Source organism: Nicotiana tabacum, chromosome 8, assembly GCF_000715075.1.
Source record: "Nicotiana tabacum cultivar K326 chromosome 8, ASM71507v2, whole genome shotgun sequence".
NCBI classification, from domain to species: Eukaryota; Viridiplantae; Streptophyta; class Magnoliopsida; order Solanales; family Solanaceae; genus Nicotiana; species Nicotiana tabacum.
The window spans coordinates 206,570,839-206,642,927 of record NC_134087.1 but is presented as its reverse complement, the minus strand read 5'-3'; the positions used below and the strand labels follow the sequence as shown (position 1 = coordinate 206,642,927).

The following is a 72,089-nucleotide window of genomic DNA, read 5'->3' as shown; positions in this document are numbered from 1 at the left end:
TCACTGCTCACTGAATACGCACTAGATCTGCCTCCTGTTAGAATCATAGAAGCTAGCTCAAAAAAAATGAGGAAAAAGTATTATGGTCAAATATGGTTTGATTAGATAGTAGGTAAAGGGTTAATCAAAAGTAGCAAACCATGTGTTATTGCCTATAATTGTGGATAATAAAATGGTGGGATTGTTTAAACAAGACTTGATATATTTTTGACACTATTATCATTTGTCTTTGGGGGGCATATTTGTTTCTTTCCCCTTACCTTCCCACCGCCACTCTTAATTACAGAATACTCCCATGGACCCCACTTTCATTTTATTTTCTCTATTTTATTTGTAAATTGATTGAATGGAAAATTGAATCTATTTTTTTTTCTCAATATAACAGATAGGTATATTGCTCTAAATATAGTTAATAGTAAAAAAATAGAGAGGACAGAAAGTCTATGGCAGGAATGGCAGCAATAGATGAAAAAATTTAAGCTCCACGCTGAGTTATTAGCAAACAAAGAGGAAAACTATAAATAGAACATGTGATGTTTTCCATTTTTTTTTTTTATTTTTTTTTTCCTTCTAGGAAATAAAACTTGAATTCTTCGTTAGAGCCGACAATATATTATTGTTTACACAATCATGTTATTTAATAGATAATTATAAGTAAGAATCCACAAAATTAAGACTAATAACCTAAAAATAAGGCCAGTTACTTGCTATAACGTTAAAATAGATGTAAAAATTCTATATAGGCAGTGTATATAAGTTAAGTTCTTTTGGTTTATGTTTAACTTCTTTACAACAATAATATAAAAAATACGGAGTATTACATTATCAGATCACTTAAAAGCTCTTTGTGAGTATACATCATATGATAAAAGAGATTGATTGTAACAACCATCAGATTAGTGGCGGTTAAAATCGAAACGAGGTTCGTTGTAAAGTCTGCATAAGGTAAATCTCGCATCGGAATGAGAGAAGAAATTTAACAGTCATATAAGCACGAGTTCAGGATTCAACTATCGATGCGCCTCTTAGGTTATTGTGAAGCTTTGAGTAAACCTCATGTCAGAATGGAAGAGAAAAAATTGAGGACCATATAAGGGAAAGTTCAGAATTCAACTGTTAAGATACCCTTTTGAATAAAGATTAAGGGAAAAAAAATTGGGAGACCAAAAAGTCTTAAGTAGCGTTACAGGATTGAGTCAAAACGGACAATACCTTAGCATCAACACCCTTTTGAATAAAGTCAAGATAAATAGACCGTGAGGCCGAAAAGTCCTAAGGTGCTCTTAAAGAATCGAGCCAAAACGGACAATACCTTAGCAGCATGGTCGGGGCCGTGACATTTAATTAGTGGATAAAATTAAGGTCTTTGTCTATATAAAAATCATTAATATCAAACTATTTATTCCCCCTATTTCTCAAGCTTTCAAGTAAATAGAGAAAAACAAAAGCAATAAATAGTCATCAAGGTGTAGAACTAACTTTATACCCTCCATTTGTCATCTTTATTTTCTATCCTTTTCAAGAATATTTATTGAGAATGGAAAGTGAGGTTCTTAAAAGTTTGAGAAGACAAGAAAATTTATTAGAAATGGTTGTTCACCTGAATTATACCCTCATAGATGTTAACTCTTTTGAGAAAGACAATCTTGCTAGGTCTCACATGCTTAGGTTAGACAAAACTTCCACTGTTCATTTATTTTTTTCAAAAAATAACTAAATAATTATAATAATAATAATAATAATAATAATAATAATAATAATAATAATTTAATTAAGTGAAGGACCACTTTTAAAGTAAATCCTCAACATGTTACTTCTAGTTTATCGTTTTTTCCTCACAAATACTTGTTTAAAAGGTAAGTTCTCTTATAAATGCTAAGTAGCTAGGAAAAGAAAAAAAAAAGGGTTAACGACATACTTTAAACAATGTCAAATCTTCTTTTTTTTAAATATCAAATCAGAAGATTAATTAACATATTATCATAAGTTACACTAAATAAATTAATATTGTGAAACATATCGTTTGTGTATATACCTTCCAATTTTATCGGATGTACTTATGTATTAATTACGGGTTTACGTGAACTAATAGTGCCTAGATGTTGTATTTATTACGAAATTACTAAATGTATATTATATACGTGAAGCCCATTTTGTTTTTCGATTAATATTATATATTAACTTGAGATTGTTATAAGAATTCATAAACTTTAAATCCCGATTCGCTTCTTATATATACCTCCCTCTATCCCTCTTTCTTCATTTAGACTTTGGTTGCAGTTATAATTATCTCTTCTATGCAGAACCCTACGAACTACATTGTAGTTGTTTTTAAAAGGACGTGTCGTGGCTGAAGAATTCACATTTCTGTTAAACAATTCAGTTTTATATTATCAGACCGACCAAATCAAAAAAGATTTTTGGTTATACTATCAATTTCCCAATGGCAATATTCTTTCACGAAATAATTAAACAACCACACAAAGTGAGACGACAGTGTGTGAAGATTTGCAAATCTTGTGCCATTTTTGGGATGAATTTACCTTATTCATCAATAAATAATTTTTACATTATTAATATAAAGGTAATTTTAAGTAAACCTTTATGATATGCATTAATGGATAACTTGATAAAAATAGTAAAAACCTGCTCTTTTTTAGTTTAACCATAAGGTATTCAATACTCATTGACACAGACTTGATCCGGACCAGAAGTGGACCCAGGAATTTATCGTGATGGGTGCACAATATTTTATTCAATCAGTGTCCCTTAAAGACTTTTAGCATTAAGGGTGTCAAATGATTTAAACTAACCATTTTTACTCTATAAACATATACATATACAAGATTTATGTTGAACTTTACGGGGTCCGGTGACCCCTCAACATAACACATAGGTCCGCTTTTGATCCGGACTATGTCGCATAGGGCCCACTAAAGGGAATGTGCTCCATACGAAGATTTTCTCCATTCCAAGTGTTTATTTGAGACATTTGATTAAGATAAAGAGGTCTCATCAATCTCACCAGTAGATAATGGTAATAAATATATTATACTATCACACATTAAACTATATTTATTATGAGTAGGAGAGATGAAGATGTTGAGATGGATGTGTGGGTGTACCAGGAGGGATAGAATTAAGAATGAAGCTATTCGGGATAGAGTGGGAGTAGCCTCTGTGGAGGACAAGATGCGGGAGTTGCGGCTGAGATGGTTCGGACATGTTAAGAGAAGAAGCATCGATGCTCCTGTTAGGATGTGTGAGAGGTTGGCCATGGAGAGTTTGAGAAGAGGTCGAGGTAGGCCTAAGAAGTATTGGGGAGAGGTGATTAGGCAGGACATGGCGCTACTTCAGCTCACTGAGGACATGACCTTTGATAGGAGGGTGTGGAGGTCGAGGATTAAAGTAGAAGGTTAGTATGTAGCTTATAGTTGTTCACCCATAGTCTTAGTAGCATGCATGTCCCTTCGTATTCTTAGATTTTTATTACGTTATGTGGTTTTGTCGCCTCAGGTATTGTAATCCCCGTTGCTATTATTTGGTATCACTTATCCTTTATCTCTCCCTTTTTCTTTTATCTTCCATCTTTCTTCCTTCCTTGCTTTCCTCTTCTTCTTCTTGCCCTTCCTGAGCCGAGGGTCTATTGGAAATAGTTTTTCTACTTATATTAGGTAGGGGTAAGATCTGCATAGAGACTATCCTCCCCAGACCCCACCTGCTGGGATCAAACTGGATTTGTTATTGTTATTGTTGTAAAGTATTGGTAAAAGGGAAAAAAACTATTTCGAAAGTAATAGGAAAAAGAAAATAAGGGTAAGGAGTATACGTTTTGGACCATATATAATTTGAGAAGATGAGGGAAAGATTTTACATTGGCACATATAACAGAGGGCCCTTCACCCTTTGAACCAAGCATATTGGCCTGTTATTACAATAGCAATTGTGCAATCCACAGACCAAAGGGGCTTCATGTTTGGCAAATTCTTTCAGAATTAATGAGGGTTGAAAGAGTAGGGACGTGTGTATTTGGTATGAAAATGATTGTCGGAATTGTATCTTATGTCTTCTTTTCCTTGATAGTATTAGCCTATTAGGTCAGTTTGCACGGATCTCAATTATTTTATGTCACCGAGCATTTGCTATCTCCAAGTAACATAAGTATAAGGTAATTAACTCTATTACCGAGGCTTAAGCAAATAAAAAAATATATTTTTTTTCTCTGATAAGATCTGACCATTAATTTCTCATAATTTTCATACACTTCTATCCTTAGACAGCCGAACTCATCAAGATGTGGGCATTGCTAAATGCTCCGCCATGAATCAAGCTTTTCCTTCTTTGGGATTGAGTCGTGATAGTAACCGTGGTAGTAATGCTCCAGCCACAGGGGCGTACGCTGGAATTTTTGTAAGTGCTATCGAATTTTATAGAAGTACGAGAATAGTAACTTCAATTATCATAATTCTAGATAAAAAAAATATTCTTAGTCTATTAATTTTGTTGAGTTTCAAGTTAGAAAAGGTCTTGTGTTCAATTCTACTTCATCATAGTGTTTAACCATATATGCTCTCTCAAATATTTGCAAAAAAAAATGTGCTAGATGAGGTTCGCACCCCTGATCTTTTAGAGCAAAATCAAGCACATAACCAATGGCAACGCACAAAAACATAATTTATGTTAAATTGTCATTTTTTTTCTATTTATCTGTTTCCTCACATTATTAATACATACATTTAGTAAAAAAAATCGACGAAGCAGTATCGCATGATACTGGTTCATTTAAGGTGCATCCGCCCTAGCCCCAGAGCTCAGCTACCGACCCGAGGCACCGATCGGGACATTGATCGTTATACCACACCTTTCTATCTTCTTTTGTATAACTTTTAATCCAATTTATTGCTTGTTTCTAGTGTCAAATGCATAATACACAAGGATAGAGACATGAGGTAGAGACCAAGGGTTGGAAACTTTGAAAGTAGATTAGGACCACTTGTTACTAACTAAAAGATAATATTACACGAAAATATAAGATTTTTATTTTTCACAATGCATAATGCTGAGGACCCTTACCTCTATTTTTGCTCCCATTTCCAAGCCGATGGATGTGATGTGAAATAATGCGATGTGATGTGAAATGCATTATTACAAATGTTTCTTCAATTATATTTTGACGAGTAGTATGTGGACATTTACTTATTGTCTATGCCCGAGGTAAGATTATCGATATCTGTATTGGGGGTAACAAGAGGATGTATTGACTAATAATATATCCATCGCCCTTCCTAAGTCCATCCCCATAGCACGTTTATTATCATGGCTTTTCATCGCGGACCGACTCAAGTTTGTCATTTGAAGAAATCACTTAATGGTTGGGTTAGGCCGATTTTATGCTGGTCAAAATGGGTTGAGTCAATAATTGAGCGGGTTAATAACCCGCCCAAAAATTTCTTGGGTCAAGATAGGCTAAAATTTGGGTTATAGCCCAACCTATCAAACTTTACTTAATATGTGTTCTTTTCTTCTAAATTGTATAATTAATAAATAAAATCTTTTTTTCTTTTGTTATGATCATATATAACATATCAAAAAAAAAAATATTTCTAAAATATTTGGATAAAGTTACTCATGGATCAATTTAGGCTAAAATCGGTCAAACTTTAAATGGGTTGAGATGGGTTGGACCAAGATGAATTGAGTTCAATAAATAGGCAGGTCAATAACTAGCCCAACCTTGGACGGAGTGGATGGATTATTTGGGCTTGGACCAAATTTGACAGCCCCACTGCTGATAAATGTTTAAAATGTAGAGCTGAAATAGAGTGTTTTCTCTCTTTCAAAATTTCAGCATACTGTTGTTTATTATTATTATTATTATTATTATTATTATTATTATTATTATTACTACTACTTGTGTTCATGAGCACCATTTGTTTTTTCTTATTTCCACTTCTTTTCTTGGATATTATTTGGACAAAAGAAACTTAAAGACAGAGAATATGAGACAAAAATGCTACTGCATATGGTACTGAAGTCAGACCCAAAGCCCCCCCCCCCCCCCCGTTTTCTAGGAGTATTTCCTTTAAATTTTAACTCATGTATAATAGTTAGTTCTAATTTTGGTGATATATAATTAAGTATATTTAACCTTTAATTAATTAAACTTGTGTTTTGGTCCTTTTATTTTTGCTAAAAAATCAGGGATCGTTCCTGGGGCTTCGAACACCAGTATTGATAGCTGGAGTTGTGTTCCGTATTTTAGCTGGGAGCAAAAATATCAATGTAATCGAATAATTAATTACTTTGCCAATGCATTTGAAAAGGCAACTACGCTCTAACAGTAGTGCTAAAAAGTGGCTACGCCAACCAATTTTTACGCTTTTTGCTAAACAATCAGCCCATTAAATTAGTATGTTCAATAGGGTCAGCACCTGCGCCCCATCTATACTATATTAAACGCACGAATGCCCTTAACGAAATGTCGTTCGCTTTTTTTACCCTTTAAAAATAAATTTCACATTCGACGAAAGTGTAATTTAAGTTTTTCCCAAATTATTAGAAATTTAAATTAACTAAAATGTTAGTACATATTAAATCCTTCCCTGTTTTGAACTCCTATGCAATTAGTCCTATATGAAGAATAGAAACAAAATATTTTTGTGACGAAAAGAAAAATTAGGAATCATCGTTGTGTGCAAAGCCTAATGGAAAACGTGCTGAACTTGTAGACGAATTCTATTCTAAACGAATTGTCATCATTTCTTTTTTTTATTATTTCAAAAAATGATAATTTTCTATAGCAAAAATTTTCTTAGCGAAATATTATTTTTATTCACCCTTTAAAAATAGCATCCACATTAGAAAAAAATAGTTATTAAATTATTTCTCTAAAATTTAAAAATTTAAAATCAACTAAAATTTTGCATATTAAATCCATTTATATTTGAACTTCTATGCAATAGTCATAATATATTCTTAACGAATCGTCATCATTTTTTAAATTATTTCAACAAATAATAATTCTGATATTTCTATATATTAGTTTATTTGTTATAAAATATTAAGCCAACATTAGTAATTTTTCGACGTTATCACTTATCAAATTTTCTTATGAGCTATAAGCCAATATCTTTACTCCCAAAAGACCAAAAAATTTAATCTTTAAATTTATTTTATTTAAGAAATCTTATTATTTGTTTGTTTAGGTCATAAATATATCAATATTTTCATAAAATATTCTCCCAGAAGTCCTCATAATCACACTTATGTATCTGAGGACTTCTATGGCCAAGATTTCTCCGTTAAATGGTATCAACATTCGTCTTTATAGTGGCTTATACTTTTTAATTTTTTTTTATTAATCAATCATATTATTTAATAATATTTTATATATTTTAAAATAGTATATTCATTGGTATTGGTTACACGCGCAAAGCGCGTACCTAAAAACTAGTTAGAGAATGAAATGTACTCTCTCTCTCTGTTAAGATCTTTTTCATATGAAACTATTTAATTTTTATTTTATTTCTAGTGAGACTAATATAACATGACTGTCATGTCCAAGATCATGATTTTTTGGACATTTCTTTTAAGTACAAAGGTCAAGAGTCTTTCTTTTAAAGTCGAGTTCGGAAAAAAATCGCATCTTAAGAGATGTCATGTAGGTATGGTTGTCCAACGGGACGCGTCAGCCCGGCCCATCCCGGATCCCGGACCGTCAAATGTTAAACGGGACTGAGCCTATATTAAATGGGACATGGAATGGGAGGGGCTGCCCATTTTGTCCCGGTGGGCCGGCCCGTTAAGGTCATGTCCCGTCTCACCAGCCCACGTGATTTATATTTTCTTCCAAAAAAGAGCCTTTGTAATTAGCTACTAAGAGGCCTAGTTCAAACAGAACCTTTCCTAGAAGGTGACTGAGTATATTATGTGCTCTTTAAAATACTTGTATTCGTATGTAAAATTTGAAACTTCTATTGATAAATAAAAAGCTTTAGCCCTGAATTTTTTTTATGAATTGTCTTATTTAGTTACTTTATAGCTTGAGATTATATTAAATAAATTACAAGTCTATTATAATTACTAAAATATTTCGTTACAAGTCTTTTGTTTTAATATTTTATAATGCTTTACTTAGTTCTTTATAGTTTATTAAGTTTTAAGTTTATTAAAAAGGTCAAAATACTAGCCATTGCAAATTTTTAAAATATAGTAATTGTCAACTTTAAAAAAAATAACCGTTGCTATCTATAAAAAAAATAGCCGTTGCTAAATTTAATGCTTAAATACCTATTTAAAATGAACTTTTTTAAAAAGGCACACTTAGGGCCCACGTCCCGTCCTATCCCGTCACGTCTCATCTCATCCCGTCCCATCCTGTTTGTTAGAGGGATGGGATGGGCCTACCGAATTGTTCCGTTAATTCCATTGTGATGACCCAAAAGGTCATCACTTATTTTAGAAACAAATTTTATGTTTCGAGGCCTTAAAAACCTCTTTCGGCATCACCTCGATTTGCGTGCACAGTCCAAGCGCGTAGCCGAAAAGCCATTATGTGAAAATCTATGAAAAATAATGAATTTTGATTTTAAAATGGATTTAAGTTGACTTCGGTCAATATTTTGGGTAAACGGACCCAGACCTGTGATTTGACGGTCCTGGAGGGTCCGTAGGAAAATATGGGATTTGGGCATATGCCCGGAATCAAATTCCGATGTCCCAAGCTTGAGAAATGAATTTTTAAAGAAAATTATTTTCTAGAATTATTTATGAGTTTTGGAAATGAAATGTGTTTAAAACTTGATGGTATTAGGCCCGTATTTTGGTTCCGGTGCCCGGTACAGGTCGTATATGTGATTTAACACAAGTCTATGAAATTTGGTAAGAAACAGATTTGAAATGACGTAAATCGGATCGGATTTGAGAAAATTTGGAAAATTTGAAGTTTTTAAGAAATTTCATGATTTTGATGCTAAATTCATAGTTGTTGATGATATTTTGGTGATTTTAATGCACGAGCGAGTTCGTATGATGCTTTTAGGTTTGTGTGCATGCTTGGTTTGGAGCCTCGAGGGCTCGGGTGAGTTTTGGATAAGCCACAGAGTGAAAATTTCACTTAGGAATTTGCTGGTATGTTGCAGGCCTGCAAGCTTTGCATTTGCAAAGCCTGGCTCGCAAATGCGTGCATTGTATCGCAAATGCGAGAAGTGGCCTGGGCTGCCTTATTCGCAAATGCGAAGAAATGGTCGCAATTGCGACATCGCAAATGCGAAGAAATGGTCGCAATTGCGACATCGCAAATGCGAAGGCACAGTTGCAAATGTGAAGAGGCCTAGTTTTCCTCGGGGTTCGTAAATGCGAACCCATGTTTGCAAATGTGAAGGTAGCAGAAGTCTGGGTTCACAATTGCGAACCCTGGTCGCAATTGCGACATCTGCAACCTGCAATTTTATAACTTAGCCGAAAATCTTTCATTTTTCACACTCTCTCAAAACCAAAACACTCTTGGGCGATTTTTCAAAGATAACTCTTCTTCCAAATCGGTTGTAACTTGTTTTCTTCAATCATTAACATTTTTACATGATTTCAACTCAAAATCATTGATTTTCATGGGAAAAATTGGATGTTTTGGATAGAACCTAGGTTTTACAAAAATTGGGGATTTGGACCTCGATTTGAAGTCCGATTTCAAAACAAATTACATATTTGAATTCATGGGGAATGGGTAATCGGGTTTTGGTTCGAACCTCGGGTTTTAACCATGTGGGCCCGGGGGCGATTTTTTACTTTTTGGGTAAAACTTTAGAAAACTTATTTTCATGCATTAGAATTGATTCATTTAGCGTTTATTGATGTAATTAAGTAACTTGTGGCTAGATACGAGCGAATTGGTGGTGGAATCAAGAGGTAAAGCGATAGTAGAGACTTGAATTGTGTTCGTGGCATCGAGGTAAGTGTTTGGTCTAACCTTAGCTTGAGGGATTAAGAGTCGAGTCCTATTTTCTATGTGGTATTTGTCGAGTACGACGTATACGTATGGTGACGAGTATTTATACGTTGGTGTCAAGCATGCCCGTGAGTCTTATATTGTGATTATTATGGCTTCGTTGTATTATTCATGCTTTGATGATGATTTCTATTGTTGGGCAAATTTTATGGAAGTAATTGTGACATTTGATCATTGAGGAGCGTTGGCTCAAGTTGTACAACGAAATGTGAAAGTATAAGTGGTAATTGGACCTTTTAGAGCATTGACTCAAGTTGTGAAGTGAGTTGAGAAGTAAAAGTGAAAAAGAGAATAGAATCATTATATTATCTCCCTTGCCGGGAATTTGTTGCTTTTAATATTATCTCCCTAGCCGGGATGTTGATGCTTCTTATGATGTTGTTCCCTTGTCAGGACTTGATTGTTGAACTATTGTTCCTTTGCCGGGATTCTTATTGTAATTTCATTTATTCCCTTGCCCTATTATTTGTGATTTTTGTTTGGGTGAGAAAGAGTGTTAAAGCACGAAGGGTGATGCCGTGTATTATTTTGCTGAGAGAGTGTTAAAGCACGAAGGGTGATGCCGTGTATGATTTGTGAGGAAAGAGTGTAAAGCACGAAGGGTGATGCCATGTCGCACGATGTACCATTCCGTGCCGATTATATTGATTATATGGTGAGGACGAGAGTAAAAGCACGAAGGATGATGTCGTGCACATTTCCATTATTTGAATGCTTTGGTAAGGACGAGAGTAAAAGTACGAAGGGTGATGTCGTGCACTTATTGATTCCTGATTCTTTGTTGATATTTGAGATATGTTGTTTCTTTTAATTATCTGTTGTCTTTCAATTCCAAATTGATGGTTCCCCGTGTCACACCTCCTTTTTCCGTGCCTGAGGGGCGCGAGGGGAGTTTTTTTCCAATTAAAGGACAATCGAAACGGGATTGGTTTAATTATTTCAGAGTCGCCACTTGGGGAGATTTAGGGTGTCCCAAGTCACCAATTTTAATCCCGAATCGAGGAAAATAATGACTCTATATTATAGTCTGCGTACCAGAAATCCGGATAAGGAATTCTGTTAACCCGGGAGAAGGTGTTAGGCATTCCCGAGTTCCGTGGTTCTAGCACGGTCGCTCAATTGTTATATTCGGCTTGATTATCTGATTTTATACAAGTATGAACCTATGTGCAAAATTTAACTTTTAACCGCTTTTATCATTTACCGTTATTTTTATCAAGAATTGCAACGTTATAAAATGTATCTCGAACCGCGTTACAATCAATGTACCCGTGGTCATCGACACACTTTGACTCCGTTGAGATTTGGATTTGGGTCACATCAATGTGCACCCGAGTCTAAGGAAATTAAATTATCAAAGGCGCGCCTAAAGCGACTAGCGTATTTATTTTGGGTAGGACCGTGGAATTTTACTAAACGGTCCATCCCGAAGTCTAAACGAAATTTTTAAAGCAAATATTTACTGAGGGCCCCGCAAATTGTATTTTTATTTTGGCGAGGCTCATCTCATTCTTATTTTTTAAAAATGAATTGGCAACGTCATGGACACGCATCTCGAACCACGTCACAATCAATGTACCCGTGATTAGAAACACATTTCGACTCCGTTGAGAATTGGATTTGGGTCACGTAAATGTGCACCCAAGTTTAAGAAGGTAAGATTTATTAAGGCGCGTCCTAAAGAGTCTAACGTATTGTTATTTTAGGAGGGTTGTGAGATTTGCTAAACAACCCGTCCTGGAAACTAAATGCTTCAATAATATACATTTAACAAGGGCCCCGCATCTGCGCGTTTTGTTTATTTTCATCGAGGCTCATCTCGTTCTTATTTTAAAAGGATATCCTATAGCAACTACGTTTCTTGTCGTGTTTGTCTCTATCAATTGAAAACAGTAGATAGTCCTAATTAATTACATGCTTGCAAGTTGTTTGTAACAACATTCAGAAAAGCTTGAAAATCAGAAATGAGGCTGCATGTACAGTCAGCCGAACAAATAATCCCGGGCCCAAATCCAGCCCATGCGTAATAGGCCAGACCCGGGCCACTGCTCGTTCGATGCGGGCCCGCCTGGTCTGTTTTGACCTGGGCTCGACCTTTATGAGGTTGAGGCCCTGAATTTATGTTTTTTTTGTTTTAAAGGTGTGACTTATCAATTATAATGAGGCAGTTTATCAAAAGAAATGAACTTAGCTAACAATGGATGGCTTCATGCTTAGCATGTATTAAAGAATATGCTACACGATTATACTAAGTCTAAGATACAATCCAACACATTGAGAATACTTTTAACTAGCAGCATACGTATACAAATTGATATTCAATTACCATGCATTGATATCTACTAGGCGTGCAATCTACTTCCAGCATCCAAACAAGAATAAAATTATTCTACATTACATGATATTTAATGCAACAATCTATGTATAAAAGACATTCTTCAGGTTTTCTCATTTGTATTCATCCTCAATTTTCCAATTACATCTGACAGTGTATTAGGTGTGTACCTGGTATAGAGAACAAAAGAAGAAAGGAATGGTCAGTCGGGCAGTATGCCACAAACACAGCAGCAGCAGATGCACAGCAACAGCACAGCAACAAACCAACAACCAAAATTGTTTTCCACAGTCCACAAACAACCAACAATAATTCCCAGAACAAAATAAACCAGCAGATAGTCGAGCACCAAACAAACAATCCCAGGAAAGAGTAAGGAAACAACAGGAGGGACAAAGTGTTCAATGCAGCAGACCAACAGTTTGACAATCGCAAGCAGCTCAGTCAGTGCCAAAGAAACAGAACTGGCCAAGACAGCTTGACCAATATGAACTCTTATATAGCTCTCAGACAGTGTTTGGTTACAATGTTTTTTGAAACTCTCTTATGTTTTCAGTCTTTTTCTTTAACTCACAAAACCTTTCTCAAGACTAAGAATTCCAGCCTCAAGACTCAAAATTCTCCCCCTCCCTTATGTTCTGAAACAGCTTCTTTATAGGCTAATCGACCTAGTGCAGCTAAGCTGCCTGCCCTGCCAATTGGCAGACTGCCCATACCCTTTAAGCCCATGCCTAAACATCTTTTGGTGCCAGCCATTTGCTCCCCACGCCTGGTTTATTCTTTAATCCAGGATTATGGGCTTATTTTAGTATTCCTTTTAAACCCATGCCCTCATGTTTTGTTCCCCATTGTCACTAGGTTAATCATATTTTAATTACCACTTGACATATTCTGAAATTATCCCCTAATCAGACCCTGTCTTATGCCAAGATTACCCTTATACCTTGCATATTACTGTATTACCCTAACTCTTAATAGTTAGTATATAAACCTTTCTGATTTCAGCCAATACCTGAATACTAGCTAATTAAACTCAAACTGCTTTCAGGCTGATTTGTTAGATCCCTAAAGCTAATTGCCAATTCTCTGCCTGAGTTCAGGCAATGATTCAAACTTTAAGCAAACAGGGGTGCCAATCAAATGGTATGAGTTGGCCACATTGGGAGCCAAGCCTGACCAACTCACAACCAATTGATCCAATATGCAGTCAAGGGTGTAAACTATAATCGACGTGCTACTATATCAGGCTTACAAACAACATCATAAAATAAAAGAAACAGGCACAGTAATCGTACTGAAATGTAGACTCCTGATTTTTCAATCTTTCAAGTGAATTCAGTTGACGACACTTATTTAGATGACTACACAAACTATAATATACAGCAAACAACCAATAAAACCAACAAACAAACTCATCATTAACTTAAAACGGACACAAACATGGACAGATAAGTCACAAAACAAAACAAACCAGAACATGAATGACAGATAGATTTTAGGAGGACAAAAGAAAAAGGAAAAATACCTCAGGGGAATGAAACTAAGATCGACACAAGCTCGAACTTGGACCAGGTTATTTGGGGTCTAATGGAATTTAACCGAAGTGTTCTCAACTGAGAACACTTTGGTAAAAGTCTGCTAGACCCTGATCCTGCCACTGATTCGAACAAAACCCATAGATCTGAATCCTAAGGCTCTTGAGGTTCGATTTGGGAACCGTTCAATTCCAGTCAGATTCGAACGGAACCAAAGCCACTCAGAGGGTGAGGGAGGTCAGGAGGGGCTATGGTGTGAGTTTGGGGTCAATCGGTGTAGATCTAGTTTTTGCTCGAATCTTCGTTTGAAGATTCGAGAAGCTACGGGTTGATTCGAGGTGAGCGGTTAACGGATTTGTGTTCAGGGTGGCTGGGTGCATCGGGGATGTTATTTTGGTGGTCATCAGAACTATAGTTACCGGGCTCATGGGGGAAAAACCTAGGCTGCTAGGGGTTTGAGAGGAAAGGGGTCCTGGGGAAGATGGTGAACAGTGGCTGAAGGGGGGTGTGGCTTGGGGCGTGGGGTAAGGGGTCAGGTTTATATACGGGGAGGGTGACTCAATCCTGGCCGTTCGATTGATCACAATTGATGGTCAGGATTGGGGAGGCTTATCAATACGGTGCCGTTTTGGTTAAGTAGGGGGTCGGTTAAAATAGGAGTGGGTCGGGTCATGAGGGCTAATAAGGGCCATTGGATCACTGGAAATGAACGGCTCAGATTAATCATCCCTGAAACGACGTAGTTTTGGTGTTGAACTACGTCGTTTTGATGGCCTGGGGAATGGGTCGCTTGGGCTGCTGATTTGGGCTGCTTTTGGGCTTAGAATATTTAAAACAAATAGGCCCAAGTCCGGTTAATCTTGCACTCTTTTCTTTTTGTTCCTTTTCCTAATTTTAAAATTAAATAAATAGAAATAATAAAAAATGACATTAAAACAATCATTAATTTAAACCTCTGACACAGTTATCACTCACATATTGAAATATTCAAGTAGGTTTAAATCACCACCTAGATGCATTTCATATTTTTGTGGATTTTCTTTTAACGACCGAATTATGATTTTAATTACCCTGACATACATGCTTTGTATTTTGATCGGTAAGATTAGATGCAAAATGGACAGACCCGCAAATGATTAACAACACATGTCACGGAAAACTCGAAACATTGTATAGCGCAGTCATTTGTCACTATTTTTATTTTCTTTTGGAGCGATTGCTGGTAAAGCAAAAATCACATGCTTACAGCTGCCCCTCTTTGCACGAGGACACGAAGGGTTTTCGCGCAAAGATAAAGCGGGCAATTTTTGCTCGTCCGAGTACTCCGTGTGAAGCGTTTTTGAAAAAGATTTGACCGAACCTTTGCTTCAGAGGTTTCCTACATATCCTGGGCTGAACAGGAATCAGGTCAATATAGTTCGGGAAATTTGGTAGCTGGGACTACTGTGTGACTGTAGTGCTTGCTGCTGTTGTGCGGTGTTACATGCTGCTGTAGGATGCTACTGCTCGCTGATCTCCTTGTTACATTATTCTTGAAAGGAAAAACAAGAAGCTAAGCTAGAGTGTGAGATCTCATCCATCTTCAACTTGTTCTTGTTGCCTTGCTTTCTTGTCGGCTAACGCTTTCCTCTGATGCCCTTATTTTGTGAACTTTGGAGATGATGCCGGTCCTTCACCTTTTCTGAATGTCAGTTCTCATCACTTTGCTTGGTTTGCTGGGAACATGGCTTTCTTCTTTAAATCTTTCAATGGTTTCTTCAGTGGTATGGCTTTTCATCAGAATTGTTATGTTGGGCATGCCATAACGTTCTCAAACTGCTTCTTTTGAGACGCGTTCTTTCTTCCTTTTGAATCGCGCGCTTGCCTTTGCAGCCTTCTGCTTCTTGGTGCTGGGGATTTTATTGTTTCCTGCTTGAGGATCTCTGTTGTAACCTTCCGTCTTCAGGTGGGGGGCTACTGATTCCAAAATCTAGAGCCTAAAAGTATTCCCGCATTTTACTGGTGGGCGACCTAGAACTTAAATGTATTCCCGCATTATACTGGTGGGCGACCTAGAACTTAAATGTATTCCCGCATTATACTGGTGGGCGACCTAGAACTTAAATGTATTCCCGCATTATACTGGTGGGCGACCTAGAACTTAAATGTATTCCCGTATTATACTGGTGGGCGACCTAGAACTTAAATGTATTCCCGCATTATACTGGTGGGCGACCTAGAACTTAAATGTATTCCCGCATTATACTGGTGGGCGACCTAGAACTTAAATGTATTCCCGCATTATACTGTTGGGCGACCTAGAACTTAAATGTATTCCCGCATTATACTGGTGGGCGACCTAGAACTTAAATGTATTCCCGCATTATACTGGTGGGCGACCTAGAACTTAAATGTATTCCCGCATTATACTGGTGGGCGACCTAGAACTTAAATGTATTCCCGCATTATACTGGTGGGCGACCTAGAACTCAAATGTATTCCCGCATTATACTGGTGGGCGACCTAGAACTCAAATGTATTCCCGCATTATACTGGTGGGCGACCTAGAACTTAAATGTATTCCCGCATTATACTGGTGGGCGACCTAGAACTTAAATGTATTCCCGCATTATACTGGTGGGCGACCTAGAACTTAAATGTATTCCCGCATTATACTGGTGGGCGACCTAGAACTTAAATGTATTCCCGTATTATACTGGTGGGCGACCTAGAACTTAAATGTATTCCCGCATTATACTGGTGGGCGACCTAGAACTTAAATGTATTCCCGCATTATACTGGTGGGCGACCTAGAACTTAAATGTATTCCCGCATTATACTGGTGGGCGACCTAGAACTTAAATGTATTCCCGCATTATACTGGTGGGCGACCTAGAACTTAAATGTATTCCCGCATTATACTGGTGGGCGACCTAGAACTTAAATGTATTCCCGCATTATACTGGTGGGCGACCTAGAACTTAAATGTATTCCCGCATTATACTGGTGGGCGACCTAGAACTTAAATGTATTCCCGCATTATACTGGTGGGCGACCTAGAACTTAAATGTATTCCCGCATTATACTGGTGGGCGACCTAGAACTTAAATGTATTTGAAATTATTCCCTCGTTCTTCCGAGAAAATTTTCGACAATTGGCAGAAAATTTTCTGCCCCGGTTTTTGGTGACTTCCCTGGCGTTGCATCTTGCTGCCATCATTAATCCTTTGTTTTCCTGCAGCAGACAAAGGGGTTTAATTAGTTTTTATCGTGGTGGTAGAGGGTACCTTTCTGGCGGATGATTTTTCCTTTCTTCTCTTTTCTTGCTCTATGTCCCATAATTGATTAGTGGGCAAAGTTGCCTGTTGGGGGCCTCTAGCCTGCTGGGGATTGGCTTTCAATTAATCCCCTTTTCCGCTTTCTCTTCAAGCATATTCTGCGGGAGTTTGCTTTTAACTCCCGAAACCACTCCCTTTAGGAGCTTACTTCCTCCAAAATTGTCGGGCACGATCACTGCATTGCCTGAGGTCGGCTTTTAAGACTGTTTGTATTATCCTGCACTGGATGAATTCCCCTTCGGTTTCTGGTAGTAAGCTTTGAAAGATCCTTTTCAAGACAAGTTTTAGGAAGAGAAATAAAAGCTAGAAGGAGAAAATCTTTCTGAACCCATATTTGGTGGGGGAGAAGAAACTCAGAAGAACTTATCTGGAGGACATGACTGGTCCCCGTGATCATGACGTGCACCATAGATTCCCGACCTAGTCTATTTGTATCAATCGATTTGCCCGATGGTCTGACTTGCTGGGGATGATAAATGACTGTCCATTTTGTTGCAAATGTGGTCGCTTTTTGTTGATCTGTCTTGTCGCCTCATAGTGCCCTTCGAGGGGTTTTCACTAGTGAGACTCTCTCTTTTCTCTCATCTCCCGGCGCCTTATGGTGCCTGTGAAGGTTTTCGCCAATAAGACTCTCTCATTTCACATCCCTCATCTTACATCGCCTCTCGGTGCCTGTAAATGTTTTCACCGATAAGACTCTCTCATTTTATTTCTTTCGAGGAATCGGGGCGTTGTAGATACGACCCTCTCTTCTGGAGATTCCTTTGACCATCAATTCATTCCCAGTCTTACGATCCTCTTCTTTGCTGGGGATCGGTGTATTATTCTCGGCCTCATTTGCCTGACTCGACATTTCTTGAACATTGATCGGGAGGTCTTTTGGACGTTGATGTTGGTTTTGGTGTGGAGTTAAAGAAAGGCTATGAAATTGAAAATAATTTGATGGGTGGTGTGCTACAACTTTTGGAATCAAATCTTTGTTGGAACTTAAAACATAACCTCTGCCCCAGTTTTCTTGCTTGGGGAATTTATTTTTTTACACTTATGTTGCGCTATGTGCGTTACGCACACTGTGCCTATTATGCACACTATGTACCTTATGCATCCTATATTCACTATGATGCATACTATGACCGAGCCGTGAGGCGCCTACGTATCCTCTTTGAGGAATCAGGTCAAATGTAGTTCCCACGGTTTTGTATTTCTTATGATTTTATCTTCTTCTTTTTCTTTTTCCTTCTTTTCATTTTCTTTTTCTTTTCCTTTTTTTTCATGCTCTTTTCTTTTCTTTTTCTCTCTTTTTTTTCATGTCTTTTCCATTAGTGATTCCAAAAGAGGGGTATGAAAGAATAACTTTAAGCTCAAAGGGGGAAACAAGGGTTAAAAAGTGTTTGGATAGAAGAAAGAATTGCCTCCGTCATCTCATTATCCAATAAATGCCAAATACAAACAAGTAAACCAAAAATTGCCATAATTAAATAAATTACGCATAATATCTCTTGACCGCATCTGAATTGATAGCCATGTCGACACATCTACCTTCGACATCTGTCAAACACAAAGCACCGTTGGACAATACTCTGGTCACGATATAAGGCCCTTGCCAATTTGGGGCGAATTTGCCTTTTGCCTCGACCTGATGTGGGAGGATCTTCTTCAATACCAGCTGCCCTACTTCAAACTTCCTGGGGCGCACCTTCTTATTATACGCTCTTGCCATTCTCTTCTGGTACAGCTGACCATGGCACACTGCTGCCAATCTTTTCTCATCTATCAGGCTCAACTGTTCCAATCGAGCTTGGACCCATTCATCATCATCAATCCCGGCTTCAGCGACAATTCCACCATTTTTCGCAGTATCTTCTTGATATTCTTATTGGCTGCTTCGACTGCTCCATTCGCTTTGGGACGATATGGGGTGGAATTGCGGTGTGTAATCTTGAATTGTTGGCATACCTCTTTCATCAAGCTGCTATTAAGATTCGCACCGTTATCCGTGATGATCACTTTTGGGATCCCAAATCTGCAGATGATATGGGAGTGAACAAAGTCCACCACTGCCTTCTTGGTTACTGATTTGAAGGTTTTAGCCTCAACCCATTTGGTGAAGTAATCAATGGTCACGAGAATGAACCTATGACCGTTGGATGCTGCCGGCTCTATGGGCCCAATGACATCCATGCCCCATGCCACAAACGGCCAGGGTGCTGACATCGTATGTAACTCTGTTGGCGGAGAATGAATCAAATCTCCATGTATCTGGCACTGATGGCATTTCCTCACAAAAGTGATACAGTCGTGTTCCATGGTGAGCCAATAACACCCTGTTCGAAGGATCTTTCTTGCCAATACATATCCGCTCATGTGTGGCCCACAAACTCCAGCATGTACCTCTGCCATAACCGTCGTTGCTTGACTGGCATCTATGCATCTCAACAATCCCAAATCTGGGGTTCTTTTGTACAATACTCCTCCACTGAGGAAGAAACCGTTCGACAAACGCCGAAGGGCTCTTTTTTAGTCTCTAGAGGCATGTTCTGGATATATCCCCATTCTGAGGTACTACTTGATATCATGAAACCAGGGTTCACCATCTGCTTCTTCTTCTATGGCATTGCAGTAGGCGTGCTGATCACGGACCTGGATGTGTAGAGGATCAACATACATTTTGTCAGGGTGGTGCAGCATTGATGCTAAGGTGGCCAAGGCATCCGCAACCTCATTGTGAACTCTCGGGATGTGTTTGAACTTCACCGATCGAAATTGCTTGCTCAGATCATGCAAGCATTGTCGGTATGGTATGAGCTTTAGATCTCGTGTTTCCCATTCACCCTGAATTTGATGTACCAAGAGGTCCGAGTCTCCCAAGACCAAGACGTCTTGGACATCCATGTCAGCTGCCAAGCGCAGACCCAGAATGCAAGCCTCATACTCAGCCATATTGTTGGTGCAATAGAAGCGTAGTTGAGCTGTAACAGGATAATGCCGTCCTGTTTCAGAAATGAGTACCGCTCCTATTCCCACCCCTTTCGCGTTTGCAGCTCCATCGAAGAAAAGCTTCCAACCTGGTTCCTCAGGTAATTCCAACTCATTTGTATGCATCACCTCTTCGTCAGGAAAATACGTTCTTAACGACTCGTATTTTTCATCAACGGGATTCTCTGCCAAATGGTCCGCCAGCGCCTAGGCTTTCATGGCCGTCCTCGTCACATAGATGATATCAAACTCTGTGAGCAGGATTTGCCATTTTGCCAACCTTCCCGTGGGCATAGGTTTCTGAAAGATATACTTCAATGGGTCCAAACGGGATATGAGATAAGTAGTATACGAAGACAGGTAGTGCTTCAACTTCTGAGCTACCCAAGTTAAGGCACAACATGTTTTCTCGAGTTGAGTGTACTTGACCTCATGTACTGTGAATTTCTTGCTAAGATAGTAGATGGCCTGCTCCTTCCTTCCTGTGTCATCGTGTTGCCCCAATACACAACCAAATGAATTTTCCAAGACCGTCAGGTAAAGAATTAGGGGCTTCCCGGGCTTAGGCGGGACCAATATGGGTGGATTAGACAAATACCATTTGATTTGGTCGAAAGCCTCCTGACACTCCGCCGTCCAACCTACTGCAGCATCCTTTCTCAGCAGCCGAAATATGGGCTCACAAGTTGCTGTGAGTTGAGCGATGAACCTGCTGATGTAATTGAGTCTACCCAGCAAACTCATTACCTCTGTTTTGTTCCTTGGCGGTGGCAAATCTCGGATGGATTCAATTTTGGATGGGTCTAACTCAATCCCCTGTCGACTGACGATGAATCCTAGCAACTTTCCTGATGGAACCCCGAATGCGCATTTGGCCGGGTTAAGCTTGATGTCATACCTTCGGATTCTTTAGAAAAATCTCCTTAGGTCTGCCACATGGTCCTCCTGACGCCAAGATTTGATGATCACATCATTGACGTATACCTCGATTTCCTTGTGTATCATGTCATGAAACACAACAGTCATTGCTCGCATGTACGTTGCCCCGGCGTTCTTTAACCCAAACGGCATTACCCGATAGCAGTAGGTTCCCCATGGCATAATAAACGCTATCTTCTCAGCATCCTCTTCGTCCATTAGGATCTGATGATAACCCGCATAGCAATCCACAAAGGATCCGATCTCGCGCCCAGCGCAATTATCGATCAGGATATGAATGTTGGGTAACGGAAAATTGTCCTTGGGACTTGCTTTGTTGAGGTTGCGGTAGTCGACGCACACCCTGATTTTTCCATCCTTCTTTGGGACTGGTACCACATTGGCCAACCACTCGGGATATCGAGTGACCCGAATGACCTTTGCCTGCAACTTCTTAATCACCTCTTCTTTGATTTTTACACTCATTTCTGTTTTAAATTTCCTTAGTTTTTGCTTGACCGGAGGGTATGCCGGGTCAGTGGGCAATTTGTGAACCACTAAATTGGTGCTTAATCCAGGCATATCGTCATATGACCATGCAAAAACATCTTTGAATTCCATGAGGGTTTTGATCAATTCTTCTCTGACATTCGGCTCAATGTGGATACTAATTTTGGTCTCTTGGACGTTATCAGCATCTCCTAAACTCACAGCCTCGGTGTCATTTAGGTTAGGCTTGGGTTTCTCTTCAAATTGGCACAGTTCTCGGTTTATCTCTTCGAAGGCTTCCCCTTCGTCACATTCAGATTCATCGTCACAAACGACCTCTTGCATCATTGAGTCGGTTTCAGATTGATTTATTAGACTAGGTCGATGATCCGCTGTGCATGCCATGTCATTAGAACCAGTAAAAAGAGAACTGTTTAGAAAGAAAAAGAACAAAACAAAATTAAAATGGGACAAAAGAAAAGAACTTCATTAAACTTGCGGGATAAAAGGGTTCACACTTTTACAAAAACGAAAGTAAAATTTGGATTACACCCTTGAATAATCCGAACAAAACAAAACACACAAAACATAAATCAAAGCCTACTACCAAGACTCCCCTCGGACAGGAAGAGGAGTAACCGTCCAATTGTTGGTCTTGGCCTCAGGCCCCACAAACTGTATCTCTGCTCTGCTAGAACTTTCTCCAGCTTCCATCATACTGACATCCGCGAATATCCTCTCAAAACTCTGATTCAGGTCTTCATTTATACCGATCAAAGGTCCTAGAATCTTTGGGACTGGTGACCCCTTGGCACTTGTTTTGACAAAAGACCTCGAGAGGCGTGGCACTGGTTTAGGCAGAAACCAGACCCTCTTCTTCATTTTTCGCGCTTGCTTCCTATCTGCTGCGGTTGGTTTGAACCCCAATCCGAAAGTTTCCAGATTTTTAGGAAGGGATTCAGGTTGGACAATCCCTTGAAGCTCGACTCCCAGGCCTTTTCCTGGCACAAATCCATTACCCAGCATTTCCGAGACCATCATGGCTGTCGCGGCAGCTATCCTAGGGTGCGGGATGATTTCTCCTTCAGAAATTTTGTTGGCCGACCCTGTATCGAAAATCTGGTAGACCCAAGGACCTTTGCCATCAGCGGTCTCTATGAAAGGTACAATGGTTCCGCCCACGGTGCACGTTGTATCCTCGCCGTGTAACACGACCTCTTGTCTTTCCCACTCGAACTTCACCATTTGATGTAGGGTGGAAGGCACCGCTTTGGCTGCATGAATCCATGGTCGACATAACAGCAGGTTGTAAGATACCGTGGCGTCTAATACCTGGAATTCCATGGTAAACAGGACCGGACCAATGGTTAGTTCGAGTACAACATCCCCTACAGTGGCTGTTCCGTTTCCGTCAAACCCTCGGACACAGATGCTATTCTTCTGGATTCTTCCGCGGTCGATCTTTAACTGGTCCAGAGTGGATAATGGACAAATATTGGCGCTTGAGCCGTTATCCATCAATACTCAAGTTACCACCGAGTCTTCACATTTGACAGCTAGGTATAGAGCTTTGTTATGCTCCGTACCTTCCACTGGCAGGTCATCATCTGAGAATGTTACCCTATTCACCTCGAAAATCTTGTTGGCAATGGTTTCCAGGTGGTTTACAGAAATCTCACTGGGTATATGAGCCTCGTTCAGTATCTTCAACAGGGCCCGACGATGTTCCTCAGAATGGAGGAGTAATGACAATAGTGAGATCTAGGCCGGTGTTTTTCTCAGCTGCTCAACCACAGAATAGTCTTGTACTTTCATCTTCCTCAAGAATTCTTCAGCCTCTTCTTCGGACACTGGCTTCTTGGTTGCCACTGGGTTGGTTTTTCTTAGCTCCACCGGAGCAAAACATCGACCTGATTGAGTCAGCCCTTGCGCTTCACAACTGACTTCTTCCACATGTTTTCCTTTGTACATCACCACCGCCTTTTCATATTTCCAAGGCACAGCCCTGCTGTCAATCATCGGCAGCTGGACCACAGGCTTTATGGTCACCCGTTCTCTACATACCCCTTTCAACACGACCGCCAGTGTGGGCGGGATCCCTGGTATTACCAACTTGCTCGGCTCGAGTTTGCTTGTTATGGCGGACGGGCTCTTTCCCAATATCACTATCGGCTTGACGCCTTCTCCCTGCGACTGTACACTCGTTTCTCCACTGGTTGAGACTTCCTTTGGGGCGGCTTGGATCATCATCACTGTTTGTGAAGGTTTTCTCAATTCTCCTCCTTCACACACCAACTCAATCATGTGAGTTTCGTGGTGCACTGGCAGTGGGTTTTGGTTGATGTTAGGAGCTTCTGGTGTCTGGACCTCGATCTTATTTGTGTCAATAAGATCTTGTATGGCATGCCTTAATTTCCAGCACTTCTCGGTATCATGCCCGAGCATCCCTGAACAGTATTCACAACTGATTGATCGATCCAAATTCTGAGGTGGGGGATTTGGTTCTCGAGTCTGGACAGGACTAACCAAACCCAATTGCCGCAGCTTGTGGAACAAAGCGGTGTAGGTTTCTCCCAGCTCCGTGAAGGTTCTCTGCTTCCGCAACCTGTCATTCCTAGCATCTGGATTTCCCCGAAAGCCTATCCCTGAAGGGTTTCTATATGCCCTTGGTGGAGGGTAGGTATTTTGCGGTGGGTAGTTATTATGTGGAGCTGGGTATGTGTTGTAGGGGGCCGGTGCGTGCCATTGTGGGCGAACCGGAGGCTGAGTGTATGCCTGGGCTTGGTGTACGGAACAATGTGGTTCTCGAGGTGGATAGAAATTTTGTGGTGGGCTATATGGGTATTCTGACCTGTGAGGTCTGGGTTGGTTGTAGTGTGGCCTGCCAGCCCTGGACCAACTGCCTGCCTCGATCGTGGCAACCTCTTCTTTCTTTCTTCTCAACGCACCTCCCGTGCCGTTTTGAATGGCCTGGGTTGTGGCCTTGAGTGCCGAATAGTTCAAGATCTTGTCAGACCTCAAACCCTCTTCTATCATGACCCCTATCTTGACCACCTCGTTGAAAGATTTTCCAACCGTTGTCACCAAGTGACCAAAGTAGGTTGGATCCAATGTCTGCAAAAAATAGTCCACCATTTCTCCCTCTCTCATGGGAGGGTCGACTCTAGCTGCTTGTTCTCTCCAGCGGAACCCGAACTCGCGAAAACTTTCCCCGGGTTTCTTCCCAGTTCTCAATAACGTGAGACGGTCAGGGACTATCTCTAGATTGTACTGGAAATGACCTGCAAAAGCCTGCCCAGATCATCCCACGTGTACCACCTGCTGAAATCCTGCCTGGTATACCATTCCAGTGCAGATCCGCTCAGACTTTGGCCGAAATAAGCTATCAACAGCTCATCCTTGCCGCCTGCCCCTCTCATTTTGCTACAGAATCCCCGCAAATGTGCCATGGGATCACCGTGCCCTTCATATAAATCAAACTTAGGCATCTTGAACCCAGCCGGGAGTTGGACGTCTGGGAAAGGGCACAGATCTTTGTATGCCACGCTGACTTGATTGCCCAGCCCGTGCAAGTTCATGAAGGATTGCTCCAGGCTTTTGAACTTTCTCAACACTTCATCCTGTTCAGGGGCCTTAACCGGCTTCTCAACCTCTGCCGGTACTTCCAAATGGGGATTGTAAGCCTGTGGTTCGGGTGCATGGAATGTAGGCTCAGGGGGATAGTATTGGGTATCGTGAGCCTGAAACAATGGCTCACTGGTCGTTCTCTGCAAAGGGGCTGAGGTCGGTCCCACAAAAATGGGAATATTGGGTGTTGGGAGAGGTTGATGGGGTGGTGGAGCTTGGGAATCATGAGGGCTTCTTTCTTGATGATAAAGGGGATTTGGACGGCTTGTGGAAGGGCCAGAGTGGGGGTATTCTGGCATGTGTCCCAGTGTTTCAGGGCTCTTTTGTGTTTTGGCTAGGGCTAGCTGCATTGCATTCATCTCTAGTCTCATCCTTTCAATCTTTTCCATTGCTTCTTTTAGCAACTGGCTCATCGGCCTTTCTTCCTCATTACTATTCTCTGAAGTAGTCATGCTTGTTGCTATCGGTCCTTTGGATCTGGTTTGGTAGGAGTGTGTTGCCAGAGTTCTTTAACGACTAACTTGTCTGAATCAGACAACAACAACCTTTGTTAGCGTTAGATTTTAACAGATTTGATCGCAACACATAGAGGATGCAATGCACCTAGGCAGTTAACCGTTTCTACATGCTTTGCTTCAAACAACATGCGTCATCCCGGTTTGCTCATTCGTCCCTTTAAAGTATTTTGGGAAACCCTGCGTTTTATTTTATTTGTATTTTCTTTTCTTTATTTTATTAAAAGTGGTCGAATCTTATGGGGATTGCCTACGTATCACGTCCCCGCGTGAATCAGACCAGGCGTAGTTCTGCCTCAAAATAAAGACACATAGAAATTCTTCCGGAGTCACTTAATTTATCAAAATTTGCTATTACACATTGCTTCAAACAAAATAGCAACAGTACAGACTCCACGGTTCTTTGACCCTATTTGATTGAAAGAAAAATAGAAAACAACATATGGGAAAGCATCAAAGCTCAACTAAAACAAGACTCGACCAGAGGTTAATTTTCCAACTTAGGGACCCGCGCGGCATCATTCGGCCTTCTCGCGGTTCTAGGTGCGAGATCCCTTTCGAGCTGCTCCAACTCGTGCATGGTCTGTTTGACATAACCCATCACTACTGGGAGAACGGTAACGCAGGTCATATTTTCGCACCGCCGACACCGTCTGATGATGTCATGGGCAATGGCCCTGATCTTATCTCTGGTTTGTTTCTTCTCTATGAGTAGGTGTCTTATCTGATCACTGCACGTCTTGAATACCTGTGAGTCTTGTATATGCTGATTCTTCAGCTGCCGTACTTCTGTGTTCATTTGGGCCAACAGGTCGTAACAATATCTACTCTCCAATTGGAAATACCTGGCCCGCTTAACTGCTTTAAACTTAAGTGTAGCCATCTCTCTCTTTATTTTGGCAACAGTCTTCTCGTGGTCATGTTTCAATTGGTTCAAGCATCGGCGATGCTTATCTACTCGTGTATCCCACTGTGCCCTGAGCTCTGCTATGACGTTTTCGGATTTCTCCAAACCATCTTGCCATTCCCTGATTTCACCTTTTAGCCTTTTTATCAGCTGCTCGTCTGATCGACGCCTTGGCTGTTCATCCGCATTCATCCTTATCTGTTGGATCTGGGATCTGAGCATTTTGTTTTCCTGAATTAACCTGTTCCGCTCTCCCAGATTGGCAGCAGCCTGCACATTGTGCTCATATTTCAAGCTTTCCACTTGTTGTTTCAACCTGCTGATTTCGGCGCAATAGCCTCTTTCTTTTGCTAGCCAATCCCATTGTTTTTGCGATGTTTCAGCGAAATTCAGGATGTGGGGTCTCTTAGCCGGCCTTTTATGCTCAAGTTCCCTTCTATACCACGCGATGTAACCTGGTGTCGTCTCACCTTCGGCTCGATCCCGTACGCAAGTATCTGATTTCAAATATTGACACTCACTCCAGACTTGGCGAATTTTCGCTTCTGGAAACTGTCCGTCAGGACTTATCTCAAGTGCTTGAGTGCTAAGATCTTCCTCATGAGGTACTGTCTGGCATCTTCCAAACTGTCTCAAAACTCGGCAGGGTGCGTAAGGTTGAATGCTCTTAAGCCCCATTAGTAAGAAATGAGTTTTAGCTGCAGACATATACAGGATCTCATCAACAGGCAACCATCCCAACGTCCATTGTATTTGGCTGGCAGTAAGAGCTTGAAAGAACGAGGTCCATGCCAGGACTCCTTTGGGCAAGCTGATCTCTTTGGTTCTCGTGTAAGATTCTTCTATGCAGGTCTTTTCCGGGGAACCATGGCTCAAAATCTCGGAATGATGGCAGAGGTGCTCGGACATCCATATCTGTAGGAGCAAGTTACAACCTTCGAAGAAATCTCCCCCAGCTTTACAAGCTGTAAGAGCTCGAAAGATGTCGGACACCACCATAGGCGCGAGAGTACTGTCACTTTGCATGAGTAAAGTGCTGACGACCCCGGATATCTTCAAATCAATGTTTCCGTCTTTCCTTGGAAATACCAGAAGGCCCAGGAACATCATCATGAACGCTACCCGTCTGTGCTTCTCCCACTTTTGACGAACTCCTTTGCTGCACAGTTTGTTGACTGGATTATTGAATCCCCCCTCGTGACCGTACCTATCATATATGAAGCATGGAGTACAAAATCCGGCTGCCAGATCCGGGTTGTGGACTGTTCTAGGTATTTTCAATGAATCTAGGAACCGATGTACCGTGACGACTCTTGTGGCGACCAAGTATTTTTCCCTCAAGGGAAGTTCAGTATTCCCGATGTATCCGGCCATTTCTTCCAAAGTTGGGGTGAGCTCAAAATCAGAGAAATGGAAAACATTGTGCGCCGGGTCCCAATAGGTAACCAAAGCTCTTATGATATCTCTCCGAGGCTGGATTTCCAACAGACCCACAAGACCTTTCAGATATTTCTTAACCTCATTTTGTCCTTCAACACCTAGATCATTCCACCATAGCCGTAACTTGGCAGGGATTTTGGTCATTATTGAAAAATGTTCATTTTGCATCGTGCTCATCCTGCACATTTATTAAGGTGATTTTAACAAAAATGACTTGACCCAAAATATTTTACAGAAGGGATCAAGTTTTGAACACGACCTTTAAACATTTCGGGGACGAAGATCTTAAGGCTGTGTGGGTCTACTGGACAAGATGCTAAACAAGACCCAAAGGTGGCTATTTATGCAAAGTCAGCCTTCCGGCGTCCCTTTCGGGAACATTCGGCTATTTATGACAAAACAGCGTCACCCCCATTTTTTTTAGGCAATATTTGGATTATTAGTCTGAATTTGTGAAAGAAACAACATTTTTGAATTATGAATTTTCCGTTTTTTTTTTTTTTAGGAACCGGTCAGCATGCGGAACCGAAGCAAATAAATGCGCAAAACAAATGGGATGCAGCAGGGTGGTCTTTTCATTTTAGGCTGCCTGTCCTAGAAGGACCCAACCCCTGTGTTGAGTCCCCTAAGTCAAATGCAACATGATGCAAATAAGCGTTCCTACTAGGGATCCGGCATGAAGTCAAGTTATTCTAGGTTCGTAACCTGGGTATTTGTTCTAGACTGTGTACCCGAGCGGACAACTCGAGTCGAGGAGGGGCTACGTACCGGGGACCCGCGAGATCGTCCGGCTTTGTAACTTGTCCGACCTCTTTCTTATTTTAGGTATTGACACTAACAGAATAGGGAGTCTCGACCAGCGAGCTTCTCCCCGGAGGTAAGAAGAGAAGGGTTTCGGCACAGTTTATATACAGTTCAGATAATATAAAAGCGGTAAAAACAACATTTGGCACATTATGCAAAAACATGTAATAAAGATCAGATAATAAAGCCAAATATAACAATTATTCTAAGCTCGAATTCTTGAACCCTGAACCAGTGGTTCTGGGTAGAGATCCCCAGCAGAGTCGCCAGAGCTGTCACACCTCCTTTTTCCGTGCCTGAGGGGCGCGAGGGGAGTTTTTTTCCAATTAAAGGACAATCGAAACGGGATTGGTTTAATTATTTCAGAGTCTCCACTTGGGGAGATTTAGGGTGTCCCAAGTCACCAATTTTAATCCCGAATCGAGGAAAATAATGACTCTATATTATAGTCTGCGTACCAGAAATCCGGATAAGGAATTCTGTTAACCCGGGAGAAGGTGTTAGGCATTCCCGAGTTCTGTGGTTCTAGCACGGTCTCTCAATTGTTATATTCGGCTTGATTATCTGATTTTATACAAGTATGAACCTATGTGCAAAATTTAACTTTTAACCGCTTTTATCATTTACCGTTATTTTTATCAAGAATTGCAACATTATAAAATGTATCTCGAACCGCGTTACAATCAATGTACCCGTGGTCATCGACACACTTTGACTCCGTTGAGATTTGGATTTGGGTCACATCAATGTGCACCCGAGTCTAAGGAAATTAAATTATCAAAGGCGCGCCTAAAGCGACTAGCGTATTTATTTTGGGTAGGACCGTGGAATTTTACTAAACGGTCCATCCCGAAGTCTAAACGAAATTTTTAAAGCAAATATTTACTGAGGGCCCCGCAAATTGTATTTTTATTTTGGCGAGACTCATCTCATTCTTATTTTTTAAAAATGAATTGGCAACGTCATGGACACGCATCTCGAACCACGTCACAATCAATGTACCCGTGATTAGAAACACATTTCGACTCCGTTGAGAATTGGATTTGGGTCACGTAAATGTGCACCCAAGTTTAAGAAGGTAAGATTTATTAAGGCGCGTCCTAAAGAGTCTAACGTATTGTTATTTTAGGAGGGTTGTGAGATTTGCTAAACAACCCGTCCTGGAAACTAAATGCTTCAATAATATACATTTAACAAGGGCCCCGCATCTGCGCGTTTTGTTTATTTTCATCGAGGCTCATTTCGTTCTTATTTTAAAAGGATATCCTATAGCAACTACGTTTCTTGTCGTGTTTGTCTCTATCAATTGAAAACAGTAGATAGTCCTAATTAATTACATGCTTGCAAGTTGTTTGTAACAACATTCAGAAAAGCTTGAAAATCAGAAATGAGGCTGCATGTACAGTCAGCCGAACAAATAATCCCGGGCCCAAATCCAGCCCATGCGTAATAGGCCAGACCCGGGCCACTGCTCGTTCGATGCGGGCCCGCCTGGTCTGTTTTGACCTAGGCTCGACCTTTATGAGGTTGAGGCCCTGAATTTATGTTTTTTTTGTTTTAAAGGTGTGGCTTATCAATTATAATGAGGCAGTTTATCAAAAGAAATGAACTTAGCTAACAATGGATGGCTTCATGCTTAGCATGTATTAAAGAATATGCTACACGATTATACTAAGTCTAAGATACAATCCAACACATTGAGAATACTTTTAACTAGCAGCATACGTATACAAATTGATATTCAATTACCATGCATTGATATCTACTAGGCGTGCAATCTACTTCCAGCATCCAAACAAGAATAAAATTATTCTACATTACATGATATTTAATGCAACAATCTATGTATAAAAGACATTCTTCAGGTTTTCTCATTTGTATTCATCCTCAATTTTCCAATTACATCTGACAGTGTATTAGGTGTGTACCTGGTATAGAGAACAAAAGAAGAAAGGAATGGTCAGTCGGGCAGTATGCCACAAACACAGCAGCAGCAGATGCACAGCAACAGCACAGCAACAAACCAACAACCAAAATTGTTTTCCACAGTCCACAAACAACCAACAATAATTCCCAGAACAAAATAAACCAGCAGATAGTCGAGCACCAAACAAACAATCCCAGGAAAGAGTAAGGAAACAACAGGAGGGACAAAGTGTTCAATGCAGCAGACCAACAGTTTGACAATCGCAAGCAGCTCAGTCAGTGCCAAAGAAACAGAACTGGCCAAGACAGCTTGACCAATATGAACTCTTATATAGCTCTCAGACAGTGTTTGGTTACAATGTTTTTTGAAACTCTCTTATGTTTTCAGTCTTTTTCTTTAACTCACAAAACCTTTCTCAAGACTAAGAATTCCAGCCTCAAGACTCAAAATTCTCCCCCTCCCTTATGTTCTGAAACAGCTTCTTTATAGGCTAATCGACCTAGTGCAGCTAAGCTGCCTGCCCTGCCAATTGGCAGACTGCCCATACCCTTTAAGCCCATGCCTAAACATCTTTTGGTGCCAGCCATTTGCTCCCCACGCCTGGTTTATTCTTTAATCCAGGATTATGGGCTTATTTTAGTATTCCTTTTAAACCCATGCCCTCATGTTTTGTTCCCCATTGTCACTAGGTTAATCATATTTTAATTACCACTTGACATATTCTGAAATTATCCCCTAATTAGACCCTGTCTTATGCCAAGATTACCCTTATACCTTGCATATTACTGTATTACCCTAACTCTTAATAGTTAGTATATAAACCTTTCTGATTTCAGCCAATACCTGAATACTAGCTAATTAAACTCAAACTGCTTTCAGGCTGATTTGTTAGATCCCTAAAGCTAATTGCCAATTCTCTGCCTGAGTTCAGGCAATGATTCAAACTTTAAGCAAACAGGGGTGCCAATCAAATGGTATGAGTTGGCCACATTGGGAGCCAAGCCTGACCAACTCACAACCAATTGATCCAATATGCAGTCAAGGGTGTAAACTATAATCGACGTGCTACTATATCAGGCTTACAAACAACATCATAAAATAAAAGAAACAGGCACAGTAATCGTACTGAAATGTAGACTCCTGATTTTTCAATCTTTCAAGTGAATTCAGTTGACGACACTTATTTAGATGACTACACAAACTATAATATACAGCAAACAACCAATAAAACCAACAAACAAACTCATCATTAACTTAAAGGACACAAACATGGACAGATGAGTCACAAAACAAAATAAACCAGAACATGAACGACAGATAGATTTTAGGAGGACAAAAGAAAAAGGAAAAATACCTCAGGGGAATGAAACTAAGATCGACACAAGCTCGAACTTGGACCAGGTTATTTGGGGTCTAATGGAATTTAACCGAAGTGTTCTCAACTGAGAACACTTTGGTAAAAGTCTGCTAGACCCTGATCCTGCCACTGATTCGAACAAAACCCATAGATCTGAATCCTAGGGCTCTTGAGGTTCGATTTGGGAACCGTTCAATTCCAGTCAGATTCGAACGGAACCAAAGCCACTCAGAGGGTGAGAGAGGTCAAGAGGGGCTGTGGTGTGAGTTTGGGGTCAATCGGTGTAGATCTAGTTTTTGCTCGAATCTTCGTTTGAAGATTCGAGAAGCTACGGGTTGATTCGAGGTGAGCGGTTAACGGATTTGTGTTCAGGGTGGCTGGGTGCATTAGGGATGTTATTTTGGTGGTCATCGGAACTGTAGTTACCGGGCTCATGGGGGAAAAACCTAGGCTGCTAGGGGTTTGAGAGGAAAGGGGTCCTGGGGAAGATGGTGAACAGTGGCTGAAGGGGGGGTGTGGCTTGGGGCGTGGGGTAAGGGGTCAGGTTTATATACGGGGAGGGTGACTCAATCCTGGCTGTTGGATTGATCACAATTGATGGTCAGGATTGGGGAGGCTTATCAATACGGTGCTGTTTTGGTTAAGTAGGGGGTCGGTTAAAATGGGAGTGGGTCGGGTCATGAGGGCTAATAAGGGCCATCGGATCACTGGAAATGAACGGCTCAGATTAATCATCCCTGAAACGACGTAGTTTTGGTGTTGAACTACGTCGTTTTGATGGCCTGGGGAATGGGTCGCTTGGGTTGCTAATTTGGGCTACTTTTGGGCTTAGAATATTCAAAACAAATAGGCCCAAGTCCGGTTAATCTTGCACTCTTTTCTTTTTGTTCCTTTTCCTAATTTTAAAATTAAATAAATAGAAATAATAAAAAATGACATTAAAACAATCATTAATTTAAACCTCTGACACAGTTATCACTCACATATTGAAATATTCAAGTAGGTTTAAATCACCACCTAGATGCATTTCATATTTTTGTGGATTTTCTTTTAACGACCGAATTATGATTTTAATTACCCTGACATACATGCTTTGTATTTTGATCGGTAAGATTAGATGCAAAATGGACAGACCCGCAAATGATTAACAACACATGTCACGGAAAACTCGAAATATTGTATAGCGCAGTCATTTGTCACTATTTTTATTTTCTTTTGGAGCGATTGCTGGTAAAGCAAAAATCACGTGCTTACACCCCGCATCATGATACCCCTCCCATACTTGACTGTATATTATTGTTCTTCTTTTCTGTTGTATTTAGTTAAATTGCACAGGTTTATTTGGTAGTTTGGTCTTAGCCTCGTCACTACTTCGCCGAGGTTAGGTTAGGCTAGGCACTTACCAGCACATGGGATCGGTTGTGCTGATATTACACACTACACTGTGTGCAGATCCTGGAGCAGCAGCTTTTGGACCGTAGGTTGGGTGGCTGCACGCGGAGATCCAAGGTAGTCCTGCAGGCGTCCGCAAGCCCTAGCGTCTCCCTCTATCCCTTTACTCCTGTTTCATTTACTTAGTTCAGAAATAGTATATCTTTTATCTTTTAGACTTTGTATGTAGTATTTTTAGATCGTCTGTGAAACTGACACCAGTTCTGGGTGGTTGAGGCCCAAACAGTTGTATTAGATACATATTTCAGATAGTTTACTGTATTTCTTCTGCTTATTGTAATTTTCGCTATCTACACGTTATTGCTTTATAATTGTTAAGGAAAATTAAAATTAGTAAAAAGGGTAATGTGTTCAAACAGTCGGCTTGCCTAGCTCACATTAGTAGGCGTCATCATGACTCCTGAGGGTGGAAAATCCGGGTCGTGACAAGTTGGTATCAGAGCTCTAGGTTACATGGGTCTCACAGTTCACAGACAAGCTTAGTAGAGTTTGACGGATCGGTATGGAGACGTTTGTATTTTTCCCCCAGAGGCTACAGAGTTAGGAAAAACTTCACATTTATTCTTTCTTATCATGCGGTTTGATTTTGCAATGCTAATTGGATTTCTACTCTGTTCTTTCGCAGATGCGCGAGAACACGCGCTTTCTCATCCACTGACCCACAGCCCGAGCCCCCAGCAGCAGCTCCCACGAGGGGCAGAGGGCGAGCCCGAGGTAGGGGTAGAGCTCATCCTAGAGCAGCAACACCAGCGGTGGAGCCTCAAGTTGACTTTGATGATGAGGTTCCGGCCCTGGCAGTTCTGGTGGGCCCAGCTCAGGTCCTAGAGGAGTTTATTGCTACCCCAGTACTACAGGATGCTCTGGTCCACCTAGTGGGCCTTATGGAGAGTGTCACCCGGGAAGGCTTGCTTCCTGTAGCACCAGTCGTCTCTCAGGCTGGAGGAGGAGCTCAGACTCCTACTACTCGCACTCCGGAGCAGATGGCTCCCTAGTTCTAGACTCCAGCAGTTCAGCCAGTTGGAGCAGTTCAGCCGGATGTGGTAGCTCAGACCGGTGATGGAGCAGCTATGTCTGTCGATGCTTTGTGGAGGTTGGACAGGTTCATCAAGCTCTTTACTACTACTTTTAGCGGTGCATCTTCTGAGGATCCCCAGGATTATCTAGACTGTTGTTATGAGGTTCTCAGGAGCATGAGGATAGTGGAGACCAATGAGGTCGTTTTTGCTACTTTTCACTTGTCTGGATCCGCCAAGACTTAATGGAGAGATTATTGCTTGGCTAGACCAGCCGGATCACCAGCTTTGACTTGGGAGCAGTTTACTCAGCTATTTCTGGAGAAGTTTCTCCCTATTACTTAGAGAGAGATCTATCGGAGGCAGTTTGAGCATCTCCAGCAGGGTTCTGTGACTGTTACTCGGTATGAGACCAGATTCATCGACTTGGCCCGTCATGCTCTTATCATACTTCCCACCGAGGGAGAGAGGGTGAGGAGGTTCATTGAGAGACTTATTCAGCCGATTCGACTTCATATGGCCAAGGAGACTGGGAGTGAGATTTCTTTCCAGGAGGTGGCCAATGTGGCCAGGAGAGTTGAGATGGCTCTATCGCAGGGAGGTGGTCAGGGGTCTAACAAGAGGCCTCATCGTTCATGCTGATTCAGTGGTACCTCGTCAGGAGGCAGATATTCGTATGGTAGAGGCCATCCTCCTAGGCCTTTTCAGTCAGCGCTTCAGGTTTCTCATGGTGTTTTAGGTGGTCGTGGTTCCCATATGCAGTATTCTGATCAGTAGTCCTACAGTATACCACCGCTTCAGAGTTTTCGGTGTGGTCATTCAGGTCATCAAGGTCCGTAGTCTCAGCAGCCGAGGGCTTGTTACACTTGTGGTGATATGGGTCACATCGCTAGTTTTTGCCCTCGAGCACCGAGTAGCTCTCAGCATCAGGGTTCCCATGTCATGGTTCAGGCACCGAGTGTTCCACAGCCCGCCCAGCCAGCTAGAGGTGGGGGTAGAGGTAATAGAGGTGGAGGTAGAGGTATTAGAGGTGGAGCTCAGGCCACTAGAGGTGAGGGCCAAGTAGCAGGTCGTCCTAGAGATGTAGTCCAAGGTAGTGGGGCCCAGCCCCGATGTTATGCTCTTCCAGCCAGGCCTGAGGCTGAGGCTTCTGATGCGGTTATCACAGGTACTGTTCTGGTTTGTAGCAAAGATGCTTCAGTTTTATTTGATCCGGGATCTACGTACTCCTATGTGTCATCTTCTTTTGCACCGTATCTGGTCATGCCTAGTGATTCTTTGAGTGCTTCTGTTTATGTGTCTACACCGGTGGGTGATTCTATTGTGGTAGATCGAGTCCATTGTTCATGTGTAGTTGTGATTAGGGGTCTTGAGACTCGTGTAGATTTGCTTCTTTTGGACATAGTTGATTTCGATGTCATATTGGGGATGGACTGGTTATCATCTTATCACGCTCTCTTAGACTGTCATGCCAAGACTATGACCTTAGCCTTGCCATGTTTACCTTGTTTAGAGTTGAGAGGGAATCCTGGTCATTCTACCTGTAGTGTTATCTCATATATGAAGGCTCGGCGTATAGTCGAGAAGGGGTGTTTGACCTATTTGGCCTATGTTCGTGATTCTAGTGCTGAGGTTCCTTCTATTGATTTTGTGCCCGTTGTTCGTGAGTTTCCTGAGGTATTCCCTTCAGACTTGCTAGGTATGCCACCCGATAGGGATATTGACTTTTGCATTGATTTGGCTCCGGGCCCTTATCCCATTTCTATCTCGCCGTATCATATGGCCTCGCCTGAGTTGAAAGAGTTGAAGGAGCAGTTGCAAGACTTGCTTGAGAAAGGTTTAATTAGACCGAGTGTTTCGCCTTGGGGTGCGCCAGTGTTGTTTGTTAAGAAGAAGGACGGATCGATGAGAATATGTATTGATTACCGGCAGTTGAACAAGGTTACAATCAAAAATAAGTATCCATTACCGAGGATTGATGATTTGTTTGATCAGCTTCAGGGTGCCAAGGTATTTTCGATGATTGACTTGAGATCTGGCTACCATCAGTTGAGGATTAGGGAATCCAATGTCCCTAAGATAGCTTTCCGCACTCGGTATGGGCATTATGAGTTCTTGGTGATGTCATTCGGGTTGACAAATGCCCCAACAACTTTTAAGGATTTGATGAATCGAGTGTTCATGCCTTACTTGGATTCATTCGTGATAGTCTTCATTGATGATATTTTGATCTATTCCCACAGCCGAGAGGAGCACGAGCATCATCTTAGAGTCATTCTTCAGACTCTGAGGGATAGTCAGTTGTATGCCAAGTTTTCGAAGTGTGAGTTCTGATTGAGTTTGGTTGCATTCCTGGGTCATGTTGTATCCGCAGAAGGTATTCCGGTTGATTCGAAGAAGATTGAGGCAGTCAAGAACTGGCCTAGACCAACATCAGCTACAGAAATTCGGAGTTTCTTAGGATTGGCAGGCTATTATCGTCGGTTTGTGGGGGGGTTCTCGTCTATTGCAGCCTCAATGACCAGGTTGACCCAGAAGGGTGCCCAGTTTAGATGGTCTGACGAGCATGAGGCGAGCTTTCAGAAGCTCAAGATAGCTCTGACCACAGCACTGGTGTTTGTTTTGCCCACAGGTTTAGGTCCTTATATAGTTTATTGTGATGCATCTCGTATTGGACTTGGTGCGGTATTGATGTAGGATGGTAAGGTCATTTTCTATGCTTCACGGTAGTTAAAGATTCATGAGAAGAACTATTCGGTTCATGATTTGGAGTTGGCAGCCATGGTTCACGCATTGAAGATTTGGAGACATTATTTGTATGGCGTGGTATGTGAGGTGTTCACGGATCACAATAGTCTGCAGTATTTGTTCAAGCAGAAGGAGCTAAATTTGAGGCAGAGAAGGTGGTTGGAGCTATTAAAGGACTATGATATCACCATCTTATATCATCCGGGAAAGGCCAATGTGGTGGCCGATACTTTGAGTAGGAAGTCAGCCAGTATGGGCAGTCTTGCTTATATTCCAGTCGGTGAGAGACCGCTTGCCTTGGATGTTCAAGCTTTGGCCAATCAGTTCGTGAGGCTGGATGTTTCTAAGCCCAGCCGTGTGTTAGCTTGCACTGCCACTTGTTCTTCTTTATTGGAGCATATCCGAGATCGGTAGTATGATGATCCTCATTTGTGTGTCCTTAGAGACACGGTACAACACGGAGGTGCCAAGCAGGTTACCTTAGGAGATGATGGAGTATTGAGATTGCAAGATCGAGTTTGTGTGCCTAATGTGGATGGGCTTCGAGAGTTGATTTTAGAGAAGGCCATAGTTCCCGGTACTCTATTCATCCGGGCGCCACAAAAATGTATTAGGATTTGTGGCAGCATTATTGGTGAAGAAGAATGAAGAAGGATATCGTTGCATATGTGGCTTGGTGTTTGAACTATCAACAGGTTAAGTACGAGCATTAGAGACCTGGTGGTTTGTTCCAGAAGATTGAGATTCGTGAGTGAAAGTGGGAGCGCATCACTATGAACTTCGTTGTTGGACTCCCATGGACTCAGAGGAAGTTCGATGCAGTATGGGTTATTGTTGATAGGCTGATCAAGTCAGCACATTTCATTTCTATGGCAGTCTCCTATTCTTCCGAGAGGTTAGCTGAGATCTATATCTGGGAGATAGTTCATCTTCATGGTGTGCCCATGTATATTATTTCGGACCGAGGTACGCAGTTTACCTCCCATTTCTGGAGAGCAGTTCAGCGAGATTTGGGCACACGGGTTGAGTTGAGCACAACGTTTCATCCTCAAACGGACGGGCAGTCCGAGTAGACCATTCAGATTTTGGAGGATATGCTCTGAGCTTGTGTCATTGACTTTGGAGGCTCGTGGGATCAGTTTTTGCCTTTAGCAGAGTTTGCCTACAACAACAACTACCAGTCAAGTATCTAGATGGCTCCTTATGAAGTTTTGTATGGTAGGCAGTGTCGGTCGCCGGTTGGATGGTTTGAGCCGGGAGAGGCTCGATTGTTGGGTACGGATCTAGTACAGGATGCCTTGGACAAGGTCAGGATCATTCAGGATAGGCTTCGTGCAGCTTAGTCCAAGTAAAAGAGTTATACCGACCGCAAGGTTCGTGATTTGGCATTCATGATCGGTGAGCGAGTATTGCTTCGAGTGTCGCCTATGAAGGGCGTGATGAGATTTGGGAAAAAGGGCAAGCTTAGCCATAGGTTCATTAGCCCGTTTGAGATTCTTGATCAAGTGGGAGAGGTGGCTTATAGATTTGCGTTGTCGCCGAGCTTATCAGTCGTGCATCCAGTGTTTCATCTGTCCATGCTTCGGAAATATCACGGGATCCATCCCACATGTTATATTTCAGCACTGTCCAGTTAGACAAGGACTTGTCTTATGAGGAGGAGCCGATAGTTATTCTAGACCGGCAGGTTCGTCAGTTGAGATCAAAGAGTTTTCCTTCTATTGGTGTTCAGTGGAGGGGTCAGCCTGCCGAGGCATCGACCTGGGAGTTCGATTTCGATATGTGGAGCCGTTATCCCAATCTTTTCCCGACTCAGGTACTTCCTTTGTTTGTCTGTTCGAGGACGAACGGTTGTTTTAGAGGTGGAGAATGTGATGACCTTTTGGGTCATCACTTATTTTAGAAACAAATTCTATGTTTCGAGGCCTTAAAACCTCTTTCGGTATCACCTCAATTTGCGTGCGCAGTCCGAGCACGTAGCCGGAAAGCTATTATGTGAAAATTTGTGAAAAATGATGAATTTTGACTTTAAAATGGATTTAAGTTGACTTCGGTCAATATTTTAGGTAAACGGGTCCGGATCCGTAATTTGACGGTCCCGAAGGGTTTTTAGGAAAATATGGGACTTGGGCATATGCCCGGAATCGAATTCTGAGGTCCCAAGGCCGAGAAATGAATTTTTAAAGAAAATTATTTTCTGAAATTATTTATGAGTTTTGGAAATGAAATGTGTTTAAAACTTGATGGTATCGGGCCCGTATTTTGGTTCCAACGCCCGATACAGGTCGTATATGTGATTTAAGACAAGTCTGTGAAATTTGGTAAGAAACGGATTTGAAATGACGTGAATCGGATCGTATTTGAGAAAATTTGGAAATTTTGAAGTTCTTAAGAAATTTCATGATTTTGATGGTAAATTCATAGTTGTTGATGTTATTTTGGTGATTTGAATGCACGAGCGAGTCCGTATGATATTTTTAGGTTGGTATGCATGTTTGGTTTGGAGAACTGAGGGCTCGGGTGAGTTTTGGATAGGCTACAAAGTGAAAATTTCACTTAGGAATTTGCTGGTATGTTGCAGGCGAAATGCGAGCATTGTATCGCAAATGCAAGAAGTGGTCTGGGCTGCCTTATTCGCAAATGCGACCTCGCAAATGCGAAGGCACAGTTGCAAATGTGAAGAGGCCTGGTTTTCCTCAGGGTTCGCAAATGCGAAGGTAGCAGAAGTCCGGGTTCGCAATTGCGAACCCTGGTCGCAATTGCGACATCTGCAACCTGCAATTTTATAACTTAGCCGAAAATCTTTCATTTTTCACACTCTTTCAAAACCAAAACACTCTTGGGCAATTTTTCAAAGACAACTCTTCTTTCAAATCGATTGTAAGTCTATTTTAACTCATTTCGTTCCATCATTAACATCTTTTCACATGATTTCAACTCAAAATCAAAGATATTCATGGGCGAAATTGGGTGTTTTAGGTGGAACCTAGGTTTTAAAAAATTGGGGATTTGTACCTCGATTTGAGGTTCGATTTCAAAATAAATTACATATTTGAGTTCGTAGGGGAATGGATAATCGGGTTTTGGTTCAAAACTCAGGTTTTGACCATGTGGGCCCGGGGGTGATTTTTGACTTTTTGGGTAAAACTTTAGAAAACTTATTTTCATGCATTAGAATTGATTCATTTAGCGTTTATTGATGTAATTAAGTAACTTGTGGCTAGATACGAGCGAATTGGTGGTAAAGCGATAGTAGAGACTTGAATTGTTTTTGTAGCATCGAGGTAAGTGTTTGGTCTAACATTAGCTTGAGGGATTAGGAGTCGAGTCCTATTTGCTATGTGGTATTTGTCGAGTACGACGTATAGGCATGATGACGAGTATCTATATGTTGTGTCAAGCATGCCCGTGAGTCTTATATTGTAATTATTATGGCTTCGTTGTATTATCCCTGCTTTGATGATGATTTCTATTGTTGGGCAAAGTTTGTGGAAGTAATTGTGACATTTGAACATTGAGGAGCATTGGCTCAAGTTGTACAATGAAACGTGAAAGTATAAGTGGTAATTGAACCTTTTAGAGCATTGGCTCAAGTTGTGAAGTAAGTTGAGAAGTAAAAGTGAAAAAAAGAAGAGAATCATTATATTATCTCCTTTGCCGGGAATTTGTTGCTTTTAATGTTATCTCCCTAGCCTGGATTATGATTCTTCTTATGATGTTGTTCCCTTGTCGGGACATGATTTTTGAACTATTGTTCCCTTGCCGGGATTCTTATTGTAATTTTATTTATTCCATTGCCCTATTGTTTGTGATTGTTGTTTGGGTGAAAAGGAATGTTAAAGCACGAAGGGTGATGCCGTGTACTATTTTAGTGAGAGAGTGTTAAAGCACGAAGGGTGATGCCCTGTATGATTTATGAGGAAAGAGTGTAAAGCAAGAAGGGTGATTCCGCGCCACACGATGTACCATTCCGTACCGATTATATTGATTATATGGTGAGGACGAGAGTAAAATCATGAAGGGTGATGTCGTGCACATTTCCATTATTTGATTGCTTTGGTGAGGACGAGAGTAAAAGCACGAAGGGTGATGTCGTATACTTATTGATTCCTGATTCTTTGTTGATATTTGAGATATGTTGTTTCTTTTAATTACCCGTTGTCTTTCTATTCCAAATTGATAGTTCCCCCTAGCATGATACCCCTCTCATACTTGACTGTATATTATTGTTCTTCTTTTCCGCTGTATTTAGTTAAATTGCACAAGTTTATGTGGTAGTCTAGTCCTAGCCTCGTTACTACTTCGCCGAGGTTAGGCTAGGCACTTACCAGCATATGGGGTCGGTTGTGCTGATACTACACTCTGCACTATATGCAGATCCCGGAGCAGCAGTTTTTGGACCGTAGGTTGGGTGGCTGCCTTTAGTCCACACGGAGATCCAAGGTAGTCCTGCAGGCGTCTGCAGGCCCTGGCGTCTCTCTCTATCCCTTTACTCTTATTTCATTTACTTAGTTCAGAAATATTGTATCTTTTATCTTTCAGACTTTATATGTAGTATTCTTAGATCGTCTGTGAAATTGTGACACCTGTTCTGGGTGGTTGAGGCTCAAACAGTTGTATTAGATACATATTTCAGATAGTTTACTGTATTTCTTCTGCTTATTGTAATTTTCGTTGTCTACACATTATTGCTTTTATAATTGTTAAGGAAAATTAAAATTGGTAAAAGGGTAATATGCTAGCTCACATTAGTAGGCGCCATCATGACCCCCGAGAGTGAAAAATCCAGGTCGTGACACCCATCCAGTTTAAGGCCCGTCCCATCACCTTACTGGTCAAAGTCCGTCCCATCCCGATAATTTCATCCCGTCCCGTTGGACAACCTTGCATGTAAGCAACCTATCCTAACACAAGTGTCAGTAATTGATTTCACAACTTGGACCTGTGACCTATAAGCCACATAATATATATAATATGAAATATTATTCTACTATGAAGATTAAAAATTAAATTTGAAAGACTAAAATGATCCTATAATATTATTGAACTTTTATGCCCTTAAAAGTTATACTAATAATTCTTTCAATATTAATAAACAAAAAATATAAGCTACAAAAGTTTAGTTAGTTTTGTAATGATAAATTTACCTTGGGATTGTTTATTAAGGTATATGTATCTAAATTTTTTACTTTACAAAATTAAGCTCTTTAACTTACAACAACAACAACAACCCGGTATATTCTCACAAGTGGGGTCTGAGAAGAGTAGTATCTACGTAAATCTTACCTCTATCCCGATGGGGTAAAGAGACTGTTTCCGATAGACCCTCGACTTTTTCTTATAAATGCAATCATGATTCAAAGCATTTTATCATGTACAAAACAATGTAATTTTTTCAATTTTGTATTAATTATATGAGATACAATTGCAATGCACGTGCCCAATGACTAGTATATATAATAAAATGATGAAACCTTAAAGTCTTTGAAATAAAGAGACAAGTCAAAAAAGGCGACATCCCAAATTAAACTTGGGAATAATATCTGAATATAATACACAAAATTACAAAATGGGTTCAACATATTTGAACACCAAGTGGAAAATGCATGCTCTTGCAAAATGTCATACGTAATAGGTAATTTCTTTTTAACTTTTTTTTATAACTAGACAAGCTGTTGATTTTTCTTCCGCTGCATGCTGCAGCGGAGAGTTGAGCACGACCGGAGAGTTTCGCCGGAAAGTGGAATCACCGGCAAATTATCGCAGTTGCAGATTTCGATCATCATACCATCTGGATCATGGAAAAATAGTTGATCAACGTAAATTCCACCTTCTTCAACTCTGCTCTTTATATACTCTATTTCCATCTCTTTTAGCCTTTTCTCTACTGTTACCATGCTCTCACACTGCAACCAATAATTAATAAACAATTTTAGTTCAAATTTCCACCCATTAATTTGATGTTTGACTGGACACGAAATTTAAGAAAACAAAAAAGAAATACTTAAAACTCGTGCTCTTAATCGTGTCTATACGAGGTAAATGAAAATTTTAACGTTTGAAGAATTTCCAAATATAGAAATATGTCAGGTAAATTTTAAACCAACTAAATATAAAGGAATATTGTCATATGAAATTGTATAGAGGGAGTTATTTTCACCAACTCAAACAAAATTCTTCTCTAGTCTTGGATTAATATAGCTGTACTCATAGTTTTTATAGTTAAAGGGCAGCCCGGAGTTTATATAGTTAAAGGGCAGTCCGGAGCCAGGGCGCCCTAACGAGTTTTGTGGTCTAAAGCCAAACTTTAGGAGGGGCCTCAATTTTTTTTTTTTTTTTTTTAAATATTTATTTATTTGAAGTCTATTTTTCTAGCTAACTTAGATACAAAGTTATTAATAGTTTTATTTTAATCAATAACTCCTAATAAGTCTTTCTTTATTGAAAATATAGCTAATCCATTTAACTTTTCTCAAGATATTGTTGATCTTGGGTAAGATGTTATCAATTTTAATTTTGAATTTTTTTTTCTGATAGTGCCGGTAACAAGAGTTATTAACATTATTCCATAAGCAATATACGCATTGGAAAAAGAATCAAATCTTTTTATTTGACCGAGTGTATCAATTAAACCGTTATCTTCTAATAGTTCTATTTTTCGTAATACTTTTAATTCCGAAAATAAATCTAAATCATCTATATCGAATTTGTTATTATGCTTTAAGGAACATTCAAGATTAAGACAATTTTTTTTCAAGATTTTAATCATCCAGTGATCTTAATTTTTACTGCTAAAGAAGAAACAAAAATTATTTCCATATACTTCGAATTGCTCAAATCTATTTTGAAGTGAAAAAAATAATTTTGTCTACTATGTATAAAGTAATCAACTCCAAAGGACTCTTCGAAAGATTTTGAGATTTTATTATCAACATTCTCATCAAATTGTCACTTCTTATATATCACACGTTTCTTACGAAATTCAGGTTTGATATTCATTTTAAGTGTAATTTTCTTGGCAAAAATCATAGCAGTTGCAAATCCTCTCTATACTTGTTAAAGAAAGAAATCAAACTTTTTCACTTTACATAATCTTTTTTAAAACTTATACATAGCCTATTAGGTATAACAAAAAATGGGGCCCCGCAATTATGGGGCCTAAAGCCGTTGTTTTACTTGCTTTATGGATAGGTCGCCCCTGTCCGGAGCACAAAGCATCCCCGTTCACGTAGGATCCAGGAAAGGGTCGCACCTCGAGAGGTTTGATGTAGGCAGTCCACCGTAACGCGAGGGTTAGTGCCTAATTTTAGGGTTAGGGCTCGAATCCGCGAGCTATCGATCACGCCTAAACAACTTTACTATTGCTCCCACGTAAAAGATCATTTGACAACAAATTAGGAAATTAAACATGACATACATGTCCAATAAGTTAAATAGTTATATTCATTTTTAAAATTGGAAATAGTTAAATATATAATATAATGGAGAAGAGATCGAGACAGAAGTGTATACCTGGAAGGAAATGTGATTATCCTTGGGATTAATGATTCTAATCTTGGGCATGTTCTCTGGATCCTCAGATTGCAATAGATGTATCCCAATCCCATAATTAAACAACCTGCAAATTTAAGTCATAATTGTTATTTGTTAATAAACATGTTTTTAGCATCTTAATAATTTTTATCAATTTTGAAAACAAAGACATTAACAAGCTTAAAACATTCATTTAGCTTATAAATTAGTACTTCCTTCAGTCCACTTTAATTAATTTTTTTCGCACGAAATTCACCTTTTAATTAGCATTAAGTAACAATGCAATGACCATATTAATCTTATTTTGTTCATTGAAAATATAACAAATACTCATAGACTCATTACTCCAAGGGAAACTTTGAAAAAAAAAATAATTCTTTCTTAATATCTAAAAAAAATCAAATATCGTGGATCATAAAAAAATGCTAAAAATCAATTAAAGTAATTCGGAGGAAATAGTAGTATTTACCATGCTCCATCAAAATTAAAAGAACCAGGCCTTCTAATTGGAAAGAATCCAAGAATGTTTTGGTAAAAATCAAGAGATTTTTCAACAGATCTACAGACTACTGATATGTGATTCAATGACTTTAAATGCAAAGGATTCTCCATATATTAACCTTCCAAAAAATGAAAAAAAAAAAGAAAAAAAAAAAGACAAGCGCAAAATGAAGAAGAAGCTGGAAAAAAGAAAACTTAAAAGCAAGAAAGAAATCAAAGAACCAAAGATTTAGAGAGTAAAGTAGGAATTGAGTAGAAGGATTATAGGGGATATATATATAGAACAAAAATAATTCTTGAAATGATATTTTTTTTTAAAAAAAAATTGGTGACAACTGTTGAAGGGTAAAACAAGTAGATACCACGTGGTGACACGTTGATTTTAATATTCAAAAAAGCCATGCAAAAGCTTTTTGACAATTAATTACGTACTTGACTAATTTAGTGATGAACTAGACAAAGTGAACTTGACAAGTACTACTACAATTGGTATATGTACTGATCTATGTCAGCATTATTATGGTTTAATCGAGTAAGTCCAAGAATTCGATTTATTTACTCTCACGTGAGCGACGCGGAGCTAGGATTTGAATTTTGGCTACCGTTTGACCATAGATTCCCAAATTTATTTTGAAAAATTTGATTTTGGTGAAGTTTGGTTTGAAAATAAAATTGTGTATTTGGACATCAGTTTTCAAAACATTTTTCCCAAATTTATTTTGGAAAAACATGGAACATGACTTATACCCATAAGTTATAAAAACTATCACAAATATCCAATAGTACCATTATCAATAACATTCATTATATTATCGCAAACTATAGTCCTGGACATAAATAAATTTGGTACAAAATTATCATTTTTATAATGAATTACATGATACACTATCAGATGACCGAGAAGACGAAACAACATTGTTACAAAATAATATGTGGTGGACTTTTTTATAAAATACAAAAATTTGGGGCAAGTTTTAAAAAATGTAATAGTGATATTTTGGCCCAAAATCAACTATTGAGCTGGTTTTGGGATTTTGCCAAAATGTAGCCAAAATCTATGGCCAAATATGTGTTTGCCAAATAAAATCCAAATTTATTTTGGTAAAATTTATGGTCAAACGGGTCGTTATAAATTTGAATTTTAAGATAATGATATTAGGTGTTAGTTTTTTTTTAAATCCCTCCCAATTTAGGAGGATCTATAGTGTTTTCACATTTCCCTCCAGCGTGATTCGAATCCAGAACCTAACAGATGTTAGTTATTAGGTTTGAAATTTAATGTTTATGCATATTTGGTAACTTTCCTAAACCAAATAGTACAAAGTTTGAATTAAACCTATCAGATTCGAATCTATAGCTTACCTTTTTAGCTCCGTCCGGTTCATGTCATCGTATTATTATAATTGTGAATAATAATGTACGAATTATTATGTTGTGAATAATAATGTACGAATTATTATGTTGTGAATAATAATGTACGAATTATTATGTTGTGAATAATAATCTGTAAATTGTTATGTCGCGAATAATAATACAAAGATTACTATAGATAAATTATCTATATTAAGTGCATTTTTATCTTTGAAGGCTTCTATATATTGGTAGAAATCTTATTATTATTATTTCACATTCAGTTTGTGTTTGGCATATATTAGTGTGATCGAGAGTACTAATCTTGAAAATCGATGAACATTATATTCAATGCAAATTTTTTAGATATTATCTTATGAACGTAAGTATAGCAAAGTAAACCTATATATTTAATTTTTGTATAGTAGTTCTAGAATCGTCCACTATCCTTTATTCTTCTTGTCCTGTCCGCATCCAGTGTCATTATTATTTTACAAGGCTAATCAATTTAACATTTCTTCCTCTCCTTTTTCACCTCTTGCGTTACTTGGATATCGATTATTCACTTTTTTATCCTGAATTAATGGTTTTCTATAGTCTTGGAAATGAAAAAAATTACGGTAGAGAGTGTTTTCTTTGTTCATGACTTACGCAGCAAATTTAAATTAATCGGAGATCCAATACGGATACTGAACATCAAATGAAAAATCATAAATTGTCACGATCCGAAATTTCTACCGTCGGAATCGTGATGAAGACTAATATTTTCACTTGCTAGGCAAGCCAATGTTAGAATATTATTAAGTCAAACCTCATTCAATTGAACAATTAACAGTAAATAAACTAAAGTGAAATACAACGAGCGTGGAATAATATAATAACTTCATCATTTACTACTACCCGGATCTGGTGTCACAAATTCACGAACATTCTAGGATTTACTACAAGTAATAGTCTGAAAGTAATACAGCTGTTTGAACGAAACAAACAGTAAAACAGAAAAGATAGACGGGGACTTCAAGGTCTGTGGACGCCAACAGATCTACCTTGAGTCTCCGATGAACCAGTCCGAGCTTCTACGCCTCTCGATCAGCTGGGACCAATACCAAAATTTGCACAGGAAGTGCAGAGTACAATATCAGTACAACCGACCCCATGTACTGGTAAGTGTCGAGCCTAACCTCGACGAAGTAGTGACGAGGCTATGACAAGACACATACATAACAAACCTGTGCAATTTAACAGTATATGTATATATATATATATATATATGTATATATGGGTCTCGCTAACATACTACATGAAGGTAGTAAGTTAGCAAGATACCCATTTTTGCTTTACCAAAAATGCCCCTAATAATTCTTCTATTTCCTTGATAAATTCTGAACAAAATGGTCATTTTACTCTTAAGTGAAAAAACATGTTCCAGTACAAACTCTTCTATAGTCGTTTAGGAGCTAGTTTCACCATTACCCACACAGCCTCATCATCTTCCCTATTTAGGCTTTAAGTTATTCTTCATTTTTTTGTTTTAGATCTATGTTTGTGGAAATTTATCATCACTGTTTTTGGTGAAATCATATTCAAAATTAATCTTAAAAACAACAAGTAAATTGCATTCTTTATAATTGCATATGATTGTAATTATTTCAAGACTATTGTAGACATTAAATGGTGGGAAATAGACAGAGCTAGAAATTTCAGCCATGGGCTTTTTACTACTAGCTGGAAATTGGAGCCGACGGTGATAGGAAAAAAAGTAAAGTTGTACCCAGAAAAAAAGAAAAAGAAAAAGAAAAAGAAGGAGGTCGAAGAACAGGAATCCTAGAGAGAGATTAGGAAGAGAATGAAATCGAGAAACTTTCCCAGCGAAGGCAAAGAACCGAGAGGGGGCAACTGGTCAAGGAAGGATTTTTTTGGGTATAGGTTAAAAAGACAAAACTATCCCCATTATTAAATTAGGTGGTGTAGTACTTACGAGGGCAAATAATGAAAAACAAAAATGGATACCTTGCTAACTTACTACCTTCATGTAGTATGTTATATATATATAACAACAATAAAAGAAACAAGACCAGTAATACTGGGAGGTGGGAGGGGGACATGCTGAGGGGATCATAAAATAAAGGATCACAACAGTAAATAAGCACCTTGATCAACCGATATACTTTGAACAAATAAGAACAAGTAACCACAGTAAAAGAAAGTACACGGCATCACCCTTCGTGCTTTTACTCTCAACCTCACCATATGAATCAAATAGAAATGACACAGCATCACCCTTCGTGCATTAACTCTCTCATAACATGGCACGACATCACCCTTCGTGCATTAACACTCACAAAACATGGCACGACATCACCCTTTGTGCATTAACACTCTCCCTCATCAAAACAATGAACAATAACAACAGGGAGATAGAAATATCAAGAACAAGTCTTACTTCAACATTTGGTTCCACCAATACCAACCTCAATTTTGAATCAATACCAAAATTCGTAAACATGATAAGAACGATCAACATAACGATTAACTAGTCTAAGCATGAGTAATATGATCACGGAGAGCTACAATTACATGAATAAGACTCACTCGTATGCTATAACTCGATAACAATGCATAGGTACTCGTCACCTCACCTATACATTGTACTCAATATTCAAACACGTTGCAAATAGACAAATACGACCTAATCCCTCAAGCCAAGGTTAATCACGACACTTACCTCGTATAACGGCTAAACTCAAAGCTCAACCACGGCTTTTCCTCACAAATGAGCTTCCAAACCGATAGAATCTAGCATATTACCAACCAAACGATTCAAATTAAGCCTTATGAACTACCCACGATCGTAAAGAATTCAATTTAGGCCGTTATTGAAAAAGTCAACAAAAAGTGAACACCCGGGCCCGCTTGGTCCAAACCCGAAATTCCGACCAAAATCTGATTACCCATTCACCCCTGAGCATGGATATATAATTGGTTTTGGAATACGACCTCAATTTGAGGTCTAAATCCCCAATTTTTGAAATCACTAGTTTCTACCCAAAAATCCTCAATTCCACCATAAAAACCTTAGATTTTAGGTTGAAATCCTGTAAAATATAGTGAAAGATTGAAAAAACTAGTTTATAATCACTTGCCAATGATTTGGGGAAGAAGAAGTCGTTGGAAAATCGCCTCTTATGTTTCTAGGTTTGAAATTTTGAAGAATTAGAGAAAAATCTGGTCTAAGTCATATGTTGTTCAGCTACAGATGTCGCATTTGCGACCTGGGCTTCACAAATACAAAGGAACCATCGCAAATGCGAAGCCCTTCACACCTCTACTGTCTTTGCAAATGTGATGATTAGTCTGCAAATGCGAACCCTGAAGCCTCCGCAAATGCGACCCAGTGATCGCATTTGCGATCATTTCCTACCCAACACCCACTTTGCAAATGCGAACTTTGGTTCACAAATGTGAAACCTAGCCTTCCCAGCCACTATTCGCAAATGTGATGAGTGGATCGCAAATGCGAACCCAATAGTGGTCGCAAATGCGAGGATTGACCTCGCATTTGCGAGGTCTGAGGCCTGCAATAAAAATCTGATACACCAGCAGCTTCTCCAAGTCTAATTTCACTTTATAGCCTATCCGAAACTCACCTGAGCCCTCGGGGCTCTAAACCAAAAGTACACACTAATCTAAAAATATCATACGAACTTGCTCGCGCGATCAAATCGTCAAAATAATACCTAGAACTACGAATTTGGCACCAACTCAAATGAAATTTTCAAGAAAGCTTTGAAACTTCTAATTTCTCGACCGGACGTCCGATTCACGTCAAACCAACTCGTTTCTCACCAAATTTTACAGAAAAGTCATAAATATAGTATTGGACCTATACCGGGTTCCGTAACCAAAATAGGGACCCGTTATCCAAGAAGTCAAACATCTCAAATGCATTTAGCCTTTAACTATCAAATTTCGACAAAGTTCGATATCTCATGCTAGGGGCTTCTAATTTTGACTCTGGGCATATGCCCGAGTCCCAAATCATGATACGGACCCACCGGGACTGTCGAAATACTTCGGTCAGTTTACCAAAAATATTGACCGAAGTCAACTCAAATGAAGTTTTAGTCAAATTTTCTCATTTTTAACAGTTTTAACATAAAAGCTTTCCGGAAAGACGCCCAGACTACGCACGCAAGTCGAGGAAGACCTAAACATGATTTTTAAGTCTTTGAATCATAGAATTAAGTTTCAAAACACGAGATAACCTTTCGGGTCATCATATAAACAATTTTTAGTAAAACTAAACATGCATATAAATTAAATTCTATATATGTTCTTACCTATGTGGTTTTGCATATTTTCTTGAATTTGATATATCTTTAGGTAAGAAGTCATATCCATCAATCTTCAACTTGTGGTCGTCTTCTCGATGAAAGCTTAGTTAAATGAGTTCTCTAAATTACACATACAAGTTATTATGACTTATGTCTTTACAAGCCATCTCAACTTCTTATTTTATACACATGTTTATTAAGTTTAACTTCTTTTTCTCACATGGTTTTCGGTATTCACTTTAGGGTTCGATTAATTCAGGTCCTGCTAGAAAGTCTCACCTTAAGGATTAAGACGTTTTCTACTAAAAGTAATTTTACACGTGAGGCTTGAACGCGATATCTCTAGTTAATGATGAAGAATTACTTGTCACTCCATTACAACCTTTGGTGGTTACTTTTACTTTACTTAACTTTCAAAATCTAAAGTTTAATCAATATTTATTTTATTCACCAATAGATAACAACATCATGTGATTTTAGCTAAGTTCATTAATCTATTTCTATAGAGGTGTCACCACGCAAGAGTTCCCAAAACCTCATAATTATTAATCCTAAATTGTCGTCCTAATCAAAAGAACAATCATTAACTTGGTCATCTATGCATGTTACGCTACCTCCTTTTATCAAACTAGTATCAGGGTACGCGCTTTGCGCGTGTACCCTATGTTAATGAATATATAATTTTTTAAAAATACGAAAAATATTAAATAATGTGAGTTATTGAATAAAATAAAATAAAAAGTATAAGTTCTTAAATATGATGAACATTGATCATTTTTAGCCCGCTAGCTCGATAAATAAATAATAATATAAAATCCTAAAAAAATACTATAATATTAGAGTTAATACTTTATAAAAAATAATGTAAATATAAGAAGCTGTCATTTATTAGAATGGTTATAAAAAGAAAAACAAAAAAAAAGACTTCGTATGTAGGTTATCATACGAAAATTTTAATCGAATGGTCATATAAAATAAAGGTCACAAAAAATAAGGTAGAAAACCAATGTTTATTGTTATTTTATTATAATCATTCAAATTTTAATTGATAAAGTTATTTTTTTAGACCCTTGAATTATAGTAAAAGAGAAACGATAGCTGAAACCATGGTAATATCACAATGGAAGGATATCACAATGGAAGTTTAGCTTTGCTTTGAATGGCAAATACTCACGTTAGTTTTGATTTAATAAATATATTACACATCATATAATTCTATATATTAAGACTTTTACATAGTTCAAATAAAAAAATATAATAAGTAAAATTTCAACTAATTTTAACGTCCTAAAAGTTAGAAAAATAATTAAATAATTATTTTGAGTGTAAAATTAATTTTCTTGATTTCTTTTTATACTTCTTATATTTGTCGAAGGATATCTAACAATGGAAATGTAGCTTTTCTTTGGATGGAAAATTACTCACGTGAGGTTTGATAATTAATGTGTTATATGTTGCCAAATATTATGACTTTTTACATATATACTTCAAAAAAGAATTAAGGAAAGATATAATAAGAAAAATCTTAGGTGGTTTTAAAGTCCTAAAAAAATTAGGAGAAATAATGAAATGACTAATTTGTCTAGTACGAAATCAAATTTTAGAGGGTAAAAAAGGCGAACGATATTTCGCTAAGGGCCTTCGTGCTTTTAATATAGTATAGATAGATATAAATACTATGACACCAAATTAATGAGGAATTAATTTTTATATTCTCCTATTATATTGCTAATAATGCATCACAATATAAAGCAGTTGCAAAGCCAAGAATCATGACTAGTAAAATCGGATCAAGAATTTAAAAGCGGCAAAGGCACCATTATCGAATAAAAACTTGAGCATATATTGGAGAGGGAATCGAACCCAGTCAGCACATTAAAAGTTAAGTTGTGCCCCCCAAATGGACCGATGTAGTTACCTAAACTTTGATTCTTAGGGTGCCAATCAAAATATATACCTATTATTTGAAATATATACACATATATTCATATATTTTTTTCTGAGATTACCGAAGCCCGATAACCCCTCCTACACTAAGAGTAGGTTCGCCTCTAATGACAAGGGAAATCAAGAAAACACAAAAATGTTACACATTTGCATAGTATAACTTTTCGACATGGTAATTTACTTTCTATGTACAATATAACTTTCCGATGAATTAGGGGATTGAATCACTTGCATTGTATGACTCCGCCATTGCCACATCGAGGTTAATTCAAGATCTAGAGCTAGTTAATTTCTGAATGAGTATTACGTGAACAATATTTATATCCAATCCAAGCAGTAAATAATGAATTATAGCGGTGATTAATTGGAGCAGTAGGTTCTGAATACACCACATATATATATATATATATATATATATATATATAAAATTTGAAAAATTAACAGAGAGAAGCAAAGTGCAGTGTGTGTGTGTGTGATGTAATACGTATAAGTAGATTACTTGTACGGTCAACGTCTCTCATTAACAATAAATCTTTCTTTTTTTCTTCCATTATATCTGGTAATTGCATTTAGATACTCACATTAAAATCGCACAGGGAATGGTTAACTTGTATTACAGGGTTGTATGGAGTGGTTTTGGTCATTTCATGTGTTTGCTATAGTTTTATACTATATATCTAGTCATGACCTTCTCTAATTAATTCATTAATTAAGTAAATGCTTAATCAGCTTGGAGAATTAGGTCCATTCGTTTATAAAACAATAATGTGCTCACTCAGATTTGGTTTATTGAGAATTGATTTTACAACAGTTGTATTTGAATATATATATATATATATATATATATATATATATATATATATATATATATATATATATATAATCTTAAAACATTTTAGACGCTGTCACATATGTAAAATTAATACATTAGTACGTCAAAAATCAGATCTCTATGATCCAAAATATTGCAGCATCATCCCATGTGAATCTCTACCAAATTTATAGTTAGTCATTGCATTTCGACATTTCAGTAAAAAATAAAAAATAAAAATATTCACAACTTGAACTTATTACAATTTTCAGAATATTTTTCTCTTTAATTTAATGATACAAAATACAGTTTTAGACTTCACTGATACAATTAAAACTTTTAGTGATTTTTATGATAAAATAGTTGTGTCTTTACATTTCTCGTTTATCTTTTATTTTATTTTCCAAGCAATAAAATATGATTTGCTTAAAATTCATGATTTTTACAACTAAACTAATTCTGTGGGCGGTTTCGCCGGTAGAATTAGAAACCCTTCTAGTATTATGAGGCGGATTTAGAATTTTAATTTTATGGGTTCTTATACAATTCTTAAGTTAATATACAATAATAACTGGATTAACGGACTGAGTTTCAAGCTAAATATTCTTATATATTTAATAAATTTTTCAATATAAATACCGAATCTAGATAAAAGTTACTGAGTTTACGAAAACCCGTATCTAACTCACTAGATCCGCCCCTGAGTATTATAGTATCCTTAGTTATGTAATTCCAACCACTACGATAAACACATAAGTAAGTTTGGGTCTGGATTATGGTGGTTTTACTTCCTATACCAACTTTGTTGGAAAAAGTAGCTTATAAGGATAATTAGGCAATCTCCAACCCTAACACCAAATTTTATATCAAAATGGTGTAACACCAAATTTATTCCAACTGTTACACCATTTTTTACACCAAATCTTACAACAAAAAAGAATATTTTTTCTCTTTCTTCTATATTATATTATATTATTATCTTCTATTTAAATTTTATTTTTTATTTCCTTCAAACAAATTCTATCTTTTTTCTTTTTTCCATATTCATCATATATAATTCACATTCACCACTTATATAATCATTTATTACAAAATTATTTTCTTTTTATACAATTGTAATAATAATAAAATTAACTTATAATTTTATATAAATATAATATATACAAAAATTAATATATCAAAAAAATAGGATATAAAATTAAAATTATAAAGATCTTAATATAAAAATTAATTATATACACAATATATGATAAATTAAAAGTCCAAAAAAATAAAAAGATGAATAAAATAATAATAAATCAAATTTGGTGTTGATGAATAGTGTCGTAGCAAATTTGGTGCGACACTATTCACGCACTATAATGGTGCAAGATTTGGTGTTTCATTGGAGCAAAAAAATACTAATTTTACACCAAATTTAGATTTGGTGCAAAAAATAGTGCACCCTTGGAGATGCCCTAATACTAATGCCTTTTGATTGATTGAGGAGGTGCATCTGCTCCAAACCGTGACAGATAGAATTTAGATATTATGGATTCTGACAGACAGACAGATAGATTGTATATTTAATTTTATCTATATAGTTGGAGTTTAGATAAAGATCCAAAATTTAAACTTGATGACTTTAATTTTTTAGATTCTTAGCATAAAACTCATTCTATGTTTAAAATAATGGGTTTAGAATATGATATTGGTTGAAATTTTAGTGAGTTTTCACTATATATCTATGCATCGCATAAAAAATATTGAGTTCGAATGGATCTGTTGCGGAAGAGTTGCATCCATTGGTGTGTAATCTATAGTAAAAATTACGTGGGATAGCCACTTTTTAAAGTGGTATTTAGTTTTTATCCAACATTTTTAATGCTGAGAAAAAGTAGCCACTAGTCTATTAAAATTAATATGAAAAGACAGTATTACCCTTTCATAATTTCATAAAGGTAAAGCGTAGGAAACTGCTGCGTGGAAGTTTACGTTTCCCTCGTTCAAGTGGGAGTTTTCTTCTCTCTTTTAATTTCTCACCGATTTTTTAACACAATCTTTGGTAGACTGCTCGTTGTTCATAATTGTTGCCAAGAATGTATGGTTTCCTACATATTATAATGGATGAGTGTCATGACTGTCTCTATCTAGTACATAAGTAACAAAAACGGGGCAGAAACATAGGTAATAGCAAACTACGATGATTCTGGAAGAATTTTGTGCACTTCATTTGACATCAATCTTATATGTAAATTGCAATTATTATTATTATTATTATTATTATTATTATTATTATTATTATTATTATTATTTTTGTGAAAAGATACAATAACGTTTGGTTTTCTGCTACGTTATGGATCCTGAACTTACAGTTACAAATTCAAAAGTTAAGGACACTTGGTCCTGAACTTCGAGTTCCAAGTTCAAAAGTTAAGGACACTTGAACCTGAACTTAGAATTACAAGTTCAAAAGTTAGGACACTTGGTCCTGAACTTAGACTAACAAACTCAAAAGTTAAGGACAATAGGTCCTGAAGTCCTGAACTTAGACTAACAAGCTCAAAAGTTAAGGACAATAGGTCCTGAACTTAGGCTAAGAAGCCCAAAAGTTAAGGACAATAGGTCCTGAACTTACAGTTACAAGTTCAAAAATTAAGGACAATAGGTCCTGAAGTCCTGAACTTAGACTAACAAGCTCAAAAGTTAATGACAATAGGTCCTGAACTTAGACTAAGAAGCCCAAAAGTTAATGACAATAGGTCCTGAACTTAGACTAACGAGCTCAAAAGTTAAGGATACTTGGTCCCGAACTTACAGTTACAAGTTCAAAAGTTAAGGACATGTAATCCTGAAGTTAAGTTCAAAAGTTAAGGACATGTAGTCCTGAACTTAGAGTTACAAGTTCAAAAGTTAAGGACATGTAGTCCTGAAGTTAAATTCAAAAGTTAAGGACATGAGCAGAAGGGTATTTTCGTCCGAACAATTAAAATTTATTAAAGCAGTGGCTAAAGACTAAAGACATTTTAAATAGTGGCTTAATAATAAATACATATGTTATTAATGACTAACCGTGCACTTCCCCCTAATCTATAGGGTTCAACGTCAATATGCGAACTCGTGGTTGGATCTGCAACTAACTTAAATCGTCCCTTAGCCGCCAAAAAAAGAAAGTAAGATGTTTATTAAGTAATTAAGTTACAATTTGACCCATAAAATTATAGAGCAACCTGCCATGCGATTCTAAATTATAATGGGTAAAATTTAATTACTTTAACGTGATAAAAAGATAATTATATGACTTTACTGTTACAATATAGTTAGGCTTTTAAGTTCTAAATTCCAGAATTGCTAAGCCCAGCTTTTACTAGGCCCATGGAATAAGCAAACCCAAAGCCCATTTCTTCCCCATTAGGGCACAATTCAGAAATTCCCCGACCCATCTTCCCGGACAATCTCCCAGAAAATGAACGGCGATCTCGAAATCTCCGTCGATAAGCTTCCAATCAAGCGTCTAGAATTTATCGAAGAAGGCGGCGCCGAACGCTTCCCTTCGTACTCTCTCTCTCTCTCTCTCTCTAAAATCACGGACGCATATTTAGATGTTGAATTTGATAACTAATCAGTTTATGAGCTTGATATTTTAGATTTAGCCTTTGTTTAATGTTGCAGGGATATAGGATACGATGAGAAAACGGTGAATTTGATAAGGAGAATTGATTTTGCATGGGCGGTGGAGAGAGAGGAGCCTAAGAGTAAGAAGCAGAAGAAGAAAAGCAGTAGTAGTAGCTCTACCTCTACATCTTCGAAGGAGACAAGCAGTAGCAATCAGCAGCCATGGCAATGGCAGACGTTGGTGGAGAATTTGCGGTTGGCTCATCAAGAGCTTCAAGTCATTATCGATCTCATTCACACTGTAAGTTTAACAATAGCATTTCGGCTCTCCATACAGAATTTTGTGGCATTATTATCTTAGTGATTGAACTTCATTTCCATAATACTGCTTGATAGGGTCAGTTGATTTTAGCACCCAAGGGTGTAACCTAGTGGTCAATGAAGTGGGTAGACCTTGGAGATCAAGGTTCAAATCGTAACATTGATTGAAAAAATCACTAGGTGATTTCCTTGAGCTTTCGTGGGCGGAGTACCAAAATGGAGTTATTTGGTACCTCTGTTGGTGGGAGGTAACGGGTACCTAGTGGAATAGTTGACTTGCGCGTAATCTAGCCTAGTCTCTGTCGTTTATTAAAATAACCAATTAGTTGAGATTAAGGTTTAATTGTAGTTATATTTACATTTGATCCGGTGTTTGTGAGGAGTCTGGTTAAAGACTCACGTGTTAGTATAGGGATAAATGTGAGATTTAGGGAACTCTTAATTTAAAGAGCCTCTAATTTGCTTTAAAAGACAAATAATTTATTTTTCAACGAAATGAGCTTGAATAGAGCAAATGAGTAGTTAGAATTAGTCAATGCCAACTAGTATGGGATTGAGGTGTTAGGTAATTGATTGTTTGTTAGTGCATGTTAAGTGGATTGTGCCTAGCTGGTCGTGTGTTGTGCAGTTACCATAAGAGGAGAAACTGTGTGTTGTAGCTTGATGATGTGTTTGAAAGTGGAAGATATTCGTCTTTATCTATACTCATTGTTCGTTCAATGACTGTTTGTCTGTTTGCAGTTTTAGGCTGAATAGATGTATAGGGGCAGATGATATAGGGTTTGCATCACGGACAAATGTAATGTAATTTTATTATGAGAATATTACATACTCGTTTAAATGCAAATTTGAGGTTAATCATGAAAGTGGGTTGATACATTTTTTTAGTTATCAATACTAGTAAGGTAGGAATCTAGTTCAGAACATACAATTACTGAGATATATATTAGATAGAAAACTGTACACAGTACACATATATATGATTGTGTTTGTACTTGAAAAAGTGGTTAGAGAAAGGAAATTCAAGACATCCTATTAAGTATTAACAATGGAGTAGTTATTTTATTCAAAAGAGAAGCCACCTCTAAGTTGCTTCAATAGGGAATTTCATGTCTGCGTGATAAAACAAAACCTTCGGGGAAGGTCTAATGTCACTTCTGGGACTCGTTAGCATCGTTAGCGAGGATGTTTTGGCTTTTTGAATTAAATCAGCTAGGCAGCGCTTGAGCTGTTTCCTTCCTGTTTTGCATGACCACTATTATTTCCAGAACAAGTGTTAGGAAACCATAAATTCTGGTTATTAATCTCTAAACCTTCATGTAGATTATTGGAAAAGTTGTGTTCTGAATTTCCAGAAAGAGAAGTGAGGCTTTGGCAAAGTGCTGCTAACTTATCTGTTAGAGTTTTGCTTCAGAATGAGTTAGCTCAGTTTGTAGAGCATATGCTTAGCTATATTTGTGAAATGTGGTGATGCCTCATTCAATAAGGATTGCCATGTGGATTTAAGCTCTAGAAATCCAATTGAGATATGCAATGCAGAAATATCTAGCTGATGCAGTGACTTGTATTGAAGGGAGATATTGCTAATGTGGGAGTATTTCCCTAGGATATTGTAACTTTTCCTATTAACGAGCTACTTGAGGGAGTCAATGATGTATTATTGTCTTCTCTTCCATTTATTTCTTTGTTTTGCTTCGTCTGATGATATTCATGAAGTTGTGCATCACCTCAGTGCCTCTTTTTGTTCATAAGACGTACTTATCAAAAGAAATCACCTCCTCAGTTTCCTTTTAAACCTCATTGTCAATTAACCTACTTGGGTAACTGGTTCTAGATAGTGCACATGCCTCAGAGTATGTGTCTTTAGAAGGTTTCCATTTCTTTATGGTCCAGTGAGGTTTTAAAAGGGAAGCCTGGTGCACTAAGCTCCCACTATGCGCGGGGTCCGTAGAAGGACCGGACCATTAGGGTCTATCGTACGCAGCCTTACCCTGCACTTCTGTAAGAGGCTGTTTCCACGGCTCGAACCCATGACCTTCTGGTCCAGTGAGGTTATGTTGCATAAATTTGCTTATAGTCAACTTATTGAATGTGTTGCTGAACTAGCAATTGTCATTTGGGCTCTTTTGTGATCCTTTCACATGGATAGTATTTGAGTGTATTATTATGTTGTGATGAAGCACTGACCAAATCACATGTTTTAATTCTGTTCTCAAAAAAATTAAATTGGGTATTATATAAGAAAAAGAAGCAGAACAAGCCATGACTATCTTTTGATTTTTCCAAGTTTAGTGAATTTGATTCAATGGTTACTCTGCCCCCTTGATTTTATTATTAGTAATTATGTGATCCAGTTTCATCGATAATTTGTAGAAGAAACATGGATAGGATGGCATCTCAATTTTCACTTCATTGTCAGAATGATAGAGACAACTAAGTATTAGAGAATTCGACTTAAGCTTTTGGCTTAATTTTAAGGTGGCATGAAATTGTTCAGTCCATTTGCCTCCTTCAGTCCCTTCATGCCCACCTTTTCTAGGCAAAATAAGCTGAATAGATTAGTCCAAAGGGAAAGTGTGAATTATTTATTGCATTACTGACTCTGATGTTCTGCATACAGGTGGAGGCAAACGATGCAGTGACAGTGGCTGGCATGACCAGGCCAAAGCAATTGCCTAACGAGCATCTGTCGGACCTTGCTGTCTCCATGGCTACCAAGCTGCAATGCTTCCGTGTATTTTTCTTTGTCCCTTCTGCAAGGTGTTTTGGTTGATCTATAGTTCTAGGATTGAGTTAAACAAATAATCCACTGAATTATTTTTTAATCTTATGGTTGGTAGACAGCATTCGTGGTTTTTTTCTTATTTGAATTATGCACTTCAGCATTAAAGCTGTATGCGTATCATAATTTTGTTTTTCTTTTGCAGCATTTGGGGAAATATTTTAAGCAGTCTGCCAAAGCATTGGAACAACAAGTTGCTAGAGAAGCAAGATTCTATGGTGCTCTTATCAGGTTTGTTCTTTTTGGCTACTAATGGTATTAGTACATTGGGGAACAGACCTAGTCAATCATTTGGACTACCGTGTCTTTATGCCTTTCCTCAAAATTTTGTCTTTGTATTTCCTGATGAGCGGATAGATTGCAGCAAAATTGGAAGGTTAAATGGCATCGGATGGTTGCTGCTGCTTCTGGAAATGAAGGGTTTTACATTGATTTATTTGACAACTCATTATATGATCCGGCAGTTGCATTTCGCCCATCTTCTGCATCTGTGGTGCGTGTTGAGCATGACCCAGCTGGGATGCTGGCAGTGAATTTGCCGTCAAATTCCTGCCGCACTCTTCAATTTGAGTTTCTCGGTGCAAGAGCACCTAGTGGCATCATAAAAGAAAGCAGAACAAAACCAAAGGGCTCTTTTGAGGTTTCTTCTGGAGAAACTAAGAGAGAAAAAACTGATGATGAGCATGTGAGAGAAACTCACTCAACCCTCCGTGAAGTTCATCGAGCAATCTTTGATGAGCAGGTATATTTCTAGGTTCCCTCCTTTCGCTTTCTCATACACTTTTAGTTTTATTTTTCGTTTTTTTTGTGACCTAATTCTATGTCTGATTATTTTAATGGCCCTCATTGCAGGTGTTTGATTTGGTTAATCGTGAAGCATTTAATCCAGCTTTGGGTGTTGACGTGACAGGAATACAAGAAAACTTGTTACGTTTAAGCATAGGTCAAGGAGCTTCTCTGTCAATTTCACTTGTGCCATCTACTGAAGATGATCAGACTGCTAATGCTGTGGCTGATGAGCATTCTGAAACTGCTATTGTGCCTCTTGAATCAGTTGATGCTTCAGAGCTTGATGAAGGGAAACTTGACTTTAAGAAGTTGGGGTTTCCCAATCGAATTAGCTTTGAAATTTATTTGCAACAAATTTTTCATGAACATGTGTTTATAAAAGCCAAAAAGAGATTATCATCTTTGGGTAAAACTCAAACGTCTGCTCCGCCCACGAAAGATGGCCCTAATCTTTTGGGACATTTCTGCGTCTCTCTAGCTCATAGGATCTTCTCAAACAAAGTCCTTGCGGAGCTTGAAAGTCTGGTATGACCTTACCTCTTTGGGTTTATAAGCTGCCAGGCAAAGTAATCATTATGTATCTCAAGAATTTCTTGTTCTATCTGTAGGTTAGCAGGATACCATATGTCCAGTTGATATCGCATCCCAGTTGGCATTCTCGAAGATCATCATGGACGCTCTCCATGAAAGTACCTGATTCGATTCTCCACGCAGGAAGCCTGTCTCACTCATCTGACTATGTAAAGAATGTGAAATCTCACTTTCGTACGAAAGTCATGGTACGTGATGATTGCATCAGTCTGGAAGGGGAAGGTGCTCCTAATGTTGTTGGCCTCTTCAAAGGGAAGCCTGATATTACGTGCCCCATGAACAGATATGACTGTGACTTGTCAGATCTTCCAATGATACTGTTGCAGCAGGTCTGTGTCCTCCTCCTCCTCCTCCTTTTACTTTTGTGTTTTAATATCTGAAAGTTTAACATACTATGAAAAAGAGTTCATTTTCTGGCCTGATAAACTTCTGTTCTTCCTAGAACTTGCTCCTCTTACTTTTCTGTGATTGCGTTGAACCATCCAAGTTCTTTGAATCTTTTTTTGTTGTTTTATTTCTTGGAAGATTTATGACACGATATTACAGACAAAAACCTAATATTTAATTGGAGAAGGATAGAGGGCTGCGTATTATCCACCAAGTTTCGGACCGTGCGCCAGTTGGCCCTCAGAGATCTCTTGGTTATGACAAAAAGAAATACAAAAAGCACCAAAACTGTACCCTCCCTTTTCTATTAACAAATCGGTATACAATCTACATTAGAAGGCTATGCCACTTCCTTCTTGCAGAAACGCGGTCATCAACATATCCTTAATTCAAGCTATTATTTTCCACAGGTTGCCAGCCAGGTGATACGGTGGCTTCACGAGGAAGCTCTTATGGTTGGTATCAAAGCAAACCGGGACTTCTTATCCTTGTCATTTGAGCTAGAGCAAGGCGAAACACTCTGTCTGGTGGCACATGTGGACCCTGAAGATCTTCAAGGATGTATTTCATGGTGGTTGGTGATGGACGACGAATTCTCTGAAGAAAGCAAACTTAATATGGACATCAACAATGGTGAATCAGAAACAAGGAAATTTCTAGGTTACTTATCTTTGGAAGTGTTATACTCGACCTTAATGGATATGGTAAGCCTAAGTAGTACTGCAGGCCATTGAGTTGTCTGAAACTTTTTGTACCTGTAATTGACTAGCAGATTTTCAAATTCCCGCGTCCACGATTCAGAAGTTTTTCTGTCTCCTTTTAAATAGTGTTGTTGCAACTAGAATTCTACTGTTTAGCGAAAAGAACATCCCCATTCGAAGAAGAATTATCTGTACAAATTTGTGTAGCTGACAATATCATACATCCAATAGCTCATAGCTAAATCATTGTGGATTCAATTTTGCCGAGTAAATTGTTTGTTGGGTTGTTTCCATCAGTTGGAGAAACTTTTAGGTACTTTAGTATATAATATAGAGTTTTCTTGTTCTCCTTTGTGTAAATATATTGTTTTCTCCTGCCTACAATTCTTGCAAAAACCACTTAATGCATACATCATTTTGCAGATAAAAATAATTTTTAGTCTGATTTGGTGAGAAAATGTTTTCAAAGTGTATCTTTTCAAGTCAAGTTTTGGCAGTTTTCAATCATCAAAACATTACAGAAAGAAGCTTAATCAAGAAACCTTCCCTTTTGTGGCTGTAAAGAGTGGAGTTTGCATTTTAATTAGGTCTATTTCATTTGTCTTTATCTAAATCATCATCATTCATCAATACTTATTAGAGATAAACCAAACACTTCATCACAATAAATAAGATACAATTTCTGACAAGACTTCCAAACCACTAATAAGAGAAGCTTCATCAACATGAACTCCACTCAAATCTATCTTAAACCAATACTCCATATAGTATACCCATTTGTAGTTGTTACCATTATAATATCATCCATAGAGGCAATGACATATATGAAGAAAAGCTGACTTCCAAGTTCATTCTAGAAAGTATACATGTCAATATAAACTTACACAGATATAAACTTACACAGATATGATGTTTATGCCAAACCAATGAATACAAAAGAAATATATTTTGTACGAACATTTATCATTTAGTTATAGTTAGGTAAAATGTACTTTTATTTTAATATATATTAGAAGAATTAACTAAATAGCAGTTCATTCAATCGCTTAAATTAAAAATAATCGGCAGATGTATAATATATATATATATATAATCCATATATAAATGTGTATAAACGTATATAATCAACGTATAATATATATAGCAGCTGAAAAAAGTAATCAATGAATTCGACTGGCTATTTATGTAAAAAAAACTATATATCATAACTTTAGTTTTAACTGCTAAGATTAAATTACTTATTTGATATAAACGTCGGGTACAAAAAATTATCTACTATACACAGGTCCTCAAAAAGTCCATCTATTTAAGCTTTGTTTAACAATAATCTTTTAAATTAGATAATGAAAAGGTTCTTGATGGCCTTCCATATTTGTTGGGATGTAGTTTTTCTTGGCTCAAGTGGACATCTAAAAAAAACAAACTTTTATAAAGGTGTGGAGTTGTGGGCAAGCAAAGCATGCTTCCTTTGAACATTACTCTTGCCATGGCTCAAAAGGCAATATGGTCCTACTATTTTAAAATTTCAATTCTTGTCTCGACCCAAATATAATATTATATCTCAAAACATCTCTGATGTAGTGTCATAAAACCACTTTATTTTATTTATACCATAAAGTTAGTTTCCGTTAGGAGCAGTCACATATTGTATTGAATTTTAAGCTAATCCCAAGATGTTATTTTTTTTTAATAATTTTTTTGTATATGCATAATGAGGCATAATACTTACAGATTTTTATATGTTTCACAATCATTAACATTTTCAATGATGGAGAACAAATACTATGACAAAATAATATTACGAATAAATTTTTTTATCGAAATAAAACCACCATAAACGACATTAATTCAGCTAGTTTTAACTCCATTTTTCTTTTGTTATTAAGGGAACAATTCATATCTCTAGAGATCACAACTCAAATTATAATATCACAAGTTCAATTTGATAATCAAAAGTGACTACAATTCAATTAGACCTTTCTTACTTTCTTGCTAACTATGTAAAAACAACCTCCCCCACCCCTTTACCATATGTTGATAGATAAAGATTATTTTGTAAAATAAAAGAAGAAAAAAGCCTATCATTATAAATAACAATTTAACTTAATATGGATTTTTTTTCCTTTTAGCGAGCCTATGCGGTATATTAAAAACTTATATATTTTATTAATTATTATTTTTTTGAGCGGCTAAAAATTATATATATTTCGTATTAAGGACGAACTGGGGTCTCAGCACGAAACATAAGGTGAAACCCCCCCAAAAAAACAAGATATGGGAAAGTGATTTCTAATATTTACTGCAATAAACTTAAACTAAACATTTTAAATTTCCAAAAGTGAATCTTAATAAGGGAACTATATATTAAAAAGTTTTCAATCAAAAACATTCTACCTAAGGTACAAGAAACGAATCTGGCATTACCCAACTGTCAATCTCTTCACTACTCTCAACTTACATGCGCAGATCTCTTTCTCTCTCTCTACAAACCAAAAAAAGCCCAACCGAAGTCTCTTAAAAACCATTTATTGTCTTCTTTTCTTGTCATTAGTAACAACACTTGTTGTGCTTATATGCATTAATTGTTCATTGATTACTCTAATGTGAAAAAACCTTTGGGTTTTTACGTTTTGGGTATTCGAGAATTCAACCTAAAGAGTTCTCTTTTTTCTGGTACTGATGGGGTTTCTTGATTTATAGTAATAATCTTGCTATTTCATGAATTGAGTTGTGAAAAAGTTTTGATTTTTGATTTGGGGTTGTGAAAAAGTTTTGATTTTTGATTTGGGGTTGTGAGAATTTTGTATTCTTGATATGGGTTTTAGATATTGGGCCATTTAGTTAAGTCTTGTATGAATCTTGATTCAAGTGGGGGCATGTAGGGTATAGTTGAATGAGCTGCAATTTGGTAACTGGTGGGAGATACAGTTACTTCTTATTGTTATATAGTTGGCATTTTTTTGATTCTTTACAAGTGAATTGGGGTTGGATTTTTGTTAGGTTTTATAGAATTTTTTGGAGATTTTTTTTTCCTGGGAGCTGGTTTGTTTGATTGGCTTTTTCAGCTAAATTGACTTATGAGATAACTTGGAGGAGTTACAAAAAAGAGAAATTTGTTGATTTTTTTTGGTATAGCACAATTTTGTGTTAATATGTTTGGTGGAACACCAGTTGGTGGTGGTGGATATGTGAGGCAGCGGCTAAGTCAAGGGTATGGTTCGAGTGGCGATGATCTTGAGGATGATGCTTGTTCTAGGTTCGTTTCGCAATCAAATACAATTCCAATTCCCAGGACAAGGACATGGACTGAGATCTTAGAGAATTTTCTTTGGATTGCTTCTGCATTATTCATTGTATACTATGGTGATTGGCATCATAATTTGATTTTCCTTTTGTGGCATGATGGTCGAATTAGGAGGTAAGCCTACGAGTTCAATTTCTCCTTTGACATAGATTACTTTAGAGTAAACTATTTGTTATTCATATACCGTCAATCTTCTCTATAAAAGCCTCGTTAGTTCCGAGCATTATTTTGGCTGCTATAGCGAAGTGCTGTTATAGAGAACATGTATTATAACATAACATGAAAATTGGTTCTAAGGAAAACCTGGTCGTTATAGTGAAGTGTTAATATAAAAGATGACTGTTATAAAGAAGTTTGACTGCATAAATGTTTTGCTCACCTAAAAGGGAAAGAGGGGAAAAAGAGAATGATAAGTAAATAAACATGGAATGATCGGTTATTCTTTGAAGAGAAAAAAAACATCTAATCTCAATTCCAAACAAGTATTAGTAAAAATGGTGTAGTTTAATACTGCCTCAATTGTTGGCATATTGCTCATCTTTGATGTTTTAGTTAACTCACATGATGTGAATAGATGTAGCTAATGTTTTGGCTATTGTGCTTCTTGAATTGGATTGGTTGTTTTTACACTTGCATATGTAAACCATGTCAAATATTGTTTTGAATTATTAGTTGAAAGATTTCCAAACAAGCTTTTTCTTTGGTTGAAACAATATGCTTGTTTATAATGCTTTTATCCTGTAGCATAGCAAAAATGATTAGCAAATTCAAGTGCTTTAAGTGACTTACTTTTATGTTAGAGACACTCCAATTATTAGATGTCAGAATTGTCTAGGTACACTTTTAATTTTTAGTCATATTTTCATTTGTTTTGCATCTTCTTTTCTCTTGATAATTGGTCATTTGGATTGGCTGCATCGGACTCTTTCACTGAGTTGAAAATGCACCTGCCTTGAATACCAATTTTCTCCTTGCGTTTAGGTAGTAACCTTCGAAACCTCTTCTTTTGCTTCATTACATTCAGAGATGGAGAAACAATGCATTAAGTGTGTCGTTAGCAAGAGTGTGCACGCAATGATAAGATAATTTGAAATATACCATACAACAACAACAACAACAATAAAATCTCACTAGTGGGGTCTGAGGAGAGTAGAGTGTACGCAGGCCTTACCCCTACCCCGAAGAGGGTAGAGAGGCTGTTTCCGGGAGACTCTCGGCACAACAGGAGAGACAATAATATCAAAAAAGAAACAAAAGAAAAGGCATGTAATAACAAAAGCTAGAAAGAAAATAACAATAACACAAAACTAAGCAAAACAACAATGTGAACACAACACAGACCGCTAACAAACCTAAACAGAACTCTATCAGACTATCCGGTAAAAAAAGGGAAGAACTCTCGACTACCCCCAGCTCGACTACCCCTTAGCCTACCACCCTAATGCTCGACCTCCACATGTTCCTATCAAGAGTCATGTCCTCGAAAATCTGAAGCCTCCCCATGTCCTGCCTGATCACCTCGCCCCAATAAATCTTAGGCCGCCCTCTGCCTCTTCTTGTACCTGCCAAAGGCAACCGCTCACACCTCCTAACTGGTGCAGCTAGGCTTCTCCTCCGCACGTGTCCAAACCATCTAAGCCGCGCTTCCCGCATCTTGTCGTCCATGGGAGCCACACCCACCCTCTCCTGAATATCTTCATTACTAATCTTATCTAGCCTAGTGTGTCCACACATCCATCTCAATATCCTCATTTATGCTACTTTCATCTTCTGGATATGTGAATTCTTGACTGGCCAACACTCAGCTCCATACAACATGGCCGGTCTAACCACAGCTCTATAGAACTTACCTTTGAGTTTCGGTGGCACATTCTTGTCACACAGGACTCCAGACGCTAACCTCCATTTCATCCACCCCACCCCAATACGGTGCGTAACATCCCCGTCGATCTCCCTGGATAATTGACCCTAAGTACTTAAAACTCTCTCTCTTGAGGATGATCTGTGAGTCAAGCCTGACTTCCACATCTGCTTCCCCCGTCACGTCGCTGAACTTACATTCCACATATTCCGTCTTAGTCCTACTCAACTTGAAACCTTTAGACTCCAGGGCCTGCCTCCATACCTCCAGTCTCCCGTTAACGCCGCCTCGCGTCTCATCAATCAGAACTATATCATCAGCAAACAACATATACCATGGCACCTCTCCTTGGATATGGTGTGTAAGTGCGTCCATCTTCTAATTCACTCTAGATCGAAGAAATAAAATAGCATGTGTAGGAATACACGGAAAAATATAGCATATATGAAGTTTGGAAATTTTTCGGATTCATATATAGAGCTTGCCAAATGCCTAATTAGTTTCTTCAAACCACTAATGCTATTGGACTATGTAAATTTCACTTCTGTTTAAGGATCATTTTTGGAATGATGGATACCAAAATATACAGATATCCATGCTGTTCTTTCACATAAGCATCCTTTTATAACTTAGCAAACTGCAGCTGTTTGCCTGTTAGTAAGATGCATGAGATATCTAGGAATTACTAAAGCTGCTTGACCTTTTCACCGATAATGCTTCGAGAAAACTTGCACATTTTGGCCATAAATTGGGAGCTTTATTCATCGATTCTTCACATTTTTGTTGCAGAATACCACTATACATTGGGATGTTTGGTGTTGGTTTGAATGTTATGTTTTTCTTATATACAAGTATGTTGGCTTTGGGCGTCCGGAAGTCATATGAGAAGTGGGAGATTTCCAGTACAGCTGCCCTTCCCTTCATTACTGTGCTTGGGCTCCTATCTTTCCTATTGTAAGTGATATAATGATCACATGAATTATTTGTGCATCCAAATAGTAATACACAGATATAGTTTGAAACTTCTAGATCAAATGAGATTTACGAGTCGTTTGTTTCAGGTTCTGTTATGCTCTGTGGCCTATTTGGAGCTTGTTGACCCTTCCTCTTGTGGTATGACCTGAACTTGGCTAAACGTTATTTATTTCCGTTAATTATTGTTGTCCCTTTATTTATGTTTAACCAGTATACTAGTTGACCAACTTCAAATCACTTTTGTTTTCAATGAATCATGTAAGAGAACCAAATAACAATTGCCTACCAAAGGCAGAAACGAAAAATGTTTATTCAACATATCATTCAAGCAATGTTATTAAAAGTCATTGCTTTGTTGATTAAAACGACGAAGCGTTGCAAATTGAGAGATTATGGCTTCATAGGTGAAGCCATGTACTTTAGAGAAGTTTGTGCTTCAAATAATGGTGCACATTCAACAAGAATCAGAAACTTCTTTGAATTTCAGTTTTAAGGATGGTTTTAAAGAGTTGGATTAATCTCGGTATTATTGTATATTAGATGCTAAAATTAGTTATTTTAATAGAAATTCAATTATTGCCATTTTCATTTATTTTTCTGATTCTTAGAATGTTGGCACTGTCTTCTTGATGTATGTGGTTGTTATTGTTCCATTGCCTCCTTGTGCCGAGGGTTTTTCGGAAACAACCTCTCTACCTCCCGGGGTAGGGGTAAGGTCTGCCTACACACTACATGTTGTTGAAACATTGTTAGATATTTTTTAATTTCTGTAAATTGTGCGCTTCACTTCTCGCTTTAAAGCCCCTAGACCTTGTTGCATTTTTGTGCTTTTCGCTTTTAAAATCACTGCATTTTAGATTATTACCTCTTCCTTTCCATTTCTTGTCTGTCTTAGCAGTTTCTCACTTCTGATTGAACATTATTTGCCTTGACTTCAATGTTTTGCAGTTCACTCTATTCATGGCTTGCATGGTTATACTTCCATATTTGGTTCTCGGGTCATTCAAGCCGCAAACTGATTTGCTTCGTACAGATTAGATTCGTTGGGTTAACAAGGACAGAATTTACGTCTCACTGACTTAGCTGAAGGTGCATATAGCCGAAGGTGTATACGGGTAACGAATCATTCGTATCCATTCCAGTAGTTCAAAGTTTCTTTTTGAACGATTAGTTTTGAATGAAGTAAATATTTGTAAGTTTTGATAGTGTTTCGAAAGTGCATTGGATTCTATAATATTTTGCAACATACATGCTGAAGAAAGAGTAAATTGTTTCTCTCATGAACTGTCATGACTCACACTTTTTGGTGATAACAAATGGTGTCCTAGCCGGTTTGCACGCACTACAACTATTCTATCGGACATGCTACCTTGCAGCATTACAGGTACCGATAACTCTATCCATCAAGGCTTAGGCAGATGAAAAAAATCACTTATCTTTGTCGAGATTTGAACCTCAATTTTCCAAGTTTGAATTCGCTTTATTGACTGTTAGGCCACATCCCTGGGTGCCCTCGTCATTAGGGTTGTTCAAAACCGAATCTTAATCGTTAAGCGAATCGCAAAATTGACTTATTGGCTTTGGTATTAGGTTATCGGCTAATGGTTGGTGAATGCATTGAGAGTTTATAATTAATGGCTTAACGGTTTGGGGGTGGATCACTCAATTTTATTATCGGATAAACCGTTAACCCGTTAAGACTTTTTGTATTTATACTTTTACCCCCGTTAAGCTAAAGGTGGTTGATATGACCAAACTCGTTGCCCAAATACTACACCCGCTCCAGCTTTGAATGAATTTGATTTGCAATGACTCTGCCGGCAATTGAACTACATTGAAGAGTAGACATGAACTAGTTGGGAGAGCGTTTTATTGGGGTTCAGCTTCTATTTTTTAGTGTAACTCAGTTAGTTCAGCTTACAATACAAAATGCTTCATTTATTTCATCCAGAATCATCGCAAAGACAAAGCAAAGTCAAGAATTTTTAGCCACTATTTTGTTTGGACTCTATAAATGCTCAACTAGAGGGAGGCGAGCATCGAGCAGATGTGATACTTCACTCCAAGTTTTCCCTTATCACTAATTCTCTACTTTTTTTATTCTCTATTTGATTTAGCTGATAAACCGTTCGCTAATCGATAATCCGCTACCAAACAGTCCGATGTCTTATTGGTTGGCTAGCGGATTACTACACAATTGATAACCGATAAGTCAAACCATTAAGCGTAAATATCCGTCTGATTTGCCCCGTAAGCACCCCTACTCGTCATGACTTTTCACTTGGATACATATAAAGGAATACACCCATAATATCAAGTTCTGTGAAATCAAAACCTTATATTAGCATTTGCTCTTATTCTAATGAAATTTGTTAAGTTGGCTAGAATCGACCCTAAAAGGAGCTCCACCACTTTCCTTAAATGGAAACCTACATCATTTCATCTATTGAATTTCCAGAAGTGCTTGACTTGCAATAAAGATTGAAGAAGTCTCTGGTACATTGAGCTCAATGATTTCTTTTAAATGGTAGTATCATAATAATAGCACAATGGGGGTTATGTATATTGAATGTTCAAACTGGTTAATAGAAGTCTTGAACTAATATATTACAACAACAACAACAACAACCCAGTGTAATCCCATTTAGTGGGGTCTGGGGAGGGTAGTGTGTACGCAGACCCTACCCCTACCCTGGGGTAGAGAGGCTGTTTCCAAATAGACCCCTCTTGAACTAATATATTATGACTTTAAATTTTGGATTAAATGCTCTCATTCATATATTAATATAGCGCAATCAGAACATCAAAAAAATTCCACAAAATCAACATATATTAATACACTTAAAAAAGTAAATATAGTCATAAATTCGTGTTGCATGACCCCCCGAAACATCAAAAATTCAACTGAAAATTCATGGCGAAGTAATGAGTGTTGGTCACTT

At 38.2% G+C, this 72,089-nt stretch overlaps 3 protein-coding genes across 3 annotated transcripts; 2 read left to right on the top strand and 1 right to left on the bottom strand.

The window, feature by feature from the left end:
- Positions 1-42,890: 42,890 nt before the first annotated feature.
- On the bottom strand, positions 42,891-45,636 carry LOC107829187 (glyoxylase I 4-like). The gene is made up of 3 exons (XM_016656652.2): positions 45,369-45,636; positions 44,879-44,984; positions 42,891-43,272 (listed from the first exon to the last, which is right to left on the bottom strand). The coding sequence occupies exons 1-3, from the start codon at positions 45,509-45,511 to the stop codon at positions 43,030-43,032; spliced, it is 492 nt and encodes a 163-aa protein (XP_016512138.2). The 5' UTR covers positions 45,512-45,636; the 3' UTR covers positions 42,891-43,029.
- Positions 45,637-57,176: 11,540 nt separating this feature from the next.
- Positions 57,177-63,250, top strand: LOC107829186 (mediator of RNA polymerase II transcription subunit 17). Its single transcript, XM_016656651.2, has 8 exons — positions 57,177-57,376; positions 57,494-57,737; positions 60,378-60,491; positions 60,685-60,770; positions 60,897-61,281; positions 61,392-61,853; positions 61,937-62,248; positions 62,717-63,250. Exons 1-8 carry the CDS (start codon positions 57,288-57,290, stop codon positions 63,038-63,040), a joined length of 2,016 nt encoding a protein of 671 aa, XP_016512137.1. The 5' UTR covers positions 57,177-57,287; the 3' UTR covers positions 63,041-63,250.
- A 2,149-nt stretch (positions 63,251-65,399) lies between these two features.
- On the top strand, positions 65,400-70,431 carry LOC107829185 (uncharacterized). The gene is made up of 4 exons (XM_016656650.2): positions 65,400-66,425; positions 68,962-69,126; positions 69,234-69,285; positions 70,096-70,431. Exons 1-4 carry the CDS (start codon positions 66,160-66,162, stop codon positions 70,183-70,185), a joined length of 573 nt encoding a protein of 190 aa, XP_016512136.2. The 5' UTR covers positions 65,400-66,159; the 3' UTR covers positions 70,186-70,431.
- The last annotated feature ends 1,658 nt before the right edge of the window (positions 70,432-72,089 follow it).

Excerpts from the sequence above, each read along its gene's own strand:
- LOC107829187 (XM_016656652.2), bottom strand. The coding sequence starts at position 45,511 with ATGGAGAATCCTTTGCATTTAAAGTCATTGAATCACATATCAGTAGTC. Across the intron at positions 44,985-45,368 it reads TTTAATTTTGATGGAGCATG|GTTGTTTAATTATGGGATTG; the intron begins GTAAATACTACT and ends TTAAATTTGCAG. Across the intron at positions 43,273-44,878 it reads ATAATCACATTTCCTTCCAG|TGTGAGAGCATGGTAACAGT; the intron begins GTATACACTTCT and ends TATTGGTTGCAG.
- LOC107829186 (XM_016656651.2), top strand. The coding sequence starts at position 57,288 with ATGAACGGCGATCTCGAAATCTCCGTCGATAAGCTTCCAATCAAGCGT. Across the intron at positions 60,492-60,684 it reads CCAAGCTGCAATGCTTCCGT|CATTTGGGGAAATATTTTAA; the intron begins GTATTTTTCTTT and ends TTTCTTTTGCAG. Across the intron at positions 61,282-61,391 it reads GAGCAATCTTTGATGAGCAG|GTGTTTGATTTGGTTAATCG; the intron begins GTATATTTCTAG and ends CCCTCATTGCAG.
- LOC107829185 (XM_016656650.2), top strand. The coding sequence starts at position 66,160 with ATGTTTGGTGGAACACCAGTTGGTGGTGGTGGATATGTGAGGCAGCGG. Across the intron at positions 69,127-69,233 it reads GGGCTCCTATCTTTCCTATT|GTTCTGTTATGCTCTGTGGC; the intron begins GTAAGTGATATA and ends CGTTTGTTTCAG. Across the intron at positions 69,286-70,095 it reads TGTTGACCCTTCCTCTTGTG|TTCACTCTATTCATGGCTTG; the intron begins GTATGACCTGAA and ends AATGTTTTGCAG.